General features: G+C 45.2%; 3 protein-coding genes across 5 annotated transcripts; 1 reads left to right on the top strand and 2 right to left on the bottom strand.

The window, feature by feature from the left end:
* Positions 1-45,264: 45,264 nt before the first annotated feature.
* On the top strand, positions 45,265-54,206 carry Nrgn (neurogranin). The gene is made up of 4 exons (XM_004670606.2): positions 45,265-45,570; positions 52,531-52,757; positions 52,992-53,009; positions 53,415-54,206. Exons 1-2 carry the CDS (start codon positions 45,556-45,558, stop codon positions 52,750-52,752), a joined length of 237 nt encoding a protein of 78 aa, XP_004670663.1. The 5' UTR covers positions 45,265-45,555; the 3' UTR covers positions 52,753-52,757; positions 52,992-53,009; positions 53,415-54,206.
* Positions 54,207-54,470: 264 nt separating this feature from the next.
* Vsig2 (V-set and immunoglobulin domain containing 2) lies at positions 54,471-59,591 on the bottom strand. Its single transcript, XM_045145877.1, has 7 exons — positions 59,184-59,591; positions 58,563-58,726; positions 58,005-58,212; positions 57,037-57,192; positions 56,018-56,137; positions 55,755-55,899; positions 54,471-54,647 (listed from the first exon to the last, which is right to left on the bottom strand). Exons 1-7 carry the CDS (start codon positions 59,245-59,247, stop codon positions 54,518-54,520), a joined length of 987 nt encoding a protein of 328 aa, XP_045001812.1. The 5' UTR covers positions 59,248-59,591; the 3' UTR covers positions 54,471-54,517.
* A 616-nt stretch (positions 59,592-60,207) lies between these two features.
* Esam (endothelial cell adhesion molecule) lies at positions 60,208-70,642 on the bottom strand. Of its 3 annotated transcripts, none has more exons than XM_045145875.1 (7): positions 70,520-70,642; positions 66,674-66,870; positions 65,290-65,491; positions 64,589-64,744; positions 61,671-61,793; positions 61,252-61,378; positions 60,208-61,040 (listed from the first exon to the last, which is right to left on the bottom strand). In XM_045145875.1, the coding sequence occupies exons 2-7, from the start codon at positions 66,758-66,760 to the stop codon at positions 60,722-60,724; spliced, it is 1,014 nt and encodes a 337-aa protein (XP_045001810.1). In that variant the 5' UTR covers positions 66,761-66,870; positions 70,520-70,642; the 3' UTR covers positions 60,208-60,721. The 3 variants fall into 3 exon arrangements, with proteins under 3 accessions (XP_045001810.1, XP_045001809.1, XP_045001811.1); XM_045145874.1 differs by lacking the exon at positions 70,520-70,642 and adding an exon at positions 70,100-70,289; XM_045145876.1 differs by lacking the exon at positions 70,520-70,642 and adding an exon at positions 67,684-67,698.
* Between the last annotated feature and the right edge of the window lie 220 nt (positions 70,643-70,862).

Below are 70,862 nucleotides of genomic sequence, written 5' to 3'. Positions count from 1 at the left end.
AACCCCAATTGCTCAGGCAATAAAACCACAGATTAATCACTGGGACCTCATGAAATTACAAAGATTTTGCACTGCAAAGGACACAGTGAAAAAAGCAAAGAGGCCTCCTACAGAATGGGAAAAAATCTTCGCCAGCTATATATCTGATAGAGGATTAATATCTTGGATATACAAAGAACTCAAAAAGTTAAATAATAAGGAATCAAACAAGCCAATCAAAAAATGGGCTATGGAGCTAAATAGAGCATTCTCAAAGGAAGAAATACGAATGGCATATAAGCATCTCAAAAAATGTTCTACGTCACTAGTCATCAGGGAAATGCAGATTAAAACTACATTGAGATTCCATCTCACTCCTGTCAGATTGGCCACCATCATGAAAACAAATGATCATAAATGTTGGCGGGGATGTGGAAAAAAAGGAACCCTTCTACACTGCTGGTGTGAATGCAATCTGGTCTAGCCATTGTGGAAAACAGTGTGGCGGTTCCTAAAACAGCTAAAGATTGATCTACCATATGACCCAGCTATAGCACTGCTAGGCATATATCCAAAGGACTCATCTCATTTCCTTAGAAGTACGTGCTCAACCATGTTTATTGCTGCTCAATTTATAATAGCTGGGAAATGGAACCAGCCTAGATGTCCCTCAACTGATGACTAGATAATGAAGATGTGGCACATTTATACAATGGAGTTCTACTCAGTGGTAAGGAAAAATGAAGTTATGAAATTTGCAGAAAAATGGATGGACCTGGAAAGTATTATGCTAAGTGAGGTAACCCAGGCCCAGAAAGCCAAGCGCCACATGTTCTCTCTCATATGTGGATCCTAGCTACAGATGATTGGGCTTCTGCGTGAGAGTGAAAATACTTAGCAGCACAGGCCAGTAAGGTAAAAAGGAGACATAAAGGGTAGAGAAAGGAAGGGAGGAGGATACTTAATAGGTTGATATTGTATAGATGTAATTACAATGATTGTAATGGGGAGGTAATATGATGGAGAATGGAATTTCAAATGGTAAAGTGTAGGGGTGCGGAGGGAGGGAATTACCATGGGATATATTTTATAATCATGGAAAATGTTAATAAAAATTAAAAAAGAGAGAGAGAGAGAGAGAGAGGATGGGAGAAATCTAAGAGTTGAAGGAGTCAGCAATAAAGTACTCAACAGCCAGGGCTGGAGAAAGGCTTAGCGGTTAAGCACTTGCCTGTGAAGCCTAAGGACCCCAGTTCAAGGCTCGATTCCCCAGTACCCACGTAACCAGATGCACTAGGGGGCGCATGCATCTGGAGTTCGTTTGCAGTGGCTGGAAGCCCTGGCGTGTCCATTCTCTATCTGCCTTTCTTTCTTTCTCTCTCTCTCTCTCTTTGTTGCTCTCAAATAAGTAAATAAAAATAAATAAAAAATTTTTAAAAAAAATCATGTAGCTCCAAGGGTCAACAAGATTTAAGACAAGGGAGAATTAGATTTATGGTAAAGCTGACCAAGCAGGAATTACGGCAAAAAGATAGAAAGACAGCATGTCTGCTTCTTTAGTGATTATCTCAACAACATACTGAGTTCAAAACTGAAATCTTTGGGCTTTCACTGCAGTGCATGGGAAAATTAATGTCTTTTCTTCTTAGCATATTTTGGTAACCTAGGCAAAAGAATGGAAAGGAATGTTAATAAAAATTAAAAAAAAAAAGAATGGAAAGGACAAATGCAATAGGAAGAACAAGGGGGGAAAGGAAAGACATGAGATAGCCACCAAAAGAAGCAACACAGTCAGCTAGCACTCACCTAGCAAGTTTCTTGACCTACCAGTGGGTAGTCACTTTGTAAAGGATGCACTTTGCCTCAGTGGTCTTCCCTAAACAATGAGACTTGCATTCACAAGAGGAGTTTTTCAAAAAGAAAATAACAGGCTGGAGAGATGGCTTAATGGTTAAAGCATTTGCTTGCAAAGCCAAAGGACCCAGATTTGCCTCTCCGGGACCCATGTAAGCCAGATGCAAAAGGGGGCACATGCATCTGGAGTTCGTTTGCAGTGGCTGAAGGCCCTGGCATGCCCATTCTTTCTCTCTCTCTGTCTCTCTCTCTAATAAATAAATGAAATATATTTCTTAAAAAGAAAATAACCCATAAGAAGCACCTGATAAGTGTGGTCATACAAAAATTTTTAAGTTTCATCCAAAAAAAAATATCACCATAAGCAAGCAAGGACTAAAAAAAGAAAAAAAGCACAGAACAGGAAGAGAGATTTTTTCAATTCAATAATGCATACAATTTACTAAAGATTAGTATCCAAAATACAAAACACCCCTCAGTATAAAGACTTACATGGGAACAGTGAACACTAAAATCATGATGTAACTGTTGTAGGGGAGGAACAAAAGAAAATATGATGGGAAGAAGCCAAAAAAAAAATCATAAGTACACATGTAATGTTGCATTTATTAAAATAAAAAAATATGAGGTAAGTTGGTTGCAGGTGTATATACCTACAATCCCAGCACTCAGGAAGATGAGACAAGAGGGGAAGGAGTTCCAAGTCATCCTTGACAACATAGTGAGCTTGAGGGCTACATGAGACCCATGTCAGGAACAGAAAAACAGATAAAGAGATTAAAAGGAAAGGAACAAATAGAGTAAGGTGTAGCCAGTACTCTAATTATCCCTAGCCCATAGCTCCCTTGCAGTATACTCAAAACTATTTTCCTTAAAAAAAAAAAAAAAAAAAAGGAAAAGAAGGAAAGAAAGAAAACAAGAAAGGAAGGAAAGGAGGAAGAGAGAAAATGAAATATAAATTCAACAAGAATGCAAATCAATTTATTGTTCATAGGCTGACAGCATTTAAATCTCTATCACTGTGGATGATATAGAAGAACCCACCTGCTGCTGTAAAGAACGTGGTCTGCACACATACTAGCAAACTTGATAGCAAGCATACATTTTAAGTTTTCAGAGGGTCCACATATAACACTTCTCTGCCCCACCAAACTTTGGGGGAGAAAAAGAGTTAAAAGATAATGTGTGAGGCCACCCTGAGACTCCATAGTGAATTCCAGGTCAGCCTGGACTAGAGTGACATCCTACCTCGAAAAAAAAAAAAAGAAAGAAAGAAACAGTGAGTATTCAGGGCTAGAGAGATGGCTTAGCAGTTAAGGCACTTGCCTATGAAGCCAAAGGGTCCAGGTTTGATTCCCCAGAACCCACATAAGCCAGATGCAGAAGGTGGCGCATGCATCAAGAGTTGTTTGAGGCCTTGGCATGCCTATTCTGTATCTGCCTCTCTCTCTCCCTGGTAAATAAATAAATAGCAAGAGTGTTGAAATGGGACTCCAGCTGAATTTAGCCCATAATCAATACTGTCCATACTACTCATTGGACTTTGTGTCTCTTTTTTTGACCGAAAAGAAAAAAAAAAATGATTATGAGAAGGTACAAACAGAGCTGGTTTTGTGATTTTATGGAAGTTCAAATATGTTTAGTAGATGATATATGTAGTAGAGTGTGTATGACTCCTAGACATTCAAAAGGGTGGACTGCATCACTTAGTAATACTCCAAGGCTCCTTTGTAGCTGGCTTTATGGTGTCAAACTGTGCTCTGCAAACCATTTATCCTTTGCCAGCTAAATCTTTTAGGTTTTCACAGTAAAGTGGCCTTAGAAGAGCCTGCAAGACCACAGGAGGAAGAGGACACATGCTCTTGTTGGTTCCCTAATCCCAACAGTGTCACCAATAGTACCGCTCCCTCACCCTAGAGCAGCAACTCTGTCTACAAGCAGTTGAATCCAGTTGTCCAGCATTCTCAGCCAGCACCACCAAGATTCTTTGATGGCACTTTTCAACTCTGAAAGACCCGTTTTCTAAGCAAGTTTCAGAAATTCCGGCTTTTTCCCTGTCCCTTCACTCTTAGGAGTAGTGGGTAGCTGCTTTCTACAGTTTTAGTCTCCACAACAACGATTTGCTATTCAGCATTTTCAGCCACTAAAGAAACAATTCCTTATACCAGACTAACAATACTTTACATTAAATTTTAAAGTATAGTGGTTTCTGAGTCCTAATAAGACTAATTCAAATGTGAGTCAAAATGCCAGATTTTTTTTTAACTTAGAAACCTGTAGATTAACATAGAAAACTGAACACATGCATCCTACTCTGTGTCCTCCATAAATGTCATTAAAACAACAACACATGGGCTAGCTCAGTGGTTAAAGGCACTTGCTTGCAAAACTTGTCTGCCCTAGTTCAATTCCCCACCATTCACATAGAGCCAAATGCACAAAGTGGTGTGTACATTTGGAGTTATTCTCTTTTTCTCTCTCAAATAAATAAACATTTAAAAAAATACAACAACATATGATTATTTTAAAAGCTAAACATAGCCAGGCATGGTGGCGCACACCTTTAATCCCAGCACTCAGGAGGCAGAGATAGGAGGACTGCCATGAGTTTGAGTCCACCCTGAGTCTCCACAGTGAATTCCAGGTCAGCCTGGGCTACAGTGAGATCCTACCTCGGGGAAAAAAAAAAAAAAAAAAAAGCTAAACATGGGCTGGAGAGATGGCTTAGCAGTTAAGCGCTTGCCTGTAAAGCCTAAGGACCCCGGTTCGAGGCTCAATTCCCCAGGACCCACGTTAGCCAGATGCACAAGGGGGGGTTGGCACGCGTCTCAAGTTCGTTTGCAGTGGCTAGAGGCCCTGGCATGTCCATTCTCTCTCTTTCTCTGACTCTGTCTCTGTCTATCACTCGCAAATAAACAAATAAAAATAAACAAAAAAATTTAAAAGCTAAACATGATTAAGGCAACAGGAAATGAACATCAGTGTGTCTTGGAAGCTGGAAACTAGATTTACCTAACAGAACAAGGACGACAAAATCCCAAACTCAAGTGAAAAAAAAAGGATGAGATTCAAAGTTTTACACCATGAAATTCACAAAAGGGGACAGGACTAGTGGGCACCAGATACTGCCAGGGCCAGAAGTAAAAATGGGGAAGGCTTAAGAAAACTAACAACAAAAAAGCAGGAGAAGGGGTGAGAGGATGGCTCAGTGTGTAAAGCACTGGCTGCTCAAGCATGAGTTCAAATCACCAGAACCCACATAAAGCCAGATGCAATGGTGAGTATGTGTAATCCCAGAGCTCCTACTGGGGCGCGAAGGGAGAAGAGGAGTCTTCCAAAAGTCTACAGGCCAGCTAAGCTGATGAGCACAGTGGTGAACGAGACCCTGCCTCAAACAAAATGGGAGGCAAAGACAGGTTCCCAAGGTTGTCTTCTGACCTCCACAAGTGTGGTGAGGTATGTGCATAGACATACACACACACACACACAATTAATAAAATTTTTATTGATGTTTTATTTATTTTGAGAGAGGGGTAGATAGAGAGAAAATGGGTGCACCAAGGGCCTCCAGCCACTGCAAATGAACTCCAGACACATGTGCTACCTTGTGCATCTGGCTTGCATGGGCACTGGAGAATCAAAATTGGGTCCACAGACTTCATAGACAAGTGCCTTAAGTGCTAAGGCATTTCTCCGGGCCAAAAAAAAAAAAAAAAATTAATGATCTCTTGACTGGAGATACCAATGAGGACAGAAATGCCACAGCCAAAGAAGAGGTGAAATGATCCAAAGATTTCCCACCTTCTTTCCAAAATATCCCCAACAGAGATATTCAGGAAGGTCTTTTCCTGAAAATCTGATCTAAAGACAAGTGACATTAGAAGTTCTCTACAAACATACTGTCAAGTCATTTAGAATCTCGGCATATTTGAGACTAGTCAAAGGATGATGTCTGTGTGGCTGAGGAGCTGGGTTAGCAGGTAAGGGCACTTGCTGCCCAAGCATGAGGGCCAAAGCCCAACCCCTAGCCCTACATAAACAATCTGGGTGTAGCTGCACACACCTGCACATTCCCAGTGCTGAGAGGAGTGGAGACAGCAGTCTAAATGAAAACAGGCAAGCTCCAGGTTCAATGAGAGACCCTGTGTCAAGGCAATAAAGAAGAAGCATGATAGAGGACACCTGATGTCCTCTTCCTCTGGTCTGTACCATTGTGCATGGGGGGGGGGGCACATCTGTGCATGCACACACACACAATATTTTAAGTGAAAAAAATCTGAATATGTTCTCAACAAATACGCCATCAAGTCACTTAGAAACTCAGCATTTATGAGACTAGTCACAGAATGAAGTCTGTGACCCAGCAGGCTTTTTGTCTCTCCACTCATGTAGAATCACTGCTAAACAGCCAAGGATTAGAGACATTTAAGGAAGGCTTCTAATGGTTAAAAAAAAGGGGAGGGGGAGTGGTTTGTTGTTGTTCCCAACCCATAAGTCTTTGTTCTCATCTGCATCTTATGGGAAACAGAATCCAGCAGTCAAGCTCCTTCCCAGTGGTTCTCATTAAGTGAGTCTCTCTAGACTGAGCAGACTTGAACCCTTTTTCTTTGGCTTCCTCCTCTGATCATTTTTCTTCACACCTTTCAAGGAGCTTAGCTCTCAGATTGCTTAAAGTGTTTAGCACACATAGAGTATCTTGACAAGAACCTTGACCTGTGGCAATGCCAAGAGTGTGTGGAGGACACTGTAAAAGCTTCCAGTGTTACCTTGATAACATGCGTGGGACATTCATTTCTGAACAGTGGCCAACCCCTGGTGGTCACACTACCACCTTCCTCATAGACTCATGTGTATGTGGGCACAGGAACACTGTTTTCTGAAAGCCTGGAGGATATGCTGCAGGAGCCTCTCCTCCTCCTGTGTGCACATCATGAATTCGGGTGAGTTACTGGAAATGGCAGTTCCAGCCAACACTAGGCAGCAGAGCTTTGGCTTTTCTTTCTTAATTTAATCAGCTTTGCAAGACAGACTGCAGGGAGAAGAAAACTTCAACAACAACAAAAAAAAAATACTGTTGATGTTATCAGAAAAGAAGGAGAGATATTACGTTCAATTTTTGGAAGAAACATTCATAAGTAGCTCTTCAAAAGATGGAATTTGCCAGCAGAATGTTAAGTATTCAGTCAGCTGAGCTTGGCAGTTCCTCATACCGTTAAACATGGAATTACCATATGACCCAGCAATTCTGACTCTAGGTCTGTCCTAGGGGAACTGAAAATATACTGTTAAGAGTTGAAGCAGCAGCTCCGTGATAGAGCATTTGCTTAGCATGCTTAAGGCCTTGGGTTTGATCTCCAGAGCCACAAGAGAATGAAGAAACATAATGAATGGTGGGACAAGGGAAATGGCTCAGCAAGCCTGAGTTTGTATCCCCGGAATCTACATAAAGCCAGACACTGTAGCTCTGGCATCTGCAATCCCAGTATGCCTGGGAAAGAGGGGAAGCAGAGACAGGAGAATCACCAGAAGCCTCTCAGCCAGCTCACCTGGTAAATGCAGTAGTGAACCATGTGAGCAACCAGAAACCCTGCCTCTAACAAGATGGAAGGTGAGAAGGGACTGACACCCAAAGTGGACCTCCGATCTTCATATGTGTGCCATGGCATGCCTATGCCCACATTCACACACATGCACTTATACAACACACATCTTACACACAAAAAACACATGATGAGGACATAAAATGTGCATATAAATAATGATAATAATATTATTTCTAATAGCCAAAATATGAAAACAGCCCCACACAGTTCAGTATTATTCAACCATAAAAATGCATGAAGCATCAATAACATGTTAGCACATGAATGGATCTTCAACACATTCTGCTAAATGAAAGAAGCCAAGACTCAGGAAGCCATCTATGGGATGATAGCGGTACATGAAATGTCCAGATCAGGTGACTCCATGCCAACAGAAGATAGGTCAATGATGGCCAGGGCTAGTAAGGGGGATTTAAGACTAACTGCTAATGGGCACAGGGTTTTTCTTGGGTGTAATGGAATTTAACAGAAGTGATTGCTTTATGATATAGTAAGTATTCTAAAATCCACTGGTGAATTTGATGTTATGTAAAGTGCATCTCAACACAAAAATACCACCAGAGATCAGGCACATTCAGGGTGGTATGCCATAAATATAAAATACAAAAATAATACATAAATACAAAAAATTACTATTAGAATAAAACGTAATAGGGCTGAAGAGATGGCTCAGCAGTTAAGATGCTTGCCTGAAAAACCTAGCAACCTAGGTTCAATTCCCCAGTACCCACGTAAAGCCAGATATACAAAGTGACACATGCATCTGGAGTCCATTTGCAGTGGCTAGAGGCTTGGGCAGGCCCATTCTCATTCTTTCTCTGTCTCTCCTTGCAAACAAGTAATAGGCATGTCCATCCTCTCTGTCTCTCTTCTCTCTCTGCTTGAAAATAAATAAATAAAAATAAAAAATAAAACCCAATAGAATGATTTGAGGGAAAAGATTAGAAAAATCTCCCAGGACAGAATATAGAGACCCAAACAAAGACAATAGAAGACTCTGAGCAGGATGGCATGTTTCATATTCCAAGCTACTCAGGAGGCTGACCTGGGAGAATTGTTTGAGCTCAGAAGTTCGAGATTAGCCTGCACAGCATGTTGAAAAACACTGTCTTCAAAAAATATAGAGGAAGAGGGAAGGAGGGAAGAAGGGAAAAGAAAATAGAAAAGAACAATTATAAATTTAAGGAAAAAAGAACAGAGACATATAAGAGGATAAATTATAAATAAAATAATTGAAGAAACTGCAAGACCCTATTAGTGTCTAGAATAAAAGTAGATCTGGGCTGGAGAAACAGCTCAGCAGTTAAGGTGCTTGCTTTCAGAGCCTGACAGTCTGGGTTCGATTCCCCAGTACCCATGTACAGCTAGATGCACAAAATGGCACGTGTGTCTGGAGTTGATTTGCAGTGGCAGGAGGTCCTGGCAGTCCATTTTTTCTCTCTGTACTTGCAAATAAATAAATATTATAAATAAATAAAAGTAGATCTATTGCAAGGCATGTGGTTGCAAGGCAAAGCCTGTTGGTTCAATTCTTAACCCACTCATCTGCAGGCCAGATGCAAAAGGTGGCAGAAGTGTCATATTCATTTTGCAGTGGCATGAGGTACTACTGTGGCCCCAACACATATTAATCAATTAATTTTCTGTTTAAATTTTTATTTATTTTAGAGAGAAATAAATAATATGGCTGCACCAGAGCCTCTAGCCACTGCAAAAACTCCAGACATATGTGCTATCATGTGCACCTGGCTTACATGAATATAGCAGAATCAAACCTGGGTCCTTGGGCTTCACAGACAAGCACCATAGTCACTAAACAATCTCTCCAGCCTTGTCAATTAATTAAAAAGAACATAAATCTGTTGGGGGCATTTTAGATTCCATAACAGAGATTTTCTACCTGTGATATTTCATAAGGGCCTTACTTCTTTTTACCTGCCATTGGCCTCAAAAACTCAGCCCATCCCAAAGACACACTCTACCCATAATGTGGGCAAGAGTGGATACAGAAAGGGATAGAGAATTAAAGTCAGTTACTCAATCTGCCTCCCCTGCTTAATTTTTATAAATATTTCCTTTATTAAATCCATCTCAGGCTGGAGGGATGGCTTAGTGGTTAAGGCATTTGCCTGCAAAGCCAAAGGACCTACGTTCTATTGCCCAGGACCCACCTTAGATTCATAAGAGGGGGCACATGTGTCTGGAGTTTGTCTGCAGTGGTTGGAGACCCTGGTGCACCCATTCTCTCTTAAAAACATAAATAAATCCATTTCAATTACCCCATTTGAGTGTGCCATATATTCTTTTCCTCGCAGCAAATCGATTCAGGGATAGGTATCAGGATAGACTGATATTTTATTGCTCTCATGTATTTAAGGTGCACACAACCTACCTTCCTAGCAGCAGAAAGTAGAAGAGTGGCAATCCACAACATTCAATCAAACAACAGTGACAACTTATGATGCATTAGTTCAGTATGAATTCAGGTGGAAAACAACAGAAATAAAGTGATGATGGTATTTAGTCACCATGGTGACAATAATGAATATAAAGACTTCAGAGTTGGCTGACTGTCTCCTGGCTCTAAGAGGAATAAACAAGGAAAGGAACATTTCAAACAACTTAAATAGTCAGTCTTTGGAATCTGGTTAGAAATCAGAAAGTCTCTATGGTTCTAAATGAATCTTATCTCCTTTGGTCATTGGAGTGATATGAATGAGTGACAAGTCTAAAATTTACCTCAATGATTGCAGAATTTAAATGTATGATCCAGTTAAATACTTAAATCTGGAAAGCTGGTAGTACAGCTCAGTGGTAGAGCACTTTCCTAGCATGTGTAAAGTCCTGGATCAGATCCCTAGAATTAGAAAAAAAAAAAAAAAAAAAACCCTCAAATCCTCCTACTTTAGTAACCAACAATAAGCTAATGGTATTAATGAGAAATCAGTGGAACTCTGATATATTAGATTATTAGATGAAACCAGAAATTGAATCCTGAAATCTCCCCTAAGCCTCTAAGAGGAGGTCTATCTGTAGCCTGCAACCTCATTTCCAGTGAGTAAAAAATCCTCTTGCCTTCTCAGCCTAGGTCAGTGTTTTCACTCTTTGCCGTAAGATAGTCTAGAGAGGCATTGATTCTATTAAATTTCAACTGAGCATCATACTAGTTCACTTATTGGTAACATGATAGAAAGTTTGAAGTCTTCACACATCAGTGAAAGTCCCAGGGTTCTAGTTCATCCCATGACAAATTTTCTGGAGTAAAAGAAAATTGGCCCATCCATCCTGTAGTAGACAGCCACACATCACTTGGATGATCTCCAAACCAGACATAGTTTATAGGAGAAAGAAAAGATTTATTTGAAGCTTAATGATCAATGGGAAGTTCCATAATGGCAAAAGAGGTTGGCCCCCTTTCACAGGACCAAGAAGAGAGAGAAAAGCCAAAAGCCACCACAACAGCATAGGCAAACACACTTTAGGAATTCCAGGCTAAACTAAAGCATTTTGCATATCTTTACAATGGAATTTCAAATCCACCCTCACCCCTTAGGCCTGGACCCTAGGATCTGCCCAGGGACACCTCCTTCAGCCAGGTGGCTGCAGTTCTAAGAAGCTTTAATAAAATTCCTGAATCTACGTATTCCACATTCTGAAAGATAACAACTGTCAACCAAGATTACTTTATCCAGAAAGCTATCCATCCAAATTGATGGAGAAATAAGGATATTCCACAATGAAAACAGGAGAAAGCAATATATGACCACTAAACCAGCTCTTCAGAAAATACTTGCAAGGATCCTCCATGCTGAAGAGAAAGAAAAGTGTAGACATAAGGAAATGGGGAAAAAAAATAAACCATACTCAAATAATAGTTAATACAAGAGAGTAAAGGGAAAACTGGAAGAACTACAAAAGAGTAAGAATGGCAAGAATAAATGTACACCTTTCATAAATAACTCTTGAGCCAGACATGGTGGCTCACACCTTTAATTCCAGCACCTGGGAGGCAGAGGTAGGAGGATCATCATGAGTTCGAGGCCACCCTGAGAATACATAGTGAATTCCAGATCAGCCTTAGCTAGAGTGAGACCCTACCTCAAAACAAACAAACAAACAAAAAACCCTCTTAACAGCCGGGTGTGGTCTGCCTTTAATCCCAGCACTCTGGAGGCAGAGGTAGGAGGATCACCATGACTTCAAGGCCACCCTGAGATGACAGAGTTAATTCCAGGTCAGCCTGGACCAGAGTGAGACCCTACCTTGAAAAACCAAAAAAAAAAAAAAAAAAAAAAAAACCCTCTTAATATCGATGGCCTCAATGCCCCAACCAAAAGACACAAGTTTGCAGACTGGGTTAAAAAGTAGGATCCTTCAAGTTGTTGTCTCCAAGAAACTCACCTTTCCATAAAAGATGGACACTATCTTAGGGTGAAAGGATAAAAAAATAGCATTTCAAGAAAATGGGCCTAGAAAACAAGTAGGTATTGCTATCTAATATCTGACAGGGTAGATTCCAAACCAACATTATCTAGGAAAGATAAAGAAGTTCACTTTATATTGATTAAAGGAACACTTCAACAGGAGGACATTACAATTCTAAACATATAGGAACATAACATGGGCACTCCCAATTTTACCAAACAAACACTATTAGAATTAAGGTCACAGATAACACTAAACACAATTGTAGTGGGTGACTTCAATACCCCACTCTCATCAATTAACAGGTCATCCTGGCAAAAAATAAACAGAGAACCATTGGGATTAAATGAGGTCATAGAACAAATGCATCCAACAGATACCTACAGAACATTTCATCCAAATGTTACCAAATGCACATTCTTTTCAGCAGCACATAGAACTTTCTCTGAAATAGACCATATATTAGGACACAAAGCAAACCTTAATAAATATAGGAAAATTGAAATAATTCCTTTCACTCTGAACACAATGGGATTAAACTACAAATCAATGGTAAGACAAGCTATAGAGAATACTCAGAATCATGGGAACTAAACAATACACTACTAAATGATGAATGGGTCAATGAAGAAATCAAGAAGGACATCAAAAATTCATAGAATCAAAAAACTTCATAGAATCAAATGATAATGAGAACACAAAATACCAAAACCGTTGAGACATAATGAAGACAGTCCTAAGAGGGAAACTTACAGCTTTAAGTGCCTATATTAAGAAATTAGAAAGCTCACAAGTAAATAACTTAATGCTTCACCTTAAAGCCTTGGAAAAAGAACAACAAGGCAAACCAAAAATCAGTACATGGAAAGAAATAATAAACATTAGCAGAAATTAATGAAATAGAAGCTAAAAACAAATACCAAAAAGCATTGAAACAGTTGGTTCTTTGAAAGGATAAACAAGGTTGATAAACCTTTAGCAAATCTGACCAAAAGAAAGAAGAGATAAACATTAATAAAATTAGAGATGAAAAAGGCACCATTACAAAAGATACCAAAGAAATTCAGAAAATCATAAAGACATGCTTTAAGAACATATACTCAGCTGGTCATGGTGGTACATGCCTATAATCCCAGCACTTGGGAAGCAGAGGTAGGAGGATTGCCATGAGTTCAAGGCCACCCTGAGACTGCATAGTTAATTCCAGATCAGTCTGTGCCAGAGTAAGACCCGACCTTGAAAAACAAAAACTCAGGCTAGAGAGATGGCTTAGTGCTTAAAGCATTTGCCTGCAAAAGTGAAGGACCCAAGTTCAATTCCCCAGTACCCACATAAGCCAGATGCACTAGGTGGTGCATGTGTCTGGAGTTCATTTGCAGTGGCTAGAGGCCCTGGTATGCCCATTTCTTTTTCTCTCCCTCTCCCTCTTTCTCTCTCTCTCAAATAAATAAATATTTTTTTAAAAGAACATACTCCATGAAGTTTGAAATTCTGAAAGAAATGGATGATTTCCTTGATTTAGATGACTTACCAAAATTAAATCAAGATATAAACCACTGAAATAGACCTATAACAATTATGGAAATCCAAGCACTTATTAAAAAAAAAAAAAAATCTCCCAACTAAAAACAGTCCAGGCCCAGATGGATTCACTGGTGAATTTTACCAGACTTTCATGGAAGAACTAACACCAATGCTTCTCAAACTTTTCATAAAATAGAAAAGGAAGGAATACTACCCAACTCCTTCTATGAAGCCAGCATCACCCTGATACCAAAACCAGACCAAGGCCAAACAAAAGAAAATTACAGACCAATCTCCTTCATGATCATAGATACAAAACTTCTCAACAAAATATTGGCAAGCAGAACATAAAAATATATCAGAAAGATCATTCACCCTGACCAAATAGGCTTTATCCCAGAGATGCAAGGATGGTTCAATATACACAAATCCATAAATTTAATTCACTATATAAATAGACTGAAGGACAAAAATCACATGATCATCTCCATAGATGCAGAAAAGGCATTTGACAAAATCCAACATCCCTTCATGGTAAAAGTCCTACAAAGACTGGGAATAAAAGGAACATATGTCAACATAATAAAGGCTATTTATGATAAACCTACAGCCAACATAATACTAGATGGGGAAAAACTTGAAGCTTTTCCACTAAAATCATGAACAAGACAAGGGTATCCACTGTCCCCACTTTTATTTAATATGGTACTAGAAGTCTTAGCTATAGTGATAAGGCAAGAGACACACATAAAAGGGATACAAATTGGAAAGGAGGTGACCAAGTTATCAAAATTTAAAGATGATATTATTCTATAAAGACTGTACCAACAAACTGTTAGAGCTGACAAACACTTTTGGCAACATAGTAGAATACAAAATAAACACACAGAAATCAGTAGCTTTCCTACAGACTGACAATTAACATGCTGAGGATGAAATCAGGGAATCACTCCCATTCACAATTGCCTCAAAAAAAAGTACCTTGGAATAAATCTAACCAAGGAAGTAAAGGATCTCTATAATGAAAACTTTAAAACATTCAGGACAGAAATTGCAGAAGACACTAGGAAATGGAAAGACATCCCATGTTCTTGGATTAGAAGAACCAATCTTGTGAAAGTGGCAATCTTACCAAAGGCAGTCTACATATTTAATGCAATCCCTATCAAAATTTCAATGGCATTCTTCACAGAAATAGAACAAAAAATCCAAAAACTCATTTGGAAGCACAAAAACACCTCTAATAACCAAAACAGTTTTAAACAACAACAAAAATAAAGCTAGCAGTATCACCATAGCTGATTTTAACCTATATTACAGAGCCATCATAACAAAAACAGCTGGGTACTGGCACAATAACAGACATGTAGATCAATGGAACAGAATAGAAGATCCATATGTAAGTCTGGGCATCTATAGCCACCTGATCTTTCACAAAAATAGTCATTGGAGAAAAGACAGCCTCTTCAACAAAAAGTGCTGGGGAAAGTGGCTATCTGTATTTTGGAGGCTGAAAAATATATCCTTACCTCTTTCTATGCACAAGAATGAAGTCCAGGTTCATCAAAGACCTTAATATTAGAGCTGAAACTCTGAAACTGCTAGAGGAAAAAGTAGGAGAAACCATTCAACATATTGGCATAGGCAGTGACTTTCTGTATATAACTCCAGATGCTCAGGGAATAAAACTATTAATCAACCACTGGAACTTCATGAACTTACAAAGCTTTTGTACAGCACTGAATATAGAGTATACACTGAGTATAGAGCAAAGAGGCAACCTACAGAATGGGAGAAAATCTTTGCCACCTATACATCTGACAAAGTACTAATATTCAGGATATACAACGAACTCAGAAAAAACTAAATAATGGACCAGAAAGATGGTTTAGCACATAAGGTGTTTGCCTGCAAAGCCAAAGGGCCCAAGTTTGATTCTACAGGATCCATGTAAGCCAGATTCACAAGGGGCACATGTCTCTGGAGTTCATTTGTAGTGGCTAGAGAGCCTAACATGCCCATTTTCTCTGTGTGTCTCTTCTATCTCTATTTCTCTCTGCTTTCAAATTTTAAAAGAGCCAAAGGAAGGGTAGGACTCCTTAAAATGCACTCTTCCAGACACAAAATAGCCTGGACATCCATGACCTTGCAGTGCCTGGCACTACTTATGCAAGACTCTCATAATAGGAGGAAAAGATGGTGCCATCAAAATAAAACAGAGGGCTGAAGAGATTGCTTAGTGGTTAAGGTGCTTTCCTGCAAAGCCAACATGTATCTGAAGTTTGTTTGCAGTGGCTGGATGCCCTGGTGCACCCATTCTTTCTCTCTCTTCCCCCTTCCTCCATCTCTCTGCCTCTTTCTCTCTCAAATAAATAAATAAAAATAAATCACAGACTCATTGAGATGAGGAGGCAATATAATGGAGAACCAAGTTGTGAAGGGAAAAGTGAGGGGGTATGGAATTATCATGGTTTATTGTCTATAATTATGAAAGTTATCAATAAAAAATTAAAAATAAAATAAAACTCTTGAATCTATTGGGGGATGATCTATTCAAACTATACACCTACACACAAAAAAAGAGGCAAAATGTGTGACAGGCTGCTTTGGATTTTAGAAGCAATGTATACCATATGGGAATGTGTTGTTTCTACCTTTGCATCGGGAAACTCACAATCAGACTGTCAATGTTCATTTCAGTCTAAAACAAGAAAAAAGAAATTGTTGTAGGTCCATTCAAGCTGTCCTGCCACAACTGAATCAGACACCATTGACCAAATAGTCAGTGAACGAGATGAAAGGTACATCCTATGAAAGGACTATTTCACACAGCTGTGGTGAAGAACAGCCTGTTGGTGAAAGAAGAGGTATAGGATTAGGGTTGTATGCTGGGAAGGAAGAGTGAGTCCATTCTAGTCAGTGAAAACAGATTTTAAAGAAAGCTCATGTATTCCCACATAGCCTCATGTCAAAAATCCCAGCCTCAGGAATAAATTTATTCTTAAATAAGAAGCCACATACTACATAGTTTCTTGCTTCTAGCAACACAACCAGAATTTGAAACCAGAGTTTTGTTTCTACTCAAATCATTCCTAGCCCCAGTGTAATAGGCTGTGTTTTAAAGTAAGATATCATTGGGTTGGAGAGGTTGCTCAGTGATTAAAGGCACTTGCAAAGCCTGATGACGACCCAGATTCAATTCCCCAGTGCCCATGGTAAAGCCAAATGCACAAAAATGGTGCATGCATTTGGAGTTTGTTTGCAGTGGCAGGAAGCCCTGGTGCTCATTAATTCTCTTTCTCTTTCTCTTCCTCCCTCTCTCCCTCTTTTTCTTTCAAATTAATAAACAAAATATTTTAAAATAAATCACCATTAGTAACTAAGATGATCTTGGATGATGACCCACAGTGAAGAAGAACTTAATGGCCTCAGGTAAAATGTCTGCACAATATGGTGTACTCTTACCTTATATATACAGGTATACAGGGATGAGGTTTGTTTAAAACTTTTACTTAAAAAATTCTTTGAGGGGATGGAAAGATGGCTTAGCAGTTAAGGCATATATGCCTGCGAAGCCTAAGAATTCAGGTTCAATTCTTCAGGTCCCATGTAAGCCAGAAGCATGTGGTGGCACATGCATCTGGAGTTTGTTTGCAGTGGCTGGAGACCCTGGTGAGCCCATTCTCTTCCCCCTTCTCTCTCGCTCTTCCTCCCTCCCTCCCCCTCTCTGTCTCTAATAAATAAATCAAAAAAAAAAAAAGAAAGAAAGAAATCATTGAGTCAAAGGCTTGCTCTGTACTAAGGCTGGCCTTGAATGCAAGCAATCCTCCTGCCTCAGCCTCCCAAAGTGCTGGCATATCACAGGGATTAATAGTTGGGAGTACCTATGCCCAGCTATTTAAATTTTACCAATCCCCAGAAACCTAAATTTGTTAATATTTATGGGCTATTGTTAATGTTTTAATATATGTAAACATTGTATTGTTTAAATCAGAGTAAACATCTATGTCAAACAATCATTTATGATGAAAACATTCAGAACTAATATTTAAAAAAAAATTTTCCCATTTCAAAACAACCATAGTTCCCTGAAGGAACAGGCTGTGTCTGTCATAGAGGTAGCTTCTCTCTGAGTCTCTTTCCTAATTATCTCCAAGTCCGCACCAGGAGGGCAGGGGGGAAGGGAGGGGACTGGGAGAACTATCCAGCTTTGCCTTACCTCTCCCTGTAGCAAGGTTGGAAATCAATGGCCTCATGTAGCCACCTTCCTGATGTTTGTGAAAGATGGGTCCCAGTGTGATTGAATGTTCCTGCTGAAAGCCTACTCCCTCATGGGTCTTCAGAGGTAATTAGATCATGAGGGTGATAATTACCTTTGTAGGAGAGGCCTGGTGGTCCATGCTTGTAATCCCAGCTCTGCCAGAGGCAAGAGCAGAAGGGTGGTCCAAGAGTTCAAGACCTACCTGGCTACATAGTGAGTTCTAGGCTAGCTTCATAGCGAGATCTGCCCCCCCAAAATAACAAAGCAAAAAGAAAAGAGAATAAAGCTGGCTCCCCCATCCTCTCTCTCCTTGCCGTGGGAGGGCACAGGAACTGTTGGGTGCACTCCAGGAAGATGACACTTTACAGGGACGGTGGATTAGCCAGCCCCTGGATCTTGATCTTTCAACCCTCCAAAGCTGGGAGAGATAAATGCGTGTTTAAGTCACCCAGTGTCTCTCTGGGACATTGGCTACAGCACTTTGAGCTGACACAGGAGAAAGGACAGTCCCAGCCAACTGCCAGTGGAGGTGCTTTGTCAGGAATCAGGACACACTGGCTGGAGTCCAAGCTCTCACATCCATCCAGTCCACGGTGGCTGAGGAAACTGGGAGAAAAGCGCAGGAAAGTCTTGGCCAAGTTAGTAGCCTGGGCCTGGAGGAAGGAGGGTGCAGCGTGCAGGGACCTGGCAGCCAGAGCACGATTTGCGCCTGTTTCCCAGGAAGGGCCCCGGGGCTGGCACCTGCTTTTCCTTTGAGGAGGCGCTGGAGGAGACAGGAGCTGCTGGGCCGCAGCGGAGCCCACGTGGGCGCGGTGCCCCTTGTGTGGGGACCGTTCTGGAACCGAGATGACGTCGCCTGGGGAGTGGAGGCAGCAGAATGTTTTGTTGCTCTCTAACCACACAGTTGTTAGTGGTGGCGGCGGTGTTGTTGTGGTGGTGGTTTCACGCTTGGCAGCCTCCAGGCCCCGTGCTCACTGCTCTCGCCAGCGGTTCCCTGCTGCTTGCTGCCAGCCCCGTGCTCACTGCTCTCGCCAGCGGTTCCCTGCTGCTTGCTGCCAGCCCCTCCACACTGCCTTCCCTGCACCTAGGACCCGAGGCCTCCTCTTCCTCCTCCTCCTCCTCCTCCTAGGCCAGGCAGTGCGCAGCTAGGGAGGGGGCCTGGAGATGTTGAGATACTAACTGTATTAATGAAAATGGCAAACACACATCCTTTCCATCTGGCAGCACAAAAGAGAGGCTGTTGCGGATGCAGTTACCCAGTACAGGAGAGAGTAAAATATTTGTCAGATTTAGCAATAAAATTAATATCCCGATTACTAGAACCTCGCTAATAAGATGAATACAAAGTGCTTTTCCTAGTAGCAAGAACAACCTGTCACATAAAACTTCCAAAACCATGGAGTTTAGGATTTGTCTTTTATGTTTTTCTTTTAAAATTTATTTTATTGGAGAGAGAGAGAAAGATAGGGAGATAATGGGTGCACCAGGGCCTTCGCCTGCTGCAAGTGAACTCCGGACACATGCACCACCTTGTGCATCTGGCTTACAGGGGTCCTGGGGAATCAAAACTGGGTCCTTTGGCTTTGCAGGCAAGAGCCTTAAATGGTTAACCCTGGTTTGTTTGGGGTTTTTTTGTTTTTTAAACCTGGGATCTCTGCCAGTGAAATCGGCATTATGCATGTGTGAGGATTCAGGGCAGCTAAGGTAGAGATGACATTCCAACTGTGGATGACAAGCCCCCTGATAGTACAAACTGTGGGTGTTGGAGAGGGTTGCACCCGGAGCTTGGGCCAGAGAGTCCTCACAAGCAAAGACCCAGACTGGATGGGCAAGGATCCTGCCCACGCTGGCCCACTAGCTACCCTGCTGGCTTCCAGGTCTTCTACAGCCACTGGTAGTAGCCCACTTACCGTCAAATATTTTTGCAATTTCCGACATCTTTTTCCTCTGTGAAAATTTGTATATAGAAAACGCTGGGTTTGCTTTGAGCAGAGCATATGCTTGGTATTTATTGGAATAAGTTTTCTAGTTCCTTAGCATTCTGTTCGCTGATATTCCTTATGTTAAAAATATCTCTGCTGCCCCCCCACCCCCACCCCACCATACTCAGTAGTAGGCAGCCACAGTTTTCCTCTGTAGTTTTTCTGGATAGAAACCTGAACATACTCTCTCCACGGCCCTGGGGAGTTTTCTATACCTTTGCTGAGCTCGACCAATTTCCCACTCATGAAGACAAATATGATTTTCTTATTTTCCACCAGTTTCACAGATAATGATAGCAGATAATTTGGTATGCGGGAGCAAAGACCTTTATTTTAGGTGGGGGGAACTCGTAAGGATGAACACCTCATTTCTCACTAAGGAAGTCTAAAATTCTGATCCCTCTTGCAGGTCTAGAATGTGTTTGGTGAGGGAGGTAAAAGGAAAAGGACCTAAAACCCCAGTGTTTCCTGGACTCCAGAAGGGGCTTTGAGCCCTGCAGGTCTGCAGGTGTACTCTTCCCAGGAGGAGCAGGCTGTAGTGACTTAGGGGCTGCCCATGCTGAGCCTACTGTTAGGATGCTTCTGGGGTTTCCAAGAGGTCCAATGTACAAGCTACCAAGCCCTGCTAAGCCTCTTAGACACAAAAAAGCCACCATCTCAACAATGGGACATTGATTTTTACAACTTCAGCAACAAGAGAAAAAAAAATGAACAAGCCAGCACTATTCATGGTAACAGAAATTGGAGTTAAAATGACAGAATCAAAATCAAAACTCAGTCTGGAGAGATGGCTCATCAATTAAAGGCACTTGCTTGAAAGCCTGACAGCCTGGGTTCAGTTCCCCATTAAAGCCAGATGCTCAAAGTGGTGCCTGCCTCTGGAGTTTCTTTGCAGTGGCAAGAGGCTCTGGTGTGCCCATTTCTTTCTCTCCTCTCCACTCCTTTCCTCTCCTCCTCTTTCCTGTTGTCTGTTTCTCTCTCTCCCTCTGTTCCCCCTTGCAAATAATAAATAAATAAACAAATCCAAACTCATAGTTCAGTAAGGGGAAGGCAGAAAGAAGGATCAATATTCACAACTAAAAGGGAAGAACAAACTCCTTGGAAAAGACTTCAGTGAAAGTGCCCTTCAGCACTGCTGGGAGACTGGGACACACTGTGGAGTTGGCAGAGCTAACTATGCCCTCCTTTGTCCCCACCAACTCCTCAGAGATTCCCCTTTCCCACCACTTCCTCAAAACACATCTACTGGAATTCTGCAGCCCACAGTCTTGACTGTAAGAGGGAGCTGTCCAGCATGGCTCACAGATTGGTAGTTTACTAGCATGGTCTGGTACCAACCCTGGGCCCACAACATATCTTCTTATACCTATGTCAAAGAGATCCCCTAAGCAGACCAAATTTACCTACTCACTGTTTCAGATGTTCTTTTGTCAGTTAGTAATAATGTAAAATGTCAGGGACCAGAGAGATGGCTCAGTGGGTAAAGTACATGCCACACAAACATAAGGACCTGAGTTCAGATCCCCAGCACCTGTGCAAAATCTGGGCATGGTGGCACATGCCTATTATAGTCTTGGTGCTGGGGAAGCAGAGACAAAAGGATCCTTGATGTTTTCCTGGATAGCTTTTTTAGGTGAATCAGTGAATTCTGGGGTCAGTGAGAGATCGTGTCTCAAAAAACTAAGGTGGAGAGCAATTGAGGAAAACACTTGACATCAACCTGTGTTCTCTGCACATATGCCCACACACTTCTGTTCACATGCATGTATACTATGTACACACATGCAAAAAATAAATAAGTTAAGTTAATTAAATGTCCTTATTCATGTGAACAAAAATGTCTACTAGTTGCTTACCATACTGGTGTGCTAGAGTTAAATCAGGGAAAATCATGTCACAAATAACATTCCCAGTTCAACCCATAAAAGCCTAGTTCATCAAAACCAAAAGCACAGTAATTTTTATATGTGAGAGAAAGTATTGCAATCAGAACTACATCTTGGGCTTCCTGGAAAACAGCAGTCCCTGTCTTGGCAATGTTAGTTGAAACTCCACCTGATCCTTGAGCAACTGCAACCAAAAGTCAGAAGAGTAGAAACCAGTATGTATTGAGTTTCTACTGTATGTCTGGCTGTGCTATCACTACATATCTATCTATGAAATAGACGCAGTTGCTCTCATTTTACAGCTGAGGAGTCCAGTCCCCAGAAGCTAGGGAAATTGCCTAAGGCCACATAGTTACTAAGCTAGAATTTCCACAACTGCCTCCATTGGAGCTTTGGACAGGAATGGTGAGGCACCATGGAAAGACTAGGCCCAAGGACTATCTTAAATACTCTGGAGGTTTTCTCAGGTTTGTGCAGAAGTGAAGCATGTAGATCCTCATAGAAAGCTCACACATAGGCCAAAGGCTCGCAAAACAAGCTCTAAGTACTGCGGTTTTGCAATTGCAGCTTGTTGTCATCCTCCCTGTCTACTATTCAGGAATCCTCCGACGTGACCATGTACCCAAACCGCTAGAACTCATCTGGAACTAAGAACCCTTTTCTCCATGGTGTTTTCTAGATGAGAAGCTGTAGGAGTCTTGCAGAAGCCAGCCAGTGCATGAGTAATGGAAGAGTTGCTTATGTAATAGGGATCCACACCATCTAGGGCACAGGGACTTCTCTGGAACCCAAGGTGCCAGGATCTTTTCCAAGGTTCTCTCAAGTCCTACCACACTTAGGTTTGTCTTTTTAAGCAAGCCACATTCACCTTCTCCTTTTTCACAATGGAAAGATTCCCCCAAGGAACAAATATGAAAAGCAATCACTGGGGCTATGTGGCAACTGTTTCTACCCCCAGCCAATGTCTCTTTCACTTTTACACGCTCTCTTCTGCATGGAACCCCACTGGGGTTGTACCCACCCCCGTTCATCTCTCAAATGTCTTCAGTCTTTTTGGAAGTACTTAAGATGACTGTCTCCCCCCGCCCCAGGGGCCTAGCAAGGTTATCATGGCTTCTAATTATCTAGCTGTGAGCAGAGGAGGGATGTCAGCAGCTTCTACTTAAAATGAAATGTCTCAGCCTGGATACCTGTTTTCCAATTCCTCCTCCGCCACTAATTAGGTCTGTGTCCTGGGAAATTCAGTTACCTCTCTTGACCTCAGTTTCTTCATTTGCAACAGGGAGACTGAGCGCTATGTCTTGGAGAATCTTGGCAGTTTTCTAATTTCAATCCCTTTACCTAAGAATTTGAACCACCTTGCACTCCTTTCATTTCATAACCTTGGAAATAACACATTCCATGGTTTTACTGCAGTGGACCACAGAGGCATGCCCACAAATCCAGGTCCTTCATGCACCAAGTTAGATCCTTACTGCAAGTTCTCTGAGGACACTGCTACAGCCAGCCCACTCAGGTGTCCCACATCAGGACTCCCATTTCTCCTGCACCTTTTCTCTGCACTTGATTCTCAGCCAATCCAGCTAATGCAGAGTTTCTTCTACCCACCAGGTGGCTGCCCACTAGCCAGTCTCTCACAGAAGTTAGAGGGATCCACCTGGAAGAGGAAACTTGTTCCTCAGCCCAGCCACCCGCATCTCAGTCTCAGGACAGTTCTGCTCTGCTCCACACGCCCTGCGTGGGTTGGCTCCTGTTGCTAGGAGAACCTGACCATTTGCATTTCCTGCTGTTTTTATTTTAGATTAGCAGTCGCACTGCTGCAAGAACACAGGGTATTTTAAGAGAGACAGAAAAGGAAAGGGTGAGGGGAGAACCTACTGTGGGCCCTCCTTCCCACAGACCTCCAAAACACTCAGACCACAATGACAATCACCGCAAACCAGGCCTCTTGTCTCTCTCTTGTCCCCTAACAGCACTATCGCTCAATCCTGACATGTTCACCAGCACCTTCAAGCCACAAGAGAACACAATAACACAGTTTCTTCCAGAAAGAGCAGAGATCAAGCCTCAAACTTAAACTAACATATCTACAGCACAATTCCTTCATGTTAAAAAGAAAAGAAAAAGTCTGGAGAGATGATTCAGTGGTTAAAGGCACTTGCTAGCAAAGCCAAAAGGCCTGGGTTTGATTCACCAGTACCCATATGAAACCAGATACACAAAGTAGCACATGCACCTGGAGTTCATTTGCAATAGCGAGAGGCCCTGGCGCACCCCATTTCCCCTCTTTAATCATTCTCTCTCTCTCCCCTTGCAAATAAATTTAAAAAATATTTTAAAAAGAAACACTTCAGCTGGGCATGGTGGTGCACACCTTTAGTCCCAGGCTCAAGAGGCTGAGGTAGGAAGGAAGAGCTCCATGAATTCAAAGCCACCCTGAAAATACAAATACATAATGAATTACAAGTCAGCCTAGGATAGAGTGAGATCCTACCTCAAAAAAAAAAAAAAAAAAAAAAAAAGGAAGGAAGGAAGGGAGAAATACTTGAACATGCTATGTGGATTGTTCAGCTCCTAACACTTCAGGTCTTCATGTTCAAATGGCCCTAGCTTCCTCCTTTGTTCTTGTTCTTTCTCTCCCACATCTCTTGGTAGTTGTGTGACTTTTCCTGTGAGGCCTCTCACAATCTGTTACCTTCCCAGACCACCATCTGCTGTTCTATTAATCTTTCCCTCCCCCACTCTAAAGAACACTGCCTTATATTATTGCCTTTTCATGAGAGCAATAATCTAGTCTTGTCTGCATACTATACGGGACACTCCTAGTAAAAAGTGGTAAAAGTCTAGGTCCACCTTAACGCTCTTTTCTTCCCTCTATAGTATTTTGCTCATAGTAAATGCTCATGGACACTTTTTAAAATTTGTCTATTCTCATCAAGCACATACTGAGTCCAACTACGAGCTGTATGCTCCAAGCCTTCTCCACTGAGGAACTTTAAGCTGTGTGACAGAAGACATAGTTTTGAACAATGTGATGAAGACAGACAAGATAGTACAGGTCTGTAATCTCAAGATGGCAAGATGGGAAGTAGAGAAAGGAGAATCTCCCCAAAGTTCACAGAATGCAGCAGTAAACAATAAAAGCCCTTACCTCAAACAAAGTAAAGGGCAAGGATGGACACCCAAAGTTGACCTCTGACCCTCATACTCACACCATTGCATGCACTCGCCCATACTCAACACACACAAACACACACATATACATCACACACACACACAAACACAAACACACATCACCACCACTACCATCAATGTGAAGAATATTGTAATGAAATTATGAGAGGATCACAAAATTACAAGAAGGCTCATAGGGTAGGGAGGAGGAAGAAAGGATAAGTAAGAGAAATCAGAAACATTTTGTGGAGCAGACTCTTGGATAAGAATTGAGAATTCACCTCAGATAATTAGATGCATCGGTTTGTGTCAAGGCACCAATACCCAAGGAAAATGGACTAAACTGAATATACTCTTTCCTCACTATCCTGACCAAGTGGACTGAGACCTCCTTCCCCATTGTCAGCTTTCCTAAAGAAGGAAAGATGTCTTCCCACTCCTGGTCCACCTGTTCCAGGCTGTGAGGAGCACAGTGCTGCCAGGTTGAAGGTCATTATCAGAGACCGAGCAAAGCTGCTGTCAGGCATACACTGCAGAGTCCATGCCTCAATGCAACAAGCACCTTTCCTTTAGCCTCTTTTCAAAGTACTGAGCCCTGGAGAAGGCTAACCCTGCTGACCCCAATAGAATATCCAACTTCTGAAGGCCAATCATGAGCTCAGGCACCCATTTCAACCCTGGGCTTCTTCCTTCTACCAGCATTTTAATGTTTTTGTTATTCATTTGCAAGGGAAGAGAAAGAGAGTGGGGAATATGAATTGGCATGCCAGGGCCTCTTGCCACTGCAAAGAAGCTCCAGAAACATGCGCCACTTTGTGCATCTGGTTTTACATGGGTGCTGGGGATTCAAACCAGGGCCATCAGGTTTTATAAGCAAGTGTCTTTAACCACTAAGCCATCTCTCCAGAACCTCCTTCCATCAGCTTTGTTGAGGCAATAAACATTAGAGGCCCTCCTAATATCAAGTTCCCCTGTATCAGAGGGTTTTTAAAATAAATTTATTTGCATGCACAGGAAGACAAAGAGAAGACAGAGAGAATGGACACATTAGGGCCTCCAGCCACTGGAAACAAACTCCAGGTGCATGTGCTACTTTGTGTATCTGGCTGTACTTGGATACTGATTAATCAAACCCAGATTGTAGACAAGCTTCTTCTTTGTTTGTTTGTTGGTTTGCTTGCTTGTTTGTTTTCAAGGTAGGGTCTCACTCTAGCCCAGGCTGACCTGAAATTTGCTATGTAGTCTCAGGGTGTCCTTGAACTCACTGCAATCCTCCTACCTCTGCCTACAGAGTGCTGGGATTAATGGCATGTTCTACCACGCCTAGCCCTAGACAAGCTTCTTAACTGCTGAGCAATTTCTTCAGCCCAAGAGGTTCTTGATCTTTTCTGAGACTGAATGCAGTTGTAATTTTTCCTCCTCCATTCTTTTCTTTCTTTGAGAGAGAGATAAATTGCGACTGAAAGGCAGAGAGAGAGAGAGAGAGAGATTTGGCATGCCAGGGCCTCAGCCATTGTAACCAAATTCCAAACACCTGCACCACTTAATATGCATGTGTGACCTTGCACTTGCATCACCTTTGTGCATCTGGTTAACATGGGATCTGGAGAGATATACAACATGGGTCCTTAGGCTTCACAGGCAAACAAACACCTTAACTACCAACCCATCTCTCTAGCCTTCCTCTTCCATTCTTATTAACAGAAACACTGGCTTTATGTGGAGTTGCAACATAAAAGCTAAAAGGTCATATTTCTCTGTCTTTCTTGCAGGTAGGTAAGGACAGTGAGATGGAAGTAGATTCCCCAGAAGGCTCATTAATATGTCTACCTGCCTTCTTTCCCCCATGTCTTCCTGACTCCTGTTCAGAATGCAGATGCTCAGCTAGGGCTCTAGTCATCTTGAACCATGAGGTCATTCTAGTGATGGGGACTGCATGCTAAGCATGACATTCTCATCTCAGCCAAAGTGGAAATCCACAAATCTGCCTCCAAGAAGCTTCTTATGTGCACACAGTTTACCAAAAAATTTTCAGAATCTGAAGAGTCATCAAAGGAGTGCATGCAGTCTAGTTTCAGACCATTGCCTTATTCCAGAATATACCAGTGACATAGTCATGTTCTGGACTTGTCCAAGATAGTCTCTTGGGTGTCACAAGACTCCATTTGCTGCACTGGAATCTCTGGGCTACAATGGGAGGAGACTTGGCTTTGTGTATTGACCATTTATGTAGTTTAATTCCTTTGGTTTTTTTCTATTGGTTTTTAATTTGTTTTTCTGTACTGGAGATTGAACCTAGGACCTTCTTGCATACTGAGCAGATACCATTGAGCTATATCCCCAGCCCTCTTTTTTTCCTTTCCTTTTCTTTGTGTGTGTGTGTGTGTGTGTGTGTGTGTGTGTGTGTGTGTCTACAACTGATTATGGGTATATGTGGAGGGCAGAGGTCAATGCCAGGTGCCTTCCTCAATTATTCTCCATCTATTTATTTATTTATTTATTTTTGGTATTTCAAGGCAGGGTCTCACTCTAGCCCAAGCTGACCTGTAAATCACTATATAGACTCAGGCTGGCCTCCAACTCACAGCAATCCTCCTACCTCTGCCTCTCAAGTGCTGGAATTAAAGGCATGCACCACCACACCTGGTGCATTTTTTGAGACAGGGTCTCTTACTGAACCTGGAGCTCACCAATTCATCTAGGCTAACTAGCCAGCAAGACCCAGAGATCCACCCGTCTTTGCCTCCTCAGCACAGGGATTACATGTGCTTGTATCACTACAGCTGGTTTTCACACAGGTGCTGAGGTCCAAGCTCAGGTCTTCATACTTACTTTACCCACTGAATCATCTCACCAAGACCTGTTTTAACTTTATATTTTGAGACTGGTTCCCATTAAGCTGCTCAGGCAGGCCTTGAGCCTACAATCCTCCTGGCTCAGCCTCCCAAACAACTGGGATTATAAGCCTGTGCATTATATTATTTCTAGTTTTCAAAAATTAGAAAAGGTGTTGGGAAGATGGCTCAGTGGTTAAGGGGGCTTGCTTGCAAAGCCTGTTGGCCTGGGTTCATTTCTCCAGCACCCACATAAAATTGGACACAAAAGTGTCTAGAGTTAATTTGCAACACACCCACTACAAATAAGTAATAAATACAATTAGACTATGACAAAAATCATAAAAGCTTTGCATTAAAAAAAAAAAGAAGGGAGGGAGGGAAAGAAAGAAAAAGGAAGCCTGTCTTATAGAAGTAGAGGGAGTTAGCACTACCACAGCTTTGTAAACCACTATTATTAGGGTAGAGAGAGCCTAGGATTGCACTGTGACCATCCATGTCTCGGGTCCCCCCCTCTCTAGCCTTGTGCCAGCACTTGGACCTTCCTTGCCTAGTCTCTCTTAATAGTCTAGTATAAGGCCATAGCCACTACCCATCTCTTCATCTTCCTTCCCCCTTCCTAGCTATTCTCCCTGGGCTGCCAATCCCACTCCAAAGTCACTTTATACCTGTAAGGAAATTAGCATTTATGTTGGGACAGAAAGTGACACTGCTCAGTTCTCACTGTCATTCTGCTCTTAATTAATATTTAACCTCAGAGAGATTGTGTAGCAGACGGAAGTGGCTGATGGAAGAACAAAGCCCTGGCTGGCTCTCCTTTTCAACACGCCTCCCCCACTTCCAGTTCCCTCTCCCTGTGCCCAAGAGTCCTGAAGGGCCCAAAAACCCAAGGTCAAGTTGGGAGGAAGGACAGAGGGCACCCTTGAGGATCTTCAACTGTACTTTGGATGGATTCCCCTCCAGATCTCTGACAGTGCCAGCCCTTCCACCACTACATGAAAGCAGCTGGCGAGGGGAACCTGTTCTTCAGTGCCCAGAGCTAGACCTAGGCCTGGCAGTCCAGGAAGGATGAAGAGATAGGCAAGGGGAAAGAAAAGCAATGCAAATGTGCCCCTCAACAGATTATATTTAATGCACTATTTTTAGTTGCCTTCAATCCCTCGGGGCTGTCAGGGCGGTTGCAGCCCCACTCCCCCGGGAGAGGAAATGACAGGCATTATTACCCAGCCCAGGAACACTGGCACAGTGCGTGGTGGGTGGGGGAGGTGCTGCCTTGCCAGCTCCAAATTTTGGGAACTTAACTTTCAACGGAAAATCGGAAAATCAAAGACAGGAGAGAGTTGCAACCATAGCCCCACCTCCTCCATTTACATCTGACTAGCCAGATCAGCCTTGTGAACATGTCCACTGGGCCTAGACCAGGAGTGTGGGAGTCTCCTCAGTCCCCAAGTTGTCTCAAAAAGTAGGTTATACAACATCCTTCACTGCCAAGTTCTTCCTGCACTCTAATCTTAGCCCTGCCTCCGGTCTAAGCCCAGTCCCCCTGCTCTGCAGAGGCAAAGGAGGACAGCTGGCCGTCATCCCCCAGCCAGAGCCCTTCTTTGTCTCGAAGAAAATGATTCAGTTTCCTCTCAGCCTTCTCTTCTTCAACCTGAGTCATTCAGTGTCTTTAACCTTTCCACACATGTCATTTTTTTTAGCTCCTTTCCTTGTTGCTCCTCTACCCCTGCTCTGAATATATCCCAAGTTCTTCCTGGGAACCAAACAGACTATAGACTTTCCCTGGAGACACCTAAACTTTTGTTTAGATGAAGGATTATTGCCATAGTCCTGGCAAGGTTTGCTAACTTCTATGGTTATCTCGCCTCTCCATAAGATCAAAGACTCCATACAGGCTGCACCTCCACCCTACACTCCAGCATCCACCCTCACCTCCTCTGCACCCAGCAAAGAGCAAGGCTTATAAGATGTGGCACATAAATTTTCATGATGTCTAGATTGAAATGAGGTGCATACATAAAATTTTTTTTGGCAAAGTACTTATAATTTACTGGGCAAATTATACAATGGCATCCAAGTTACAATTTTTATTATTGTGGTACTCATCATACCTTTGGAGAATGCTTGTGTTTTTACCCATAGAATTGTAAACCACATAAATCATAGCACTATATATTATTCATTCAATAAATATTTATTGAGCTCATACCATATGTCAGGCACTATGTTAGATGCTGGGTTGTCAAGATAAAAGGCCAAATCCTGGTTCTGCAGGCATTCACAGCCTCTTGGTGAAGACAAGACAGAACAATGACTAGGCAGCATGATGTCCCAAGTGTGGGGGATACAGGAAGCAAAGGAATAGCTACAACTCTCTATTTTAATGATTCCACCTTGCTAGGCAATGATAAGGAATGGTTCTGACTGCCAGGATCCTTTCCTAGGATTGCCTACCATCTCCCTTGAGTGTTTGTTAATACCATGTCTATTATAGTTTGGATGCTGAGTTTGGGTCCAAAGGCCCAAATGTCAAAGGGTTAGGATCAGCCTATATAGCACTTTGGAGAGGTGGTGGAATCTTTAAGAGGTAGAGCTTAGGGGAGGAAGTCAGCTCATTGGAGGCACACCCTTACAAGGGATATTGGGATTCTAGCCCCCTCCTGTCTATGCTTCCTGGTCATCATGAAGTAAACAGGCTGGACCTGAGACTATAACCAGCAAGGACAGCCTCTGAGGAAAGCCCTGCTAAGAGACAGGGAGGAAAACTGAAACCCAACATCATTCTAAGACCTGAGTGCAGCCATACCAGCCCAGCTAAATGCCCCAATCAATCCTTGTTTTCATGTAGACTAGTCACTGTAGGAGAAAGCACAAACATCAAAAGGCCCTCAATGCCAAGATAGCATTTCCTAGAGGGGAGCAGAAGGGTTGAAAATGACTGCCTGAGGTTCTTAGAACATGCTATCCAAATGGGTTTAAAACACTAAGAAACAGATTGATGAGAAATTTTTCAAGGCAGAAGAGGTGGCCAAATAGTAGTGACCTTGCTGTTGAAGAGATAACGTAAGTGGAACCTCAGCTTTGCTGCTTTCTGACTGTGTGATTTTGCTCAAGCTATTCAGCCTTTTTGTTTCCTGTTGAGGTCCCTACCTATGAACAGTATTTGCCTTACTGGGCTATCTTGAGAATGGCATTACATAATGTACTAAGATAAACATACATTCTTTAATCATCCTGTCTCCAAAACCCTATTTCTAGAATAGATTAATGGGGGATGAAAAGGCCCAAAGTGAGGTCAGGGGAAGAGACTGAGTAAAGGAAAGGTGGAGGGAGGGCTAATCAAAATCTAAAAGGATGCAAATAAATCATATGGAATCCTCCGGTTTCAGACAATGAAATACTCAGGAGCCATAGATCGTTGTTAGAAAATTTTCAGTGCCAGGGATGGGATACCTCCAGTGAGTTGTTGGCCAGGGAGGTCCCTGATGCCCCCAAAACATTATAGGCCATTGCTAAGGCCCTTGGTTTCCCACCAGGAATCGATGGTAAGACCCTATTGCCGAAGACTCCACATACTTGGGCTGCAAGCCCACTGAAAAATCCTGTTGGAGCTGAGCTGATAACCTCCTCCATGTAGACCAGCTGACAGAAAGCTGGAAGAAGCCATTCTACATGTAGTTCAATGGGAGAAAGAGATATCACCAGTGAAGATACTCAACAGTGGACACTGCAAGCCTTATAATTGGCCAGCCAGGCCAAATGAGCAATGGGTGCAATAGTGGCATGTCTGTCCTGGTGGAAACCAACTGTCCTACAATTGGACTGGAGGCCCACTGCATGGGTGGGGGGAATACATCCCTGATACTGAAAACTTAAAACAGGGGTAGTCATGAGCCCTAGGGATGTAACATCTGCTGATGTCTGGATAAGTGTATATACTATGTTTATCAAACTGCCCAGTAAGCACTTCTCTTAATATTTATGCCCTTATATTAACACTACTCTCGCTTTGGGTAGAGAATCTTCTCTTTTCAGATGGCAGTGACCTTGGGATGACTCAGTAGGTATCACAGTGCTGGAAAGAAGTGACTGGAGTACTGAGTAACATGTTCCAAGACTCAGGGTCTAATGCAGAAGAGGTGGCACAAAGAATGTAAGAGCCAAAGGAAGGGTAGGACTCCTTACAACATGCTCCTCCAGACACAAAATGGCCTGGATATCCATGACCTCACCATGTCTGTCACTACCTACACAAGACCATCATAAGAGGAGGAAAATAAAATAAAATAACAAAATAAAAGAGAGACTGATTGAGATGGGGAGGAGATATGATGGAGAATGGAATTTCAAAGGGGAAAAGGGGGGGAGGGTATTACCATGGGATATTTTTTATAATCATGGAAAATGTTAATAAAAATTGAAAAAAAAACTATTTCTTTTGTATAAGTGCTCTTTCCCCCACTCTAAACAAAAGGCTCTGGAGGACATTACCAATAATACAATCTATCTGGCCACACAATTATGCCATAGAATTTCTTTCCCTAGCCACAACGATTAGCACAGGGATGAGTAAGTGGTCCAAGTCTGGATGAAGAGACCTCCCCTGGGAACTTTCTTTTTAATTATCCAAAAATTTAATTTGGGAATAAAATCTAGGTTTTCTGACTCAAATTTTCTTTTCTCAATTTTTATTAACATTTTCCATGATTATAAAAAATATCCCATGGTAATACCCACCCCCCCCCCCACTTTCCCCTTTAAATTCCATTCTCCATCATATCAGCTCCTCCCCTGGGAATTTTTTTTTTTAATTATTTATTTATTTGAGAGCGACAGACACAGAGAGAAAGACAGATAGAGGGAGAGAGAGAGAATGGGCGCGCCAGGGCTTCCAGCCTCTGCAAACGAACTCCAGACGCGTGCGCCCCCTTGTGCATCTGGCTAACGTGGGACCTGGGGAACTGAGCCTCGAACCGGGGTCCTTAGGCTTCACAGGCAAGCGCTTAACCGCTAAGCCATCTCCCCAGCCCCGTCCCCTGGGAATTTTTAAATGGTTATGGATGAAATTGGGATGAAGGGTTATATTTCCTCTTTGGTCTTGCAGCTGTAATGACTCCAGTTCAAAGTTGCCTGCAACCAAAGCCCTGTTGTGAGAGGCTGGCAGCATGATACAGAAGGAAGCAAAGATTTAATGTGATTTGGCATTAAGTTATGCTAACCATACCTCAGATACAAGTTTATGAGTCTTCTGTGAGACACAGGAAAGGGGCCTACTGACACCCCAAATCCCTAGAAACAAAAGACCACCTTCTTACCTATCCATGTATGAAATTTTGTGTAAGGACTCTGAGTACCCCATCTTGGGCATTTTCTCATTGTGTGAGTTAGCTTTCCATCACTATGACAAAATGCCTAAAATAATCAGGCATAAGGAGCAAAGGTTTTTAAGGCTCACAGCTTCAGAGCTTCCAGTCCACGCTTGCTTGAAGGAGGCCTGTTCATGTTACAGTGGTCTGTTGTTCCTGAAGCTCAATCTTGGCACTTCCAGTGAATCAGTGCTTTTGCTGATACAAACTGGATTTTTGTCAACAAAAGAACCTTAGCCAGGAGTGGCAGCACACACCTTAGTCTCTAGCCAGAGTTAATCTTGGCTGCCTTTATTTTCATTTACAAAGGTAGGAAATTTCTTTATTGGTAATCAGGCATGGCTGATGAACTCCCTTGAATAAATTTGCAGATTAATGATTTCTACCTACCAGGCCAAACCGGTGGCCAGTTGGATGGACGAAGACCAGCCTACCATTTATAAGAATTAAGGGCCTACCACAAATCTCTCTCTCTCTTTGTGTGTGTGGGGGGGGGGCGGTAATGCTGGAGATTAAGCCTAGTGTCTTATATATGCTGTGTAGGTGCTCTGTCCGTGAGCTATATTCCTAACCCTTACTTATGCTTTAAGAAAAAATCAATATAGATCATCACCATCTGGCTAGAGATAAAATGTCCAAACCCATCTAGTTCTCATCTTTCTCTTAAGGGAAATTTTTTAATTGCTAGTAATTACAGCAAGCTTGTGCTCCAGACATAGGACAAGTGAGGAAAGTAGACAGAGGTGATGGAAGTGGTGAGAGACACTAGGAGACAAGAGCATGACTGCAGATACGACCTCAAAACCTATCATGGTCCTTGGCATGGCCAAGCCAGAACAACTGATCGGGAGAGCAAGGCTGCATGAGACTACACTCATGTCTGAATTATTAATGGTCCCTCCTGAGGATCGGGGTCTTTCATCAAAGAATACTTGCATACAACTTTCACATGTGGTCCCCATCTTGTCAAAATGATAAGGACATTGATCTGAAATGGTGGGTATGGTGATCTGTATTCCCAAGCACTGGGGAGGTAGAGACAGGGAATCCTTGGGACTCAATGACTAGCTAGTGTAGACAACTTGATGACCTGTCAGAGAGACTTTGTCTCAAAAAATAAGGTGATAGAGGAGAATACTCAGTGTTAGTCTCTAGCCTACACACACACACACACATACCCCATACACACAGACAAACACACATGCATGAACACCACACATATACATATAGACATACAAACACACACACGCATACCTACACCTGTACACACACATACACATACACACAGAGACACACAAAAACACATATATACACAGTGTACACATATATACACATGTAAACATACATAGACATTCAAACACACACCCACAGACATTCATGCATGTACACCACACACATATACATATACCAAAGACACTGATCTAATTCATTCAAACTTCTCATATTTTTGGAGCATATTAAGAATTTATTCACAGAAGTTTTATGCAAAATCTGAATGTCAGTGACTTAAATATACAGAGTTGTTTGTCCTTATGTCTTTAACAACTGATGCTATTTCATGGTCCCAAGAAAGCAGACACAACTTCAGGCCTCAGGTCTGTATTCAAGGTAAATAGAAGGGTGTCACTAGTATCATCTGTTTCCTCATATCTGAAGAGCAAAAGTTTTCCCATATTCCCCTGCTGAAATGTCTTTGGCCATATCTGGGTCTTGTGACCAGACTTATATGTAATAACAGCTGAGGAAGTAGAAATGGGCCCTGTGTGACCATTATCACATGTGGACTCATAACTATTTCAACAAAATTGCAGTTGTTAGCCAGCAAGAGGCAATGCCTGGCTTTTGGCTATATAAACAATAGCATCTGCATGATAATTTCATAAAGGCATACATTTCCCCACAAATTATCCCATATATGGGCCTTTCCTGTGATCAGGATCTGACATATGTTTAGCAAATCATGACATAGCAGTGCTCACCCAACAGAACAAGATGTGTTATGTTTTCTCTAGGGACCAAACTTCATGCTCTTTCTCTTTGAGAAGCATTTACTACAGAAGGCTGTGCCTGTCTAACTGGCCTATATGGAACTAAATACCTGTTGAAAGACAATTTCTTGATGCTTCAGGGACAAATGAAGTATGGTTTTGCATAGCAAGCCTTCTCTCCAAGAGCAAGAACATTCCCACTAACAATACAGCATCGAGTCATGTCCCAGCTCTCCTCCCACTCACCCCACGCCAACACACAACCCAATGAAGGCAAAGCAAAAATAACACAAATATATCAACCCAAACAACCACCAATGCATAAACTTAATCTTAAATGTTCTACCCAAACTGCAAAATAACAAAAGCTTGAGATTAATGATCTTTTACTTTTCAGGGCTCCTGTCTGACCAAAGCAAACACAAAAGTCAAGCAAAACAATCATTTCTTACCAAGGTTATAACAGGAGGGGGATGTTACCCAGATAAAATTATTCTCATTTTTGCATAGGGAAATGCACTGGCCCAAATAACCAAATTTCTATCGGGATCTAATACCAAGGATGTAGGAAATGTTGTTCCCTGGGTTGTGCCATTAAAGAAACTTCTCTTGTTAATGATCTGCTATTCAGGCCCTAAAATAGCTGATATTAAATTTGTTTACCTATATTATTGCCATATGGATGGAAGTCAGTGGGGAAATTTCTGTCAATGTCTTCTTTCTTCTGAAGTTCAAAGGTAAGAGACATTTATGTGCCAACAGTTGTTGAGGTTTTTGGGGTGGGGAGTGGGGTTTTTGTGGGGGGGTTTCAAGGTAGTGTCTCACTCTAGCCCCTGTTTCCCTGGAATTCTCTACGCAGCCTGGCCTTGAACTCACAGCATCCCCCTACCTCAGGCCCCTGAGTGCTATGATTAAGCCATGAGCCACCATGCCCAGTTTTACTATGAGAGGCTCATATAAAAATTTAGTAGAGGGCTGGAGAGATGGCTTAGCGGTTAAGCGCTTGCCTGTGATGCCTAAGGACCCCGGTTCGAGGCTCAGTTCCCCAGGTCCCACGTTAGCCAGATGCACAAGGGGGCGCATGCGTCTGGAGTTCGTGTGCAGAGGCTGGAAGCCCTGGCGCGCCCATTCTCTCTCTCTCCCTCTATCTGTCTTTCTCTGTGTCTGTCGCTCTCAAATAAATAAATAAATAAAAGAAAGTTTAAAAAAAAATTTAGTAGAAAAAGGTTCCTGATTGATTTAAATAAAGTGATATGTGTTAGACCCTTAACTCCTTATTAATGGTAGGCCAAGCTAGTCTTTACTCATCCAATTAGATATTCATTTAACCTGAGAGGCAGAAGTAAGTAACATATGAATTTTGGGGCTGGAGAGAAGCTTCAATGGGCATTAAAGGGCTTACTTCACAAGCATGCCTGTAACCCCAGCACTAAGAGGAACAGAAATAGGAGGATTACTGGGGCTCTGGTCAGCCCCTGGTCAGCCAGTCTAACCAAAGCCAAAGGAGGTTCAATGAGAGGCCATCTCAAGGAAATAAGGCAGAAGAGGAATAAAGGAGGACACTCAGTATCTTCCTCTGGCCTCTGCACGTGTTCACTTGTCATGTGTGTCTTCACACATATGTACATATACCATATACATACTCACACATTCCCAAATGAACTTGCTCAAGGGATATAGAATCAATCATGTCTGACCAGCTCATGAAATACGCTACCTTTTAAAGTAAAAATAAAATCCTCAGGCTGGAGAGATAGCTTAGCAGTTAATATGCTTGCCTGTGAAGCCTAAGAACCCACGTTTGATTCCCTAGTGCCCACATAAGCCAGATGCACAAAGTGGCACATGTGTCTGGAGTTCATTTGCAGTAGCTAGAGGTCTTGGCATGCCCATTCCCTCTCTATCTCTTTCTTTCTCTCTAATAAATAATAATACACATAAATAAATAAATAAAATCCCCCCATATTAGCACTGAAAATGGGATTCTTTAAGTAGGGATAGGGCACTAAGACCCCAAAGTCTGAGAACTAGCTTTCTCTTGTGGCAACTACTAAGGCTCATTGCCACCAAGCTGACTCACCATGGTTCTTTTTTCCCCCAACATCTTGTATAAAATTCTATCTTGAATATTCCTGGGCATTGATAAGATGAAGTTTGAATGCTTAACCAAGTTGAAGAAATGAAATATTAAAATTGAAATAGAGAATAACATTAAGCTGGACCAAGTAGTACAAACATGGCTCCTTCCTAAATTTTAGGCCTTGGCGTGTTCTATCTGCCATTCTCCCATGAGGGGCCACTTCATCAGAGACCTCTGAGGAACACATCTCCATGCCACAGCTCCTCAGAATGGAAGCTTGTGACCAGATATCAGAGAGATGAAGAGCTGCCTCCTTAGGTGAGTGTTGCAGTCCGGTTTGCATTGCTGTTAGAAATCACCCAACCAAGAGCCGCTTCTGGGAAAAAGAGATTTATTTTGGCTTACAGGCTCGAGGGGAAACTCCACGATGGCAGGGAAAAAAGGTTGGCATGAGCAGAGGGTGGACATCACCCCCTGGCCAACAGAAGATGGATCACAGCAACAGGAGGGTGTGCCAAACACTGGCATGGGGAAACTGGCTATAAAGCCCATAAGCCCGCCCCCAACAATACACCCCTTCCAGGAGGCATTAATTCCCAAATCTCCATCAGCTGGGAACCTAGCATTCAGAACACCTAAGTTTATGGGGGACACCTGACTCAAACCACCACAGTGAGTGAGGTCTACCTTTTAAGTTCTTGCTGAAGATCTGCTTCTCCTGTAATCACTGCAATGAGCCCTTTTCTTTACTGCTTCCTCTTGGCATATATTCACTTCTTCCCCCCTTATTTATTTAATCATCAGAAAAGTGCCAAGTGTCTTCTATGTCTGAGAGAGCATGCTAAGATGCAATAATAACAAAACAGCTCTTATAGCATTTTTTTTTACATTTTATGTTTTATCCAGCTTTATTGAGGTATAATTTATTCAAACTATACAATGTGATGATTTGATGCATTGTAAAATGATTACCACAATCAAATTAACCAATCATTCTCACACATACTTACCATTTTTGATTTTGGTAAATACACATTGGAGACATTTCTTGCACAATCATTACCACGCTATACATTGGGTCATCAGAATCTCATCTCTTTCCCTATTGAACTTATAGTCTGATGACCATATACTTAAAAAGTAATTCACAAAAGCCGGGCATGGTGGCACACGCCTTTAATCCCAGCCCTTGGGAGGCAGAGGAAGGAGGATTGCCGTGAGTTTAAGGCTACCCTGAGACTCCACAGTGAATTCCAGGTCAGCTTGGGCTAGAGTGAGACCCTAGAGTAAGTCACAAGGAAGTTTTTATTTTAGAAATATTTTAGAAATACATATTTTTTGGTTTATTTTATTTTATTTTTTTTAATTTAATTTTTATTAACATTTTCCATGATTATTAAAAAAATCCCATGGTAATACCCTCCCCCCACACACTTTCCCCTTTAGAAATACATATTTAAATATGAATAAAATGAGGGAATTATGGGCTGGAGGGATGGCTTAGTGGTTAAAGTGTTTGCCTGCTAAGCCAAAGGACCCAGGTTTGATTCCCCAGGATCCACATTAGCCAGATACACAAGGGGGTGTATGCATCTGGAGTTTGTTTGCAGTGGCTAGAGGCCTGGCGCACCCATTTTCTCTCTCTCTCTCTCTCAAATAAATAAATATAAAATATTTTAAAATGAGGGAATTATGAGATACAACTTAAGTAAATTTAGTGGTGACTCTGAAATTCTTAAATATTCATAGTGGGTATAGTGGACTCACTATATACTACTTTACTTACTTTGGTATGTGTTTAAGTAAAACAATTTTTTTTTACCTTTTTATTTATGAGGGGGGGGGGAGAGAGGGAGAGAATGGGTATGCCAGGGCCTCCAGTCACTGTAAACAAAGTCCGGAAGCATAGACCACCTTGTGCATCTGGCTTATGCGGGTCCTGGGGAATTGAACCTCGGTTTAAAAAGTATTACGACAAGGCATAAAACGCTATTGTATGCTTGTTGCCTTGTTTTTAAAATATTCATGTTGGTCTAATATAGGCAGGTGTGTAGGTCCAATGGGTCTACAAACTGGCCAGCCATCAGGAGCCTTTCTTATAAGACAAGGTAGGAAGCAAACTGAAGGAAGGGAAGATAGAAGAAGTGGTTATTTCAGGCAATAAAAACCACATCCAGGATTGCAAACCACACTGAGTCTCAGGAAAGGTGACTGGAGAGGAAGCACATTCAAGAGCAAGGGCCAGCATGTGTTAGAGCTCTAAGGAACAGTGGGGATGCTCACCAGAGCAGGGAGCACCATCAGGGGTACACTTCATGTTCCTGGTGTGCTCCAGTATGTCACCACAGATGGAGTCAGAACACTGAGCTTTAAACACTATGCTGATGTGAAAACATGAGATGAGGATTGCAGTACTCAATGTCCCTCTGTTTTAGAGTAGCACGTGCTCACCATAATTTCATGGCTCATGATCTTTGCCCCTGCTTCCAATGTCCTGCTCACACTCCCTGCCCTTCACTAATCTGTCTTAAACTGCTTCCAGTCATTTTGGTCCAGAAAGCCTTTGTGTTATCCAAACCCTCCACCATTTCTCCCACATCTCAACTACCATAATGGTTATTTAATGTCTGCTTCATTCATTTGACACCAACTGATCACCTTTATTTTATATACAAAACCAAAGGAAGAGTTTTTTTTGGTGTTTTTAAAAATGTTTTTAATTTTTTATTTGTTTAATTTTTATTTATTTGAGAGAGTCAGAGAGAGAGAGAGAGAGAAAGAAAGAAAGAATGGGCACACCAGGGCATCCAGCCATGCCACCTTGTGCGTCTGGCTTAAGTGGGTCCTGGGGAACCGAACCAGGGTCCTTTGGCTTTGCAGGCAAATGCCTTAACAGCTAAGCATTCCTTCCAGCCCTGGTGTTTTTTTATTTTGTTTTGTTTTTAATCTTATATGACTCAACACACCTATAAAACTAATGCAAGGGAGCTTTTTAGAGGAAAAACAAAATTTCAGGTAAGACTTCTGGTGTTTCAGTCTTAGCTCTGCATTCACTGGAGATCTTGTCAAATGAATAAGAGGTCATTTGACCTCTTTAGACCTCAGTTTCTTCCTCAGAAAAAGGGGCTAACAGAAGTTTGTTCATTTTTTTTTCAATAAAGAGAGCTTAATGCAGATATGTATAGTGGGTGAAAGCACTGAGAATAAATGACTATGTGTGCTCAACCCTAAATGGGACATCTATATCACTCCTTCCAAGGTTCAGAGAACATTGCAGAAGAGGGGATGGAAAGAGCTGGAAAAATGGAGAAGAGTGTTATGGAGTTCTGCCTTCTGGACACATATCCACTACACTCATGAACTTACAACAGCTAAGTTTCCTGTATAAGACTGAGCCTGTTGTCTTTCCATCATGCATAGGGAAGGGGCTCAGAAAACCCTACTCCTCCCAGAGTATCTACCAGTAGTTAATGGTAGGTGAGGGAGGGGAGTCATGTTCTTTGGTAATGTAGCCTCCAAAAAGTAAGCAACCTCTCACCTATGCTCACTGCAAGCAACCTGAGCTGGACTCAGTTGGTCATGCACATGCATACACACGCACATGAAAGTAGGAAGGGGATTTAGTTGGGTAGGAGGAGTTACTGGTAGGGGAAGGGGATAAGGGAGAGTAATCAGAGGTGAAAATGATCAAAATATATTATAGGAATTATGAAATTGTCAAAAATAAAATAATTTTAAAAGAAGCCAAAATACTAGCATTTCTTCGCATAGTTCTTGAAAGCATCACATTAGATAGTGGCTATAGAAGCCCTTTGTAACACAACTATTCAGATCTACTCAGTTTTGTTATTTTTTTTCCTCTATCTTAACTGATTTGTCCCTCAATAACCATTAGGTACTTCCAGAGGCTCCAGTCCTTATACAAAATGACATAATGTTTGCATATAACCTATGCACATCCTCCTGCATATTTTTAACTTTCTCTAGATCATCTTTAATATTTAATTCATTGTCAATGCTCTGTAAATAATTGTTATACTGTATTTATGGAGCAATTACAAGAAAGAAAGTGTGAGCATGTTTATTTCACATTTCAGCTTTGTGCTTAGCTGAATCCATACCTAATGTAGATGTGAAGGGTTAACTGCATATTGTGGCCCTATAGCACTCTGCACACACAGACGTTCAACAAATGTTTATTCCTTGATAATGCTGTCAGCCACAATGTTGCTACTTGTGCTTCATGCTTGTCAATGTGCTTCATTGATGACAATGACTTAATGGTCACCTACTGCTCAACAAACCTGATTTTTAAGTTTAAATGAACTCATTAAGGCATGTGTGTTTATCCCTCGCCTTTCCTTTTTCTTTTTCTTTTTTGTTGTTGTTGTTTTATGTTTTTTTGTTTTTGAGGTAGGGTTTTACTCTAGTCCAGGCTGACCTGGAATTCACTATGCAGTCTCGGGGTAGCCTTGAACTCACTGCAATCCTCCTACCTCTGCCTCCCAAGTGCTGGGTCTAAAGGTATGTGCCACCATGCCCGGCTACCCCTCACCTTTTTGACATGTGGGTTAAGAGTGGAAAAAGTCATCCATTGTGACATAGGTCCCTTTAAAAATGTACTTCGGCTCCTCCTCTGCCAAGCAGGTTGCTAAAAATACTACTACAGCAAAAGCTGAAATATTTGCAGGGAAAATTGAATTTCCTGCTACCCCCACTCCCTCCACTCACATGGGTAAAACCCTGACCCAAAAAGCCCCAGATCAGCTCTGCCAAAGTCACAGCCTCCTATTTTCCCACCCCTTCTGATGATGGAGTCTCTCTATGGGCTTGAACTGGGATGTTATGCTCAGAGAGGACCCACTCCTGGGAGGGGAAACTACAAGCATTGGCAAATAGATTATCACATGCCTTGGCTTTTCTCTCTGCTTACTAGGACCAACCCTCTCTGAATGTCCCTCTGTCTATTCCAAGAAGCATCTATATTGGGCCACAGAGGCTTCATACTAGCATATCTTTTCTCCTCTCAATTGTTTAACTAGTTCCTCTTTGGCCTGCCTTGTCTTCCAGTCTTTACTTCCAATTCTCTGTTGGCTTCTGCCCAGACACTCACAGATCTTGCTTCCTCCCTAATTCTAATCCAATCCTATGGGATTTCTTTTCCTATCCAGACCTTTCCTTCAGTACCTGGGAGGGCTGGCAAACATGCAGGGCAATTATTGCAATGGTAAGAGTCAAGTACTATTAGGATCTGAGCTTAATAAGCTAAAAGTTGACCTCTGACATCATCCAAGCCCTGAGGTCAGGTAGGCTTTGGTGGGCTGAAGGTCATGGTCTGGAATCAACCTTGCAAAAATCAGAGTCCTACAGAGCCAGACTCAGGACCCCAGACTGTGCCTGCCTCTTCTTCAACCTCTTCTTCAGAGTCGTAGGCAGGCTTACAGCCTCAGAGTTTTACCAGCCCACCTTGCTGATAAAGTCTAGCTATTGTCCAGAAGAAGGCTGACACACCACACTTAGTTGTGCTCTGGCTCTCAGGCAGTGAGAGGGTCCAAGAGGAGGAGTTATTGGATGTCACTCTGACAGCCTGCTCAGGGTATCTTGGCAGATGTATGGACAGCCAGTGGGTGTGCATCTTTAGTCTATGTGTGCCATTTGTCTCTAAGCATTAGTTTGTGGGTGTCTACCTTCTTCACTCTAGTCTCTGACTTCTTCCCTCTCTGTCTTGTCCTCACCCTGGGCCTGCCCATCCCCCAGGGTAAACTCTGTGGCTTCAAATGAGCTGTGGCTAGCTGAAATGATTGTTTCATGGATGGAACTGGCAGTTGCCATATCTGGTCTCCCATGGGTCTGTCAGTGTTCAGAGCCACTGTTATCCCACACAAAGGTGTTTTACAGGAGGAGGGAAGGGCAATGCCATCTGTGTAGGGGATGGTGTGGGGAGTGTTAAGATACCCCCCTCTTTCAGCTCTGACCAGCAGGAAGAAGGGCCCAGAGGCAGCACAGCCTGCAGAGTGATGTTGCCTAGCAACTCCAGAGACTTTACTGCAAACTCACCAAATCCCAAATTCCTCAGCTCTAATTTGGGAAGGGAAAAGCAGAGTCCAGGCCTTATATCCTCTCTGCCCCTCAGTTTCCTCTTTCTCTCTTCCCTATGGATTCTGGACCCAGGGAAAATTGGCACAATCAAAAGCTCCAGATGTGCCTGTCATTTAGGCAAAGGCCTGAGTTCCTAGGACATCCTGCCATTTGGTGGAGGTGGGGGATGAAAGATGTGCCAGAAACAGATTGGGAAGCAGATTTTCAATTACAGGGGTGGGTGGGTCCCAAACATGCTGGGAGAGACACCTCTGCACCCCAAGCCCTGGAATCCCAGCCAGCCTCCTGCTCAGCTTGGAACCCCAGGCTGGCTAACCCTGTCCCCATCCTGAGTGGACACTGGTATTTCCCTCCTACTCATTTTCCCCTTAATAAGAAAGGTCCATAACCCAAACATTCTGTGGAAAGCAAGCATATAACAGCCACTGGGACCAGCCTGTGGTGTAGATGCATCACAGTGTGCCACTTTAGGTCCCCTGTCCTGCTAGAGCCACATTATTTCCTCCTTCTCTGCGGTAAGAAGCAGCCATCCTTCCCTGATCCTCCTCTGAGACTTTAACTGAGGACTCTAGCTTTCTCAGAAATGGCTCACCTACTCACATAATATGCCACATTGCCAGATCTGGTGTCCTGATAATTTGTGGGAAGCCAGTGACCACAAGAGTGGCAAGCTGCCCTTCCCAGATGCCTCTTCTATATCTCCCCTTTCCAGCAGCTCACAAAACCACATCCTTCTCCATCATGGACCCAAAGGGCCAATACCAGTGATAATTGCCTACATGACTTGGGGTGAGTGTGTTTTTTTTTTTCATGTCTCTTTTTTTAATTTTTAAATTTTTATTAACATTTTCCATGATTATAAAAAAAAATCCCATGGTAATTCCCTCCCTCCCCACCCCCACACTTTCCCCTTTGAAATTCCATTCTCCATCATATTACCTCCCCATTACAATCATTGTACTTACATATATACAATATCAACCTATTAAGTATCCTCCTCCCTTCCTTTCTCTTCCCTTTATGTCTCCTTTTTAACTTACTGGCCTCTGCTACCAAGTATTTTGAGGGTGTTGTTTAAAAAAAAATGGGCTGGAGTCGGGTGTGGTGGCTTACTCCTTTAACTCTAACACTTGGGAGGCAAAGGTAGGAGGATTACCATGAGTTCAAGACCACCCTGAGACTACATAGTGAATTCCAGGTCAGCCTGAGCTAGAGTGAAACCCTACCTCAAAAAATGGGGGGGGGGTGGAGAGATAGCTTAGCAGTTAAAGCACTTGCTTGCAAAGCCAAAGAACCCAGGTTTAATTCCCAGGGAACTTTGTAAGCCAGATGCACAAGGTGGAGCATGCATCTGGAGTTCAGAGTTCGTTTGCAGTGGCTGGATGCCCTGGCACACCCATTTTCTCCCTCTCCCTCTCTCTCTCTCTCTCTCTCTCTCTCTCTCTCCCTGCTTCTTTCTCTTTCTCAAAAAAGAAAGAAAGAAAAAAATTCAAAGAGTAACAGTGAGGGAGGCTAATTTTTGTCTTATTTTGGTACAGTGGACCAAAGGGCTAGGAAGTCTAGTATAAGGAGTGAGGTGGGATGGGTTCTGCCAAGTTTGTAACAATATATCAACACATTTAATATGGATGCTGTGCATGGACGATTTTATTTGAGGTGGAGCAGATCGTTAGATTGATGGGTGGATAAGTACATTGAAGACAAATGAATAGGAAACAGATCACAGGTGGACCATAAACAGAAAACAGATATGTAATACAGACATCATGAGTAGTGTGAATGCAGCTATGTTTGTGTTTGTACGTTCTTACTCCCTCAATATAGGGTGCTTGCATGTACCCGAATCTGCACAGGGTGTGTGCTCATGGCCTGTTTAGTTGTTTTTGCAAGCTGTGTCTGCAGTGCCAGGCCTATATATCACAGGAAAGGCTTTTTTTTTTCTTTCTTTCTTTTAGTGAGCCTAGGAATATCGTATTGGATATGCAGGCTTCTGAGTCGTTACATACCCATCAGCCGACTGTGTGTCAACAGCTTTCTTCATAGCTAGAGTGGTGAAGGTATCTACTGCGCCCAGATGTGTGTTTGTACCCTGGATGTTGGGGGCTACCTGCTTGCTTCGGCGCGCATTCTGCCTCTCCGTCTGAGGCTTAACAAGCAAAGGGATTTGGAAGATGGGGTGTGTAGGAGGAATGGGTGGAAGTGTGTAGGTGGAGAGGTTGGGGCACCAGAGGGAGTGAGGCGGAGAAAGTCAAGAGAGGGAGTGGTCCTCCTCCCAGATCTCCCCTCCCACCCTGCCGAAAGCGTCTTCTGATTGGCTTCCCTGACGAAGGGCTCAGGTTACATTCTCAAGCCAAGCGGAGCGCGGGAGACAGGACCCAAGAGGAGAGCGGCTGGTTCCCCGGCGCCGGACAGCCCCGGAGCTGCGGGCCACCCAGCATCGCACAGACCCACCCCCGCTCTGCTCCAGGCTCCACCCCAGCCAAGGACCCTCAACACCAGCATGGATTGCTGCACCGTAAGTTAAAGGGCAGGGGTCTGGAACTCAGCTAGGTCTAGGGCCAGGGGCGCCCGAGAATCCCTGGAGGGTGAGTGAGAGATGGAAGTGGATGCAGAAGACCTAGGAGCTCTGAGAGAGGGGATGTTGAGATGTGACGGGTAGTGGACGGCGCCTGCCTGATTGGGATCAGCCCTAGGAAAATTGCTCTCCAACTCGCGGGGGCGTCCGAGCGCTCAAGGTCCACGCAGTCTAGGTTGGACTAGGAGCTGGGCAGAGCTTTGCTGCAGAAAATGTGCAGGTTAGACGAGAGGAGGCACTTCTCGGTGAGATGCTGGAAACTGGCCTTGTCTGCAAGTCCTTTCCTCGTTGTTGTTGGTTTTCTTTTTGGCCTCCCACGCCATGCCCTATCCCACTGTTGCCACCGTCGGTAGGCGGACAGACCGATCTTTGTGACCCTTAAGAAATTGCCTAAGCCCCTGCACAGAGCAGGCGGGGGTAATCTAGCCCTTGGTTTTAGCGACAAGAACAGCAGCAAAGAGCCTACTCAGCGGGGAGTTGTTGGCCAGACCCCAAAGCCTTCTTGCTCTGGAGGGGGCTGGGTGAGTGGTCGCGGGGGTGCTCTGCTGGCGAGGGAAGGAAGTGTCCGCACCCACAAAGAAACTAGATGATGCAGGTGCCTAACGCGAAGCACATCACTGTCAAGGTGACTAGGTGGGGACTCGCAGGGCCCAGGACTCAGCTTCTGGCTCACCAGAGGAGTACAGTAATCTTTCATATAAAATGTGTTTGCTTATTACTAGACAAAGACGACTCCAGAGTCATCGCTCTCAGTCAGCCTAGCTAAAGACACAAAAGGTTACTGACTGCCCCGAACCCCACCTTCCACCCACGGAGTACTAAGGAAATAAAATGTTTGGAGGAAAGGGTAGCCCCAGTTGTTTTTCCCAGTGTCTGGGTACTAAGAGGCATAAAAAACTTAGGGACAAGCCATGGCTTTGATTTTAACTATTTGTACCAGTAGCAGCCCAGTATGTAAATGTTGGCCATGAAGCTAATCACCCCCACCCTGTGAGGTGGGTCTGCCAGGTGTAGAGCTCTGCTCGTCCAAACAGCTTTAAGCAGTTGTTGAAACACATTGGTTTTCATCCTTATAAAACTAATGCACTTATGGCAATAATGTAAAGACTAGAGAAAATATAAAAAAGAACCATGTCAATCACACATGATCCCACCCCATGAGAATACGCATGACATTTTCTTCCAGTTCTCCCCTCCCTCTGCTTGTTAATCTCCTGGGAGCAGCCATTTATCTTTATTTATTTATTTATTTATTTTTTATTTATTTATTGTTCTGGGAATTGAACTCGGGACTCACGAATACTGAGTACTCACTCATCTCTGAGCTACCCACCTAGCCAAGGAAAGTTTGGGGCTGTGAAAGGAGAAGTGAAGGTCTCCCTTGAGGGAGAACCCCTCACCCCAAGCAGTATTTTCTAGAGTAAAGAAAATAAATAGATGGCAGATTCTGAGATATAAGCCAGTGGTGGTGGGGGTATCCTGCGCAGGTAAAAATAAGAAGGTAAGAATATGCAGATGTGGTGTGGAAGGGAAGTGGGAGGTGCAGTCAGTGGAAAGAGGTGAGTGGGTAAAGACTCCAAAAAGCCAGGAAAGAAAGGGAGCATGTTTCCTCTGATTTCTGAGGGGGTAATGAGGTTAGGATTGAGGGTTCCTGCCCACAAGCCCTGCCTGCCTTGGCTGGTGCTTGTTAAACCCAAGAAGCCACTGGCACAGGGCAGACAGCTGGCTAGGTAACTGATGGTCACTACTGAGATAAGAGCTGAGGGTGTGGTGTACATCAAAATCTGCATATTCTAAGAAAGAGGGGTAGTCGCCTATAATGCAGAGGAGGTGGGGCTCAATGGTCTGCCTGGCCCACAGCCTTGGGGCACCTCCTCCAATTCACTGTGACACAAAAGCTTTCTTTTTTCATGTCCTGGGTCTACAGGACCAAAGAAAAGTCAGTTTGTGGGGGTGGCATGAAGCAGGTAAAGGGACAGAGGATACAGGAGTGGAAGGTTAGGGATGAGCCAGGCTGGGGCCAGCCACCTTCCTGCCCCATTCTGTGGAGATGGCAGTGTGCCTCTTGATCCTCCATGCTAGGGCTGTCCACCTCACCTCACCTGACAATTCCTAGCAATCTAGTTCTGTTATCCCCCCTCCCTCCGCGCCCCCCCTCCTCCCGTGAGGAAGCTTACAGGGAAATGAGGAAGAAGAAAACAGGTCTATTTTTTTTAGGAGCATGTTTATTAAAGAGCTGTGGATTCATTGTTCCCATTGCTGATTTACATAGATGTAATGTGACTTTCCTGCATTCAATAATAAAATGGCCAAGAAACATTTTCTTGAGGAGTATAGGAATCCTTTTTCTTTTACTTGGTCTAGTTAACTGCATGGAAGTCATGGTTTGTCCCAAGGCAGTGGTTAAGAACACAAGCTGGCTAATCAGATCACTTCACTGTCAGCTGTGCAAGCCTGGGGAAGTTACAAAACCTCTCTGACACTGTTTCTCCACTTCTAAAATGGGGATGAAATAAAGTGAAATGTGCAAAGTGCTCAGGATGGGGACCAATACATAACAAGCAGCCGACAGACATAATGCTTATAACTGTTAAGTTCCTTTACATCTATGCTAAGTTCTACTTGAGCTGAAGAAAATGAGACTCTTAGAGACTAACCGATGTGCCCATGTGGGGCCAGAATCCATCCATGGCTCCTGCTTGGCTGGCCAGTGCACTTTCCTCCACTGTCTCCTCCAGTTCATTTACAGCTCCCAGTACACATCTGGCTTTGGGAAGCAGCAGCTCACACACCAAAGCCAAGGAGCCCTTTTCCAAATTCCTTTCCTTCTCCCTCCAATTCTGCCTGTGGACAGGCCACCAGCAGCTCTAGCCTGAGGAATAAGCTAGAGGGAGAAGCAAAGCACTGTCTTAGGTCATATCCAGGTGGCTTTGCCTGTTTTTCCAGGTTTTCATCCTGGATCTAGCTGAGGTGGGTGGTGACAGCGGGTTAGGTCCTTACCATGGTTGGGGAAAGATACTCCTTCCTACACTCAACCTCCCCAGTCTCCTAGAGATGCCACAGCTGTCAAGGCCAAGGAGAAGGTAGAGTGGTGGGGAGGGAGGTGGGCAGTCCTCTCTTTTGAGAAAAGGCCTGTTTCCTGAGAATATCCCAAGAAAGACTCTGAGAAACCCAAAGGCGTTGTTCTGGAATTTATGTGAAGAATAAGAAGTCACGAAGAGCTGTAGAGCTGGAAAAGACAAAAAGAGTGTCTTGGGCCTACCACACGCACACCAGCCTCTTGGCAATTCATTACTGTGTTTGAGTTGACTGTGAGCATCTTGAACACAACTGAAGAACTCTAAAGCCCAAGAAATGAGGACAGCCTAGGCAAGCATGTGGGGTGGGGAGCATATGGGTTTGAGCTTCTAGAATTTAAAGCTGCAGTCACAACCCAGGCATGGTGGTGTGCCCCTATAATCATAGCACTAAGAAAACAGAGGCAGGAGGATCATCAGAAATTCAAAGTCAGGGATAGGGAGATTGCTCAGTGGTTAAAGGTGCTTGCTTGCAAAGCCTTCTGGCTGTGGTTCAATTCCTTAGAAGCCGTATAAAACCAGATGCCCAAAATGTCACATGTGTATCAGTTTGTTTGTGATAGCAAGAGGCCTTAACATGCCCATACTCATTCTCTTTTTCCCAAATAAATACATTTTTTTTTTAGAAGTTCTAGGCATGGTGGCACACACCTTTAATCCCAGTACATAAGAGGCAGAGGCAGAAGGATCTTTGTGAGTTTGAGGCCAGCCTGAGACCACATAAGTGAATTCAAGGTCAGCCTGGGCTAAAATAAGACCATACCTCAAAAAAAAAAAAAAAAAAAAGTTCTAGGCCAGCCTGATCGGCAAGTACAGAGCAAGTTCCAGGCCAGCCAGGGCCACATATCCAGAAATTGTCTCAAATAAAATAAAGCTATGCTTATGGGGCAAACCTGACAGGGACAGCCATCACTGAGCCCTCACTTACACCCTGTCCACTTCTGAGAACTGGATAGCTGATGGCCAGGACAGGGTAGGAGGAGAGCTGAATCTCAGTGAGAAGAAAAAGCACTGAACTCAGTGTCTGTCTTCAGGCAAGGAAATTCCCAGAAGCCAGAGGACCAAAGGAGAAATGCCCTGTGAACTTCATAGTAACCATCCCCATCTGCATACACATTAAGGTACATAATGTTAATCCAAGAGACCAAGAACTGAATCACTCTATCCAAGAACCTGGCCTCTGAAACTGATAGCATTAATTCCCCAAATATTTTTTTTCCTTTTTTGTTTTGTGAGCATTTTTTTTTTTTTTTGGAGGGGGGGGGTTGCTTGTATATAGGGTCTCATGTAGCCTAGGCTGATCTTAATTCTCCTTCCTTAGCCTCCTCAGTGCTGGAGGTACAGGCAAGTGCCGCCATGCCTGGCTAATCCTTTATACTTTCAGCTAGAGCAAGCTATCAGGGAAACAGAAACTGGATGTAGTAGTGTACACCTGTACCTCTCTGGAGGCACAGGCAGGAAGATCCAGAATTCAAGGCCAGCCTGAACTACACTGCAAAGGACTAGGGATACAAAGTAAAAGAACACTTACCTATCATGCACAAGGCCTTAAATTTGATTCCTAGCACTGTAAGAGAAAGTAAAAATAGTGAAAGAGCTAGAGAAAATAAGGGAAAGAGGGCTGGAGAAATGGCTTAGCTGTTAAAGCACTTGCCTGCAAAGCCTAACAACCCAAGTTCCATTCCCCAGTGCCCACATAAAGCCATATATACAAGGTGGCTCATGCATCTGGAGTTTGTTCCCAGTGGCTAGAGGCCCTGGATGCCCATTCTCATATTCTCATTCTCCCTCCTTCTCTCTCCCCTTGCAAATAAATAAATAAAATTTAAATAAGGTAAGAAAGGAAGGGAAGGGATGGGCACACTAAGTTGGCAACCACATCAGTGGCTGATATCTAATAGCAGTACTCTACCATTATATATGTCACCAAAATGTTGCTGTGTCATGCATGACTGTATTATTAGGATGAACTGTGTAAAATTATTGCTTTGTGGCCACTTTTGGCTTGCAGAAACAATTATTTGGCATCAATCTATTACATAAAACAATCACAACACAGCTCTATCAATCAACTAGCCTATGCCAGAAACTTCCTGCATCCCATGCTGCTCACTCTCCTCCAGAACTCACAATACTGGGTATTACTATCAAGATATTTTTTTCATATAGCAGAGCTAAGCAGGAAAAGCTTAGATACCTTCTCAAGACCACAGAGTCACAACAAGGCATAGAGTCTTGACTCCCTGGCTAGGTTGTATCTACTTATCCTTGTGAGTAGGCACATCTAGTCCCTGATGTATAAGGTTTGAATTTCCAGGTTACTGATATGTATCTGTATGGTCCCAGATAGATTTTTTAATTTATTTATTTGAGAGAAGAAGGAAAAGGCAGAGAGAGTTTGGGCATGCCAGGGCCTCCTGCCACTACAAATGAACTCTGTGTGTCTGGCTTTACGTGGGTACTGGGGAATAGAACCTGGACCATAAGGTTTGGCAAGCAAGCATCTTTAACCACTAAGCAATCTCTCCAGACTCTCCCCCCACCCCCAGATATGGTTTTAAACAGTCTAATCATCAGTTTTATCATAGTAAACTCAAGTGAGAATAAAAGGCTATGTCATAGCTTTATTGTTGAAGGCTAAATAAAATATCTGTAAATCACTGGCATTGAACCAGTTTTGTGGCATACACTAATCCCAGCACTCAGGGGGGATCTCTGTGAGTTCAAGTCCAGCCTGGAGCTACAGAGTGAGTTCCAGGTCAGTTTGGGCTAGAGTGAAACCCTACCTTGTAAAAACAACAACAACAAAAACCTCACTGTTGTACCTGGGACAAGCTAAATGCTTAAATAGTAGCATTCTTCATTCATCTCTTCTTGGTGTGCTTATGAGAAGAATGAGCTAGCTAAGCACATAAGTACACCAAGGAAAGACCTTCTTGCTCTTGCTGATCTTTCCCTCGTCTTTTCTTAAAATATTTATTTAAGTGACCCCCTTTTCTGCCTTTAGTGTTGAGTCTCTCTTCAGTATTTGAGTCCAACTTAGGGGACAGTGGGAAATGGCAAGCAAATGAGAAAACAGTGTCTGGACCTTTGGCTCTGAGTGGTGGTTGCCTGACTCATTGAGCAGTGGCCCCATCCTCTCCTGAATTGCATTTGTGAGCTCTGGCTCAGTCATGTCACCCTACTGGGCTGTGTCCTGCTATACTTCCAGCACCCACTCCCCAGGAATCCTGCCCTGGGACGGACTCTTTTGAATTGGAGCCATCCTCTTGAACGCAGGCGTGGGTAGCCACATCCAGAAATGTCTGCTAGCTCGGGGTGGTGGCGCACGCCTGTAATCCCAGCACTAAGGAGGCAGAGGTGGGAGGACCACCATAAATTCAAGATCATCCTGAGACTACATAGTGAATTCCAAGTCAGCCTGGGCTAGAGCGAGACCCTACCTCTAAAAACTATAAAAGAAAGAAACAGACGTGCCTGCTGCTTTTGCCCTGCTCTTCCAGACCCACCATTCACTCTACTTCCATAGCTCTCCTAACTTGGTTGCTGGCAATGGCAGTAATTGACAGCATAGTTAGCTGGCTTTCTCCTACTCCATCTCCCCTCCCCTGCACATACATCTCTTTTCTGAGCCTGCACACGACTATCCTCTAGGCCCTGAACCTTCCTCTTTGCCTGCGACTGCCCAAGTGACGTGCGCTTGCCCAGCTGTGGCTCCCCTTTCTAAGCATCTCCACCGCCCTGGTCCTCTCAACCCTGCAGAGACCCTGCGGGACCTCTCCCCAACCCAGCCACTAAAAGAGCCCTCCTGTCCCATCCTCAGGAGAGCGCCTGCTCCAAGCCAGACGACGACATTCTAGACATCCCACTGGACGACCCCGGTGCCAACGCGGCTGCTGCCAAAATCCAGGCGAGTTTCCGGGGCCACATGGCGCGGAAGAAGATAAAGAGCGGAGAGTGCGGCCGGAAGGGCCCGGGCCCCGGGGGACCGGGCGGAGCTGGGGACGCCCGGGGAGGCGCGGGCGGCGGCCCCAGCGGAGACTAGGCCAGGTGAGGCTGGCGGGCGCGCACGGCCGCCCGGAGGCCCTCCTTTCCCAGCCCTCCGGGAGAGGAGCGGGAAAGGCGAAGGTCGGGGTAGGGGTGGAGAGGGCCGCGAAAGGAGCTAAAGGAGAGGGCCTAGGAACTCGCGACAGGTGGGTGGGAGAAGGCTGCGGACTTCCTGGCTCCAACAGCTCACCTGTTTCTTCCCCTCCGCCTGCCCGTCTGCCCTTCCTTGGACCGAAGAACCGACCACTTTAGAAGGTAATGAGTAGGACCCCAAAGCGACGGGGCGTGGAAGGAGGGGTTGCTGGGTGCGAAAAATAGACCAATCCCCTGCCCTCACCCCTCCCAGCCAGAAACAAGTCCCGCTGCACCTGCAGGCTTTCGGGTACACCGAGAGCCTTAGGCTGCAGCAGGGACCCACTGGTACCAACACAGAAACGCAGGTGCCTCTCTTGGCTGCACAAGCGGGGCCGAGGGCTGTGAGCGCACAGCGGCCCACGCACGTACCTGCCGCCCAGTACATTTCAGTTCAGTGACGGGGGTGGGGTGGGTTCTGGTGACTAGGGGCCCCTGGCACTCCGGCCCTGGTATCCTGCCTCCGAAGGGTGGAGGAGGAGGAGAGGGTGCTAAGAGCGGACAGGTTCTCAGACCTCCTCTCTTCAGTTCCAGAGGAGAGATGGATGCCGCGTCCCCTTCGCAGTGATGAGACTTCCCTACCGTGTTTGTGATCCCCAACTTCCCACCAACCTGCCAGCTTCAGGAGCCCCCTGCGTCCCAGAGACTCTCTCTTCCTGGCAGGCTTCGTCGTGGAGTCGCCAAGTCCGTGCCCTTTTAGTTAGCTCTCCAGTCTAGCGTGGACCCCCTTCGCCTTTCCTCCCCTCCTCTCAGGCCCCCAAGCCTCGTGCTCCCAAACTTTCCTATTGCTTCTCGCCCACCTTTCCCCGCGCCCAGCATGCAGCTCTGCCTCCGTGGCCTCGTGCGCTTCCCTGCGCGCACTGCGGAGGGCGCCCTACGCGTTGCCCAAGTACACTCAATTTAAAAGAAAACAAGTCCTTTCGAACTGTGCGTAGCGAAAGGGGGCGCCCTGCGTCTCGTGCCCCCTCCGCCCTCCAGCCTAGCCTCAGCCCTGGAGATCTGGGACTGGGAAAGAGGGCATTCGTGGTGTGTGATGCCCCTCGCTGTGATAGGAAGGGAAGTCCCTATCCCACACCTGCCTGTCGTTCCCTACTCCTCCTTCCCTAACTCACCCAGAGAGCAGCCTCTCCCGGTATCCAATTGTTTATGCAAAAGCCACCGAGCGCCTGGAGGCTCGGTAGGAGGAGTCTTCCGCGGCCCTGCCCCTGTGGCCCCGCCCCCACGGGCTTCTGTGGCTGTGGCCGGAAGTTTTTTAATCTCTGCGTGTGCATGTGACTGTGCTGGGTTGGAATGTGAACAATAAAGAGGAATGTCCAAGTGTTCAGAGGGTGCAGAGGGGTGGGAGGGAGGGGGTGGTAGTCCACAAAGGCTACCACTTGGAACTAGAATGGATCTCATTTGATCAAACCAAAAATTAGGGTGGGGGGGGGTGCAAAGGGACCTAGGTCGAAACCAACCCCCTTTGACCCAACTAAATTTCCTGCTCACAGCAGCATCTCTGGGACTTCTCATACCTTCCTTCCCTTATTGGTGGTAATCTTTGGGCCACAATGGCAGAAAGAAGGAGACAACATGGTACCCAAAGGCTTTAATTACTGATATTCCCCCTCACCACCCTCAGGAATCAGAAGTCAGACAACCATAGAGAGCTTGGACTTGGCCGTCAAAGTGCTGGCAGATGGGGACCTCTCCAGGAGCCCTTTGCTATAATCCGCCCTCATAGAAGTTTGCTCAGAAACGCCAGGAGCCGTGGCGTCCTCCCTGAAGGATAAAGGCAAATTCTTTCAGAGGCTAGAAGCATCCTTCAGGCAACAACCATCCTCTAACCCAGGAACTTCTCAGTTGTACTGTCACAGTTGTACTGTACAGGAAAACATCTGTCCGAACTCTGGTTACAGTGAAGATTCCAGCCCTTGTCCCTAAAACACAGATTCTGCACTAGGAGACATAAGAAATGGCTCATATCTGAATGGTTAGCAAGTTCCTGGTAGTTTTTATCTAGGTACACGTATAGACTTTAAGAAGCGATGCTTTGGCCAGGCGTGGTGGCACACGCCTTTAATCCTAGCACTCGGGAGGCAGAGGTAGGAGGATCGCCGTGAGATCGAGGCCACCCCGAGACTACATAGTGAATTATAGGTCAGCCTGGGCTAGACTGAGACTCTACCTCGAAAAAAGAAAGAAAAGAAAGAAAATGAGGCTTTGATCCCTATGCTTCACCCCAGCTAAAGTGTGTGAAAGTTAACACTTTTACCTAGAGTGTGTGAAAGAAGCCATTTGCCATCCTTTTTTGATTGTCCCACTCAAAAGAACGAAACTTGAGTCAAATGCAACTAGGGCATCCACCTCCCACCACTACTCCCAGGTGGTTCAAACACATAAACAAATACCTTAAAGGAAAATAAAAACATTAAGTGTGGGGGCTGGAGAGATGGCTTAGCGGTTAAGTGCTTGCCTGTGAAGCCTAAGGACCCCAGTTGGAGGCTCCATTCCCCAGGACCCACGTTAGCCAGATGCACAAGGGGACGCAGGCGTCTGGAGTTCTTTTGCAGCGGCTGGAAGCCCTGGCGCGCCCATTCTTTTTCTCTCTCTCTCTCTCTCTCCCCCTCTTTCTGTCTGTCGCTCTCAAATAAATAAACAACAAAATTTTTTTTTATAAATCCACTAAGTGTAAAGAGGATCTGGGAAGTCCTGCATACTGAGCCATCCCTGACTCCCATCAGGTCTATCTTGTCACCAAATGCCAGTGCTGAGCAGCATTCCCTTTCTAAACATTTTTCATAGCATCAGCTTGAGGGCTGTAGGCACCCAGATTCAGCCCAAGCTTTCTCATTCCTCTGTGCATCACCTCCAGACCTCCTGGCTCACCGAAGGTCACTACCCCCATATGTTTCCTTGGGCGTCTTCTTCCTTTCTTTCTGGAACCTGATCAGGCAGAAGGCAGCGACTGACAGCAACAGCACACCCAGGAGCACCCCAATCAGTGTTCCGGCCACTCGGCCTTCAGAGGAGTCTAAGGAGACAGGATCATCAGAGCTGCAGAACGTTGTTAGTCCACCCACAGACAGCTTCATGCAGCCTCCCCAAGCCAAACCTTCCAGCCAGCCTAGCTTCTACTCAGCTTCTCCTACCAGTTACAGAGAGGGTGATCTCACAGGAGGCACTGCCCATCTGGTTGCTGGCTACACAGCGGTAGGTGCCCGAGGAAGTCAGGGAGAGATTGGTGAGAATGAGCTGGCCAGACACTTCATCTAATGGGTACAGAGGAAGTGTGTTATCACTCATTCAACTCACAGTGAGCTAATCCTAGGATAGCACAATTGATGTCATCACAACCTATCAGGAAAGGGCTAGCCTCATTTGATTAGTGGGAATACTGGCTCAGAGAAAGTGAATGATTTGACAAGATCCAGAGGATTTCCAAAGCCAATGCAACTGCTGTGCTCTTTCCACCCCACACAGCTGCCTCCTCAGGGATGTAGGAACCCCATACACAGGAAGGCACTGGAATTTCAGGTGGGATGCTTACTAGCTGAGATCAGATCCTGGCTAGGGGTAAAAGTTTTGATCACTAAAATGTGCATTATCTCTAAGCTGATCCAAGTGCTTTTCTAAACTACTTTTGCTGTAGAAGGTAGAGACAATATCATGAAGTGGTCTGGGGAAGGGAGTGTGCATGAATACAGGGGTTTGCTGGGCCTGAGACTACAGGAAGAGGCAAGACAAATGAAGCCAGCAGGAAAGAGCCAGGAAGCGAAAGTTTTAAGGTATTTGACTCCTAAGAAACCTTCACCAAGTGATTGAAGCTGATCTATGCTACTCTGGTTTCTTCTCTAAGAAATCTGGAAGTTATTCATCACCCTTAAGAAAGCTCCAAAAAGGAGACAAGTAGAGACATAAGACTGTCCCTTGCTCATTGTACTCTTCAGGGACATCAGGAACACATTTAGCTTGAGAAATATTCCCAAGAATCCAGCCATAAACTGCAGTAAGACTGACAGGAAGGGAACAATACAAGGAAGAAGCAAGGAAATGAATAGGGGCCATTCTCATAGCCCTCATCACAGAGCTGGTGTTACAGGGTGTGGGATTTAGAGACCATATCTTCTCAGGTTTCCAGTCCCCTCTGCCTAATGTCCTGGGCCCTTACCTTGAACCATACTGTCAGGAGAAGGTGTAGGAGATCCAAGGTGTACCCAGTTGTATACTGGCTTGGGGGCTCCCTCAGAAGAGCTGCATCTCAGTGCAGCAGAGCCTCCCACAGAAGTTGTCCCGCTCTGACTGCATAAAGGTCTATTGGGGGGCACTGTAGAAACCACAGAAGTACCTCAGCACTCCAACAACAGACCTCTTATAAAGTACTACATTTCTTGCTTTAATACCTCTGCCAAGTAGTGGTCTACTTCTCTCCACCCATCACTGCATCCCCAGGAAGTGATTTTCACTACTGGAAATTCTGAGTGGTAACAAATTCTTCCCCGTGCTGAGCCAAAGTCTATGTGAATATAGTATCCGCCCATTGGTTCCAGTTCCTAGCCTCTGGGTCCATAAAGAGAAATTAAAATCTCTCCTCCACAAAACAGACCTTGGGATATTTTAATACAGCAGTCATCTTAGGTCTCCTTCCATCTAAGCATTCCTTGCCTCTTTCAACATTTCTTCTTGTTCACCTTTCAATAGGCTCTGATTTGGGGTGAGGCGGAAGTTGTGAGCACAGTGTGGTACTGACGTGCTCAGTTGTGGGAATGCTGTTCCTTTAATAGCCACACCCAACTCTCTGTCACTAACATGGGGAGGGACAGATTCCAGATCTGAGATACCAATGGGAGGTTCCTCAGTGATGGTGATGGAGCTAGTGGGGACATGACTCAGATCCCCACATATGGGAAGGGCTTTTTCTCCCTCGAAGACCCTTTGATACCAGGCCCTAAGGGAGGAGGTACTGCAGGTGGTTAAGATGGAGTATGATCATCTAGATTAGAAGTTTTGGGAAAGGGATAGTTTTTCTTGAGGCCCCCAATGCACTTGTGTGCTTGGACTTGGACACAGGACGATTTAGAAGGGCCACTGCACACTTGCAGGTAGGAGAGTGGCTGGTGGATCCCTAGCCTGCCTTACCCAGCACAGTAAGGTTGATTAAGCCCAGCCCATTGGTGTAGAAATCTGGTGGGTTGTTAACTTGGCAGAGGTAGGTTCCAGTATCAGAGGGGCGGACATCGGTCAGCTTCAGAGAGGCCACTCCTCCTGTGGGGGGATTGCGAAGCAGGCTAGCCCGCTCTGCCTTAGAACCGGTAGGATACAGATGGCCATTGGTGAAGTACAGGATCTGAGAAGAGACAGAAGCAGCAAGTCCGCTTTTCTGCCCAGCAGCCAACTCTATAATTCTTCTCCTCAGAAGAGGATATGAGGGAGGGAGGCAGGCACTGCAGCCTGAACAGTGAAGGGGAGGAAGAACATCATGTCAGAGACAGTGGCTCTGGTAACTGAAATTGAGACTGCATTAGCACAGGGGAGTTAGATATAGGAGCTATGGGAGCTGGAGGATGTAGGGCCACAGATACTGCGCAACTCTCAGGAGATACAGAAAGAACCGTACTATGCACCCTCACAACTTCATCCTTTTTGGGCCCTTCTGTCCCTGGCCAAACCCAGTAGATACACCTGCCCCTGGCTCACGGGATGAGATGCGGAGACGGGCTTCCCGGGCTGCACAAAACTCCACTCCAGGACGAAACTGTCTCTCACTGATGTGCTGTAGGTGCAACTCAGCTCTGCAGTCTTGCCCATGGGCGTGCTCAGGGGCTCGGATGGCACGGTCACCTCCACGGCCAGCCCTGGGGCTGAAGATGCAGAGAGAGAGGGGCCAAGATCCCAAACCCGCTGATCTGGAGGGTCTGTCCTACAGGGCAGCAGCCAGGGCACGGACTGGGGCCTCCCTGACCCCTCACTTCAATCCCCTCATTTCTGGAAACCCAAGATTTCTTGAGGGAGGAGCCCCAGCCCTGCGGAGTTTTGTGGGTAAAAGGGTCAAGACTGGGCCTGGTATGAGGATGTGTTGGCAGAGAAGGAAAAACAAAAGTTCTGCGGTGGTAAAACCTAGAGAAGCCGGAGAGGCTGAACTCTCTGGCCAGCCAGCTCACTGCCAACTGCTTTCCTCCACCCTCCGGGCCTTCGTCGCCCCCTCCCCTTGCTGGCCTGGCGCAGTGGCTCTGGGCAGCCAGGCCTGAACTGGCAGGGGTGGGGAGCGGATGGGGGAGAGCCCGGTTCTGGAAGTGGTCCCGCCCAGCCCCTCCTCACCGCTCAGGCACACGAAGCCCAGCAGGGCCCTGCAGACGAAAGGCCTCGCCTGGAGCCTGGCCATAGCCTTGCCGGTCTCCTGGTTCTGGTCTCTTGGTCTGTCTTGGGGGTCTGGGAAAGGGAGCGCCCAAAGGGCTGCCGTCTGGTGCCGGGCAGGAACGAGACTGGCTATCTCAGAGCAAACAAGGGGAGAGGCCGGCACCCTCAGGTAAGAAAATGCTCCTCCCTCCACCTTACCCAATGCTGGAGTCACTTTTTCCTTCTCATTCCCCTCCAATTTTTGGGCCCTATCAGGCAAAGGACTGGGTTTGAGGTGGGCACACTGAAGGCTCAGAACTCGAACTCTACAAAGGAAGTGTCTTTGGAGAAAATGATGTTCTCATCAACACTAGCAAAAGATTTAAACCTTAGGGTGTTAGGCAGTGAGCATGCGCCCCAGGGACAGACCCTTCCAGGCCCTACACAGAATCTTTTGTCTTTCAAGCTTACCTTTTTCCCATTTGCTGGGTAGGAATCTCCATGGAAACTACACCTGCCTCAACATTTCCAAAGCTACCACAGTCTGAGGATAGACACAGACCTGGAGTCTCCACACTTGCAGGGAATGGGGAGAGTGGCACCACATCCCATACCCAGCTCTGCCTCACATAGTTCCCCGGAGGGCAGAAATGTGTGTTTGTTATGGATTCAGTGGTATGGACGGGGAAGCTCACATGAGGTTCCTCTTCTGTCCCCTAAAGAGGACCAAACCCAAGCCCAGGGCACCAAAGATTCAGCAGAAAGTGTCCCAATCATTCATCCCCTTGCTGCTCAGCCTAGCATAGCCTCAGGCTGTTGGCACCTCCCCATCTCACTTGACAGTGAACTACCCTCCTATAGACTCTAGTAGGATTATGCTATGCTAGTAAACTCTGAAGTTGTGTGAGGCCTCCTGGGGACACAGCCTAGGTAGGTAATGTCCTTGGCATCTTCATAAGGTTCAACTTCAGAATATTCTTAGCTGAAAAACTTGATTTGATTCCTAGTCCATACAAATGTAATGCACATTTATTGAAATTTGCAAAATAAAACAAACACAGATTTCAAGTTAGTTTTTAAACCATGTTCCCTATCTCTTGCTCCAACAAAACCTAACCAAGCCAGCAGGACAGGTTATATTAATACAGGGAGCTACCGCGGTAGCAAAGGACGGTATTAGATAAAGGTGAGGTACAGATCACAGAGCCAGGGAGCTCATTGACTAGTAGTCTCCTCCAGAGCCATGAAAAAGGTAGCCAATCTTGGCAGCATTCAGCTAGCCTCATAGAGAGGAGGGCCAGGGTGAGGCCTCTCCCAAATCTCAGGTCCACTTCTTTTTCTCTTTTGACCTTCTAAACATTTGGTCTTACTGAGACCCAGTTTTTCCACAGCAAAGGAAGATGGAGTACAGGACTAAAGGAGGGTGGCTACCCTCCCAAGACTCAGGCCTCTATGACCTCCAGGTGACTCTTACAGGAAGGAGAGATGCCAGATGGTTTAGCCAATAAGTGTCTGGGTCATCACACCAGAGAGCCAGCCTGACTCTGGGCCGGTACCATCACGGGCATAGCACCCATGCGGCTAAGAACAGAGGAAGAAATGCCACCAGGGCTTAGAGATACTGGCTGAGGGTGGGGTCCATCTGTCCTGGGCAGTCTTGGTGAAGACAGGGCCTGGCTAGACAGACTAGGTGTGGGGGTGAATGCACCAGGCCTGGGAGGAGGAGCGTGGGATGGCCGGAGGGCTCGTGCTGATGTGACAGAGGAAAGTGTCCCATTCTTGGAGATTGTGTCTGATCCTTTGGGCCAAGGTAGAGTCCGGGGAGCAATGGCATCCTCCCTGGTCATCAAAGTAATACAGTTAGAAACAGGAGGCACATGCTTTCTCTTACTCCCCCTCCCACATATACACTTTCATCTTCCTCTCCCTTAAAAATCTCTCCATAGCAAGGATGTTACTAACACCCTTCCATTACCTGGGAGCCACTCTCATTCCCAGACTCTGTGAGAGAAGTTAGGAGAGCACACATCTCGAGACCAGGCACACTTACTTGATCTCATTGGCCAGCTCCTCCTTGGTCTTGCCCCGGCGTTGGTACAAGAGGATAAGTCCAGCCAGCAGGACCAATCCAACCAGAGTGCCCACAACAGCTCCAGCAACCACTGCAGCTGTGGGCCCTGAAAAGCCTTGGTGTCAAAGGGGGACATCAAGCCATTCTCCATGCTCTTCAAATTACACTACTCTACTGCCACTATAACATCCTCTCTTTTCCCTGGTAAGAAGTGGATGGAGAGCCATCAGGAAGAAAATAGCTAGTCACTGACCAAACACTTGCTCCCACCTTTGGCCAGAGCCATGTCCTTGGCCTGCCACAGTGAGAGGCCCCAGTAGAAAGGCTTCCTCCCTTTCTGTAGAGGTGCTCTTACCACTGACCACATTTCTCCTTCACTACACTTACCCATCACTGACCTGAGATCACTTCCAGGGTCACGTTGCACTTGGCACTGCCAACCTTATTGTGGGCCTTGCAGACATAGACTCCAGACATGGAGGTGGAAAGGTTGGTGAGCTTTAAGGACCCATAAGTAGGATCTGTGAACACAATTTAGCGATCAGTCTAGAGACCTACTTTCCCTTCCCTGTCCTTCTGGAATGTCCTCTTAGACTCTCTACGAGTCACTGCTTGTCTGTGGCAAAGTCAGCATTCTGGACTCTGCAGACAGGCTAGCTCAACACCTGCTCCATGTCCTGCCATCAGTGTCCCCAACTGATATCTGAAGAGAAGTGAGGGGCAGAAAACCCAAAGCATCAAATTTACAATTGTTTCTGAAAGGCAGTGTGAGAGGAGAAGAACATTTGTGTAGGAACTAGAAAACCTGGGATCCAGATATATCCTATGTGACTTTAAGAAAGTTATTTGAAATTTCTGGGTCCCTATTTCTTCATCTGTAAAATGGGAATAACATGACTTACCTGGTGTGGTTGAGAGGGTTTGATAGGCTAACCAGCACCTTATTCTATGTTAAAGCCTGCTAGAAATTCTTTACGTGCACTGAGTAACTAAAAGTTCACAACAAATCTTTGAGGTAGGTACTGTGTTTTTTTTTTTTTGTTTGTTTGTTTTTTTTTGTTTTTTGTGGGGGGGGGGGCCTTGGGAGATGGCTCACCAGTTAAAGGCACTTTCTTGTAAAACTTGCCAGCCTGGGTTTGATTTTTCAGTATCCCACATAAAGTCAGATGCACAAAGTGGCACAAGCATCTGAAGTTCTTTTGAAATGGCAAGAGGCCCTGACATGCCCATTCTCTCCTTTCTTCCCTCCACCCTCTTTCTTTCATATCAAATAAATAAAAAAGTCTACCTACATGATTTGTTCTTTGCTTGTTATATACATGCAGAAATTATCACATAAAAGCCCACAAATATGTCAAATTAAAATGATAAAAAATTATTAAAGTAAAAGAGAAAAGAGGGCTTAGCAATGAAGGCGCTTGCCTGAGAAGCCTAAGAACCCATGTTCTACTCCCCAGAACCTACCTAAGCCAGATGCACAAGGTGATGTGTGTGCAAGGTTGTACATATGAACAAAGTGGCACACACGTCTGGAGTTCCATTGCAGTAGCTAGAGGCCCTGGCATGCCAATTCATTTCTCTCTGTCTCTCTCTCTCTCTCTCTCTCTCTCTCTCTCTCATGAAAAAAAAGAAAGGAAAATGTCTGAACAGAGAATGCTACTTAAAGGAGTCTCTGTTCAAAAAACAAAAAAGAGAAAAGACCTTTTAAAAATATTTCATTTATTTATTTAAGAGAGAGAGAGAGAGGGGCAGATAGAGAGAGAAAGAGAATGGGCCATGATCTCCAGCCCACACAAACAAACTCCAGACACATGCACCACCTGGCTTATATGGGCACTAGAAAATCGAACTTGGGTCCTTAGTCTTTGCATGCAAGTGCCTTAATGGCTAAGCCATCTCTCCAGACCCCAGTAAAAGGGGTTTTAACATAAATATGCTCAAATGATGCTGAGGGATTAGTTCAGTGGTGAGCTGATGCTTAGCATGTGCAAGACCCTGAGTTCCATCACCAGCACCAAACAAATTTAAAAGGTCAAATAAAAAGCAGAAAAAAGGGCTGGAGAGATGATTCAGCAGTTAAGGTGCTTGCCTATAAAGTCTAAGGTCCTGGGTTCAATTCCCCAGTACCCACATAAAGCCAGATGTACAACATGATGCATACCTCTAGGCTTTGCAGTGGTTAGAGGCCCTGGCACACCCATTCTCTCTATATATCTGCATCTTTCTCTTTCTCTCTCGTTCAAATAAATAAATATTTTTTAAAGTATAAACAAGAAAAGAAAATGTTTGGGCCCACTGCCTAGATGCAACAGTTGCTAACACTTTGCCACTGTACTGGTGTTATTTCTGTTTTCCTCTCCCTACACTCACATTTAAAGTAATACTTCAGAATGCATTTTCAAAAAAAGACTTCATATGCCAGGCATGGTGATGCTTGTCCTTAATCCTAGCACTTGGGAGGCAGAGGTAGGAGGTTTGCAGCAAGGTCAAGGCTAACCTGAGACTACATAGTGAATTCCAGGCCAGCTTGGGTTAGAATGAGATCCTACCTCGAGAAAAGAAAACTTCATATAACCAAAACACCACTGCAAATAATAATAATGATCTTTTGAAATCTTCTAAAATCATCTAATACTTCATATTTAAAATATTCCAGTTGCTGAGCATCATGGTATATGCCTATAATCCCAGCACTGTGAAAGCTGAGGCAGGAAGATTCTGAGTTTCAGGCCAGCCTAGGCTCCATTTCAAAACCCAGTCTCAAAAACAAACAAGATAATTTAGCCAGGTGTGGTGGCACATGACTTTAATCCCAGCACTGGGGAGGCAGAGGTAGGAGGATTGCCATGAGTTTGAGGCCACCCTGGGACTACATAGTTAATTCCAGGACAGCCTGGACCAGAGTGAGACCCTACCTCAAAAAACAACAACAACAACAAAAATCTGGAAACAAAAAGTCTCCTAAAAATATTTCCATAGCTGTTATGTTTAAATAAGGCTAGTAATATAACATACCATTTTACAAAGTAAGGAACTGAAGGCAGAGAACCACAGATTTATTGAATGGCAGAGCTGGGCCCTGCAGCCAGCAATCTAGTTCTAGAGCCCTGAGTCACAGTGCCCAGCAGCACGTGGAAGCATCAGCTACAGTGCCTGTACCTAGTATGGCACCTTTCTCACTCCCGGCTTCATCCTCATTGCTCTCCCTCAGTCTTTTCCAGCATTGACTCCCCTTGTCACCCCAGGCCCTGAGGCATCTCTCACCCATCCATTATCCCAGCCATGATATCTTAATAGGTTCCAGAAATTTCCTTACCTGAAACTGGTGGGAAGAAAACCTGGGAGGATGGAGGCAGCCTCTCCCACTGGTATTGTACAACAGGCTTACCCCGTGGGGACTGGCAGTTTAGGGTTACATTGGTCCCCACACGGGGTACACCCAGAACATGGCAGGAAGGAGTTGCTGGAGGAACTGGGGAAGGAAAAACAGAGTAAAACTCAGTCCCAAACTGGGCATGGCGGTGCATGCCTTTAATTCCAACACTCTGGAGTCAGGTAGGAGGATTGCTGTGAGTTTGAGGCCACTCTGAGACTGACTACATAGTGAATTCCAGGTCAGCCCAGGCTAGAACAAGACCTTACCTCAAAAAAAGTAAAAATAAAAACAAAACAAAACAAAAAAACCCTCAGTCCCAGCTGGGCATGGTGGCTCGCACCTTTACTCCCAGCACTTGGGAGGGAGGCAGAGGCAGGAGGAGCACTATGAATTTGAGGCCAACCGAAAACTACCTAGTGAATTCCAGGTCAGCCTGGGCTACAGTAAGAGTCTACCTCAAAAAGCAAAACAAATAAAAATAAACCTCTGTCCCGAGGGACCCACAGATTCCTTTCCCTCAATACCCTTTGTCACTCCATGTCCCATTCCCAAGCCTTACATTCAGCCACCTGGTAGAGTGACCTGTCTGGCTTTCCTGTGGTGGGGAGGGGAGAGAGTTTGCAGTGCCGTTTCTCACTCACCCAGAACATTCAGTTCTATACTTTTGCTGCTGTGGTCACTGCTTGTATCTTGACCGTATTGCACGGTCACAGAACAGCGGTATGTGCCAGAGTCTTCCTCCCGGAGGGCCTGCAGCCTTAGAGACACGTTCCGTGAGGGCATAGCATGGACGAGGGATACTCGAGGTTTGCTTGATAAGGCCTTATTGATATAGGACAGCACCTAGTGGGGACAGTACACTTGTTGCTAGTTTTTTTTTGTTTTTTTTTTAATTTTTATTAACATTTTCCCTGATTACGAAATATATCCCATGGTAATTCCCTCCCGCCCCACCCCCACACTTTCCCATTTGAAATTCCATTCTCCATCATATTGCCTCCCCATTACAATCATTGTAATTACATATATACAATATCAACCTATTAAGTATCCTCCTCCCTTCCTTTCTCTTCCCTTTATGTCTCCTTTTCAACTTACTGGCCTCTGCTACGAAGTATTTTCCTTCTCACGCAGAAGCCCAATCGTCTGTAGCTAGGATCCACATATGAGAGAGAACATGTGCCGCTTGGCTTTCTGGGCCGGGGTTACCTCACTTAGTATAATCCTGTTGCTAGTTTTTGATGCAGTGTGCCCACAACCTTCTTCCCAAGCTCCTCTTTTGTCTTCTGACCTGGACCAGCTCTCGTTGACCCTCCCTAGCCACCCTCTCACAGCACCACAGTCCTCTTCACCAGAGCTGGTCTGTGGACTGTCTTATGGGAAGTCAGTGGGAAAAGAGATGCCAATGTAAGAGATAATGTGCATGAAAGAAACAATACAAAAGTAGGTCTTTGTAAGATCTGAAAATTGTACAATTGCAGGATGGATATATATCTATATCTACATATATTTCAAATGATCTCCTGGAACACATTTTCTAGGACCTTGTAAGGAGTCCATGCAAGTGAGAGGTTCAAAAATGGTTTCCTTTGCTTCTCTGATGTGTAATGGAAGAAAAGAGAGGAGGAGGTGATGGGAAGAGGTGCCACAGGGCCTCTCTAGGTATACAGGGGCACTGGTTCTGGGTAGAGAGGGGCCTGCATTTGGTAGTACCCAGAGCATGGAGAATGTCAGCATGCAAATATGTGTATTAGTTCATCTTTGCTCAGTCATCAGCCCTCAGCCCCACTCACCTGTCTCTGCTTTTATCTTGTTTTGTTTTATCTTGTTTTATATTTCTATGGAAAACCAAGGGAAAGGAGTCTTTGGGGACGCCTTCATGATGAAAGCAAACACCTCCCCTGTGAAAAAAGGCCTGCTCTTCTGAAACTCCTTCTTCTTTCTGCCCCCATTCTCTAGGCCAGCCCTTCCCTACATCCAGACCTGTATACCACTGATCAATCTCTGGGAAGCTTGTCCCCTCACCTGGTCTAGATCCTTTCCTTTTTGTTGAAAGAACCAAATCAGGAGGGGAACCTCCCACGGCTGGGCAGAAGGACTCTCCCCACGCATCGTGTACCAGGCCGGCAGCACCACATCTTCTCCCTCTATTGCCTGCAACTCTGTGAGGCCGGGGGGCACTTGAAGCTCCAACTGGGCCAGCGAGAAGGACAAGAGGGACGCTGGAGACAGAGCAAGAAACAGTGAGTTCTGAGGACTGGCTCTCCCCTCCCCCGCTCAGCTCAAGGTGCACGCAAAGGGGTAACTGGAGGAACAGCCCTCCCAGGTCCTGCCACTAGAAACCTTGAGGAGACCACTGTCCTGTTTCTCTTCACTCCTAGCCCGTGGGTAGAGCGTGGGGATAAGCACACATTTCTGTCTTTATTCCACTGGTGAGACACACATTCTGAACACTAAGAAAATGGGGCACGTTTTCATAGAAGGGAAGACACCAGGAGAAAGGGTAGACCTACTACTTTTGATCCACACCCCACCTTGCACATGTCCTACACTAATCTCCTTAAGCGAAAGTCAAGGGAGAGTGGCTCTTGAGGCCACCAGTTCTCAGCCAGTTGGTAGAGGGGGTTGGGCAGCGCCCCAGTTACCCATTAACCCCGCGGCTCCTTCTGAACCACGGGGAGTGGGTGAGGACCTCGCGGCCCAGCACCCACGTGGGGTCCAGTGACGACGGGGTTCCCAGGCCTCCTCTCAGTCCCAGCAAGTGAAAGCGCAGGACTAAGACCTAGAAAACCTCAACAGCTCTTTGGGGATCAAGTGATCTGGGCGGGCTCTAAGGGGTCGCTGGGAATGGGAGGCAGAGGTGTCCAGGTCTTCTGAGAAGCACACGGCTTCGCTGGCGTGCACCCCCTGGTCAGAAGGTGGCCTGTGGGGTTGCCTTCAGTTACAGGGCTATTACTGGCCTCGAGGCATCCAGGATTGCTGTTTGCCCTTCCAAAAGGCCAGGGGCATGGAGTGCTTAGCCGCACGGAAAATACCTTTGGGTTAATTTGGAGGCACAGTCCAGCACTCCCCGGCCCTCCTCGGGTGGAGCGCGCGAGCCCCAGCGCTGCCGGCAGCTGACCCGCTGGGCTCCTGGGCAGGATGCGCGCCTCCCCCGCGCTCTTCTTTTCAAAGGTCCCCACCCTGACTCCTTGTCCTTCAAGGCACCCCCTTCCTATTTCCTGGCGGGTCCCAGCGGGCCAGGCAGGAAACTTGTGCCCGGCGATAAGACAGAAGACAATGAAGGGGCGGTCTGTAGACCGGAGGCCAACCAGGAGAAAACAACCCTACCTCAAGGAGCCGGACGCTCCTTGGAGACCCGGCCCGTGGGCCATTCTGCCGCACCAGGCACACCTGGAGCCTTCAAGCGGTGTCCCTTTGGCCGGCCTTTCCGAAGCACTGGGTGAGGTGCCTGTCACGTTCCGCTTGGAAATTGTCCCCAGAGGGGTTCGAGCTCCCTTCTCATTGGGCGCCCCATAGGCCTCCTCCAGGTCCCATATTTATATACACTTTGAAAAAGGGGTGAAGGCATAGGAATGGACACGCTTGGGTCTAGACAACTGGTCCCTGTCCCACATTCTCAGAAACAGGAGCAGAAGAGAGCCTGGGGCTTCCACGCCGTCAGTCCTAGGTGTCCGTTGGAGTGGAAGGCCCCCAACTGGTCACCCCTTATTCCTGGGTTCAGCTAGGAGATGCGGAGTTGCTGGGTTCGAATCAAGGGCTCTGCACCCAAGTATAACAACCTTCTGGCCTGCTCTGAGACCAGGGTTAGCAAGCAGGCGAAGGCCCAAACAGAGCTAATGGGCTGGGTCCCCAAGGCTACTATTTTTAGTTTCCCTCCTCTGAGAAACTCCCCTTGCGGGCTTCTCACGCTCTGGGGGCAGCAGCTCGAGCCGCCCGTCCGCCCCAGGAGCACCCGTGCAGGAGGGCCTGGTCGCCTGGTGCCTCCCCAGGCGCAGTCCGGAGCCCATTTAACCCTCCAGAGGCCAGTGGCAGACAACCCTGGGGGTGACACTGGTAGAAACTTAGACACAGGGCCATCAGCTGGAATAGGAAAATGAGGGGCTGCAAGTGACCGCTAATGGATGTCCATGATGCCCAGACAGCCAATATGGACTTTTCTTTCTCACTTGGAGAGCACACCCCCCCACCCCCCGCAACAGGAAGGGAGGTGGGTAAGCTGAACAGAAGGGAAACGGAAGCTGAGATTGATGAGAGAAACTACGCAGAGTTGAGAAGTTGAGAGATTCTGGTTCAGGCTCACCAAGCCTGGAAGGGAAGGAAACTGTCCAGGCTTTGGTATGGCCAGGGGGCAGGGGAGGAGCTCATGAGACCCATTTCCCTAGAGACCTTAAGACTTCATACCCTAACACCACTGGCACACAGGCCACAGTGAAGGACAGCATGGAAAGGAACTAGGAGATCACCATCAATATCACTCAAAGTCACTCCACATCTTTCCAGGTCTTACTTGCCCTGGCATCTTCCAGCCTATGAAGTGAATTAAAGCAGATGCTGCCAAAACCAGACTGGGTTTGAATGGTGGATAGCCAAAAAGCCTAGGACGCAGCGCATGAAACTCATCATAATGGGTTTAATTCCTACCAAGTCCTGTTCTCCCCTGACACAACACTGGGCCACACTCAAGCCCATGCAGACCTAAGGTGCCCCAGGAGGCTTTCCACACTGCTCCAACACTTGTTTTAAGAGCTTCTCTTCCCTTCCTCTCTGATTCTGCCACCTTCACCATATTTCCCTTGTCCTTTTAGATCTGAAAAAAGATAGCTTGCTAGACACCGGAGGGTGTGCTATATGACAAGTCTTTTCTGGAAGCTGAACTCTTCCCCTATTTCCTGTGTGCACATGAACTCATGGCCAGGCTTTTGGGGTATCTCCCTTGATTTCCAGAGCAGGAAGCAGGAGGGGGCAAAATAGAGACACTTGGGTAGGGAAGTTCTGGACAACTTGTGTCAAGTCTTGGGACCAGGCATTCCCTGGTGAACTTTCACATCAGCTTTCGTGTAGGGTGTGGGAATAAAGAGGGACTGGAGTTAAGTCTCTAAGCTCTTTAGCCGGCATCTCATCTAGCGCCTCAGCGCATCCAGCTGTGTTGGGGGGGGGGGTGGTACAGAGTAGACAAGGATGGCTTCCCCTAACCCATCCCAGAGATAGCTGGAGCCTGCTTTTATATCCCTCTCCCCAACACCACACCACACCCCAACTGGGAGCTGTTGCTGCCCTAGAAGGGAGAGACACCAGCATCAAACAGGGACACCCTGGGGTGCAGAAGGATGGGAGAAGGCAAGAGTCCCAAGCAGAAGCTCAGTCAGATCTCAATCCCAATGTTCTCCCTCCAGGTCAGCTTTCCCTCACCGCACATCCTTAGGCCCTCCGGACCGTGGTTTGACTCACCAAGGGTACTCAGTCCCAGGAACAAAAACCGCAGGTAGTTGGTCGCAGAGGACCCGGCCAGGGAAACCATGGCCCTCCCTGGACCCGACACGGTCAGGGGCAGCAGTTTTGGCACGATGCGTCCGACAGGTGCCAGGGTGCCCCTCAACCCGAATGTGCGTAGGAGCCAGGCCACACTGACAAGGGCGGCTCCAGCCTAAGTCTGAGTGTGTGCGAATGGGGGGGTGGGGACCGACGGCGACAGGGGCGGGGCATTCGAGGGGGTGGAGAGGTCGCCGTCCTCCCGAGCGCGGCGCGGAGTGCGGGTGACTCGCCGCGGACCAGGGTGGGGAGGGTGTCCGCGCGCTCCGACAGCGGGATCCGGCGGCTAAGGTCGGGTTAGTGGTGGTACCCCACGAACCGAACCGGGGAACTACCTACCATTCGGAGTCTCACGCCGCTCTGGCGGTACGGGGTGTTAGGGTGACTGGAAAGGATGGGAGTTTGGGAAACCATCCGAAACCTGGAGCCACCCATACCCGATACCAAAACCCCCGGGGCTCGGAGTTTGGAGGTACTGCGTCCTGGGCTGATACAGGGCGGTCTTCCTGGAAGAGGCAGCGGGGAGCGGCGCGGTGCACGGGCGCGGCGGCTGGAAGGAGACTGCGGGGAGGGGGATGTCAAAGAGACCTAACCCTGACGCTCTGGGTCCATCACCGCGGACAGAGCTGTCTATCGCAAGGCGGCGGAACTGGAAACTGAGGCAGCGGGCCCAGTCCCCAAG

Source organism: Jaculus jaculus, chromosome 3 (genome assembly GCF_020740685.1).
Source record: "Jaculus jaculus isolate mJacJac1 chromosome 3, mJacJac1.mat.Y.cur, whole genome shotgun sequence".
NCBI lineage: Eukaryota > Metazoa > Chordata > Mammalia > Rodentia > Dipodidae > Jaculus > Jaculus jaculus.
Note: the sequence above shows the minus strand (reverse complement) of the source record. Positions and strands in the feature narration are given on the sequence as shown.

Excerpts from the sequence above, each read along its gene's own strand:
- Vsig2 (XM_045145877.1), bottom strand. The coding sequence starts at position 59,247 with ATGGCCAGGCTCCAGGCGAGGCCTTTCGTCTGCAGGGCCCTGCTGGGC. Across the intron at positions 58,727-59,183 it reads GGGCTTCGTGTGCCTGAGCG|CCCCAGGGCTGGCCGTGGAG; the intron begins GTGAGGAGGGGC and ends CTGCATCTTCAG. Across the intron at positions 58,213-58,562 it reads CCGTCTCCGCATCTCATCCC|ATCCTGTACTTCACCAATGG; the intron begins GTGAGCCAGGGG and ends GTCTCTTCTCAG.
- Esam (XM_045145874.1), bottom strand. The coding sequence starts at position 70,169 with ATGGTTTCCCTGGCCGGGTCCTCTGCGACCAACTACCTGCGGTTTTTG. Across the intron at positions 66,871-70,099 it reads CCTGGGACTGAGTACCCTTG|CGTCCCTCTTGTCCTTCTCG; the intron begins GTGAGTCAAACC and ends CTCTGTCTCCAG. Across the intron at positions 65,492-66,673 it reads AAGGAAAGGATCTAGACCAG|GTGCTGTCCTATATCAATAA; the intron begins GTGAGGGGACAA and ends TGTCCCCACTAG.